Here is a 72,089-nt window from a genome sequence, read left to right as displayed (position 1 = left end):
ACCAAACACCAATCAAGCAAATGTTTGGTCGTTTTTTTAGGCCACCACAATGCTTTTCCAATGGGAGTCACATGGTTTGATCAAACATTTGTGTTTGATCGCTGATTGCTGATTGCTCCCCCCTCATCAAACAAAAATGTTTGGTCAAACCATGTGACTCCCATTGAAAATGAATTGGAGCAGCAATCAAAAAGCAATCAGGCATCACACACGGACCGAACATTTGTTGTGTAGGTGTGTACGAAGCCTGAGGCATCACTCACACGTATCAAACACCAATCAAGCAAATGTTTGGTCGTTTTGTTAGGCCACCACAATGCTTTTCCAATGGGAGTCACGTGGTTTGACCAAACATTTGTGTTTGATTGCTGATTGCTGGTGGTGTTCTGCCCCTCCCCCCCATCATACAAAAATGACATTTTGCTTGATTGGTGTTTGATACGTGTGAATGAGGCCTGAGGGCCGTCTTTCCTGATATTGATTTTAACCCATTTACACCTGAGGATGATTCTACAAATGCCTTCTAAATCCTGACAGTTTTCTGAAAAATGTTTCTATGTCAGTCGTTCTCAACTATTTTCATGTCAAGGTCCCCCAAAAATATATGTATTTGGCCGCCGACCCCATCTGAAAATATGTTGTTCCAGGGACCTCCCCAGAAGCAAAGATTTGAGTTAAAAATGTTCGCTCTGAAAGAATATATTCAAACATTTGGGCCACATTTTCACGATTTTTCAACAGCTAAAGTACAACATAATGCTTAAAACACCAAAAGTGGTTCCCGCCCAAAATGGGTTTACAATTCACAATTTAAATAGGAATTAATCTGGTCTATAAGTGTGCAAATGAGCAGTTGGTGGAGATGCAGGCTAACATTTATAGCTACTATAGGGATCATCCAATCCATGTTGTACAACGTCATTTATTTTAAACACATAACTTGAACTCATATAGTACGATGAAATTGCTCTTCAAATCACTCAACATTGGCTGACACCCTATACTGATTTGGTTGTCACTGTTTGGGCCAACTGGGTGGATGCCAGTTGGCCCAAACAGATCTACAAACAGATCTACAAGCTCATAGCGCGCCACCGAGTGGCGCGCTACGAGCTTGTAGGTCTGCTATTTTTGAAAAATCTGGAGGATTTAGAAGGATTCTTTTAAATGTTGAGGTCAGGCCTAAATGGGTCAAATGATAAGGGGCAATATCGGTGGCACCCAACTGTATTTCTCCACATTAGCACAGCAGCACCGCCAGCACTGTGGCTGCCGGCCACATGACGTCACTACTTAAAGAAAACATTAAAAAATCCATAGACTTGGCTACCATGAAATCATGAGTGGGGTCCTGTCCTATGCCCATGCTTTGTATGTCTGTGTGTACCACGGAATGTGATGATTTGATTGGCTGAGCACGGAATGTGACGATGTATGATGATAAGAGCCCCCTCACTGCACACGAGTGCGATTCGTTCCAGCTTTTGGTGTGTGTCCACAAACTTTGTCCTATACACAAACATTACATTCCCATTGACAATGAATGGAGACTTTTTACGTCATAGTGTAAACACAAAACATCGATGTCGAAGGTGAGGACGAAAATTGTGGTTGGCTGGAATGAGATGTACGATAATGTACGATGATAAGAGCGGCCCTCACTTCACACGGGTGTGATTTCTTTTTCCTTCTGAAAGCCAGACGTTGGAGAAGGGGCTATAGCGGCTATAGCGCCCCCTATAAAATAATAAAACACTGATCTAGTGTTTTAGACTAGATCAGTGTTGATCAGTCGAGGACCTGGGCAATAGTTTTATGGTTTAGTGTTCAAGTACGTTTAAAGACTGTTCTGTCCCCTACTGGTCCTCCACTGACCATTCAGTCAGACTATTACCCAGATGGAATTCTCATCAGCCCGTGTCCTTGAACCCTTCTCCTCCTCCCCCACCTAGATGGGTCCTCTCTCCCCCCTCCTGCTCTCTCCCCCCCTCCTGCCCCCCCCCCCCCCCCCCCCCCCCCGAAGGAAGGAGGCCCCTATAGCTGTCCTTTGCTCCTGACACACACTGAGGTAACACTACTTGACCGGACAGCTGTCCAGTCAATAAAGGGCCATCAGCAATGTAATCCGTTTTATGACAACAGTTATATCAACGTATATGACCATCTATACCGATAACAACCAGTGGTGGAAAATGTACTCAATTGTACATTGTAAATTCAGTAAAAAAGTACCAATACTTCAATTTAGAACTACTACAAGTAAAAGTACGGAAGTGAAAATGTACTAGAATGTGCCATTTCACAAGTTCAAAATGTGTACAAAATCTATTGAAAATAGCAGATCTGCTATGGATTTTCAAATGGCCGAAATGTTGATGTATATAACCTCGCCTCACTAGGCTTTCCACCTCGGAGGAAAGCCTGGTCTCTGTTCCAAAAGTGCCGTGTGAACCGGTCTGGAGCGGATGATATCGTTACGTCATGTTGTAGTATTGTTTTGTAGTCATCAGGAAGGAACAATCAAACGGAACTTCCTTTTCCTTCAAACCGGAAGGATAACAATAAAAGCTCTCGTAGCCTGTTGCTTTTATTGAGAAACATCGGTTTGAGGGAAAAGGAAGTTCCGATTGATTGCTGACTACAAAACAATACTACAACATGACGTAGCAATATCATCCACTCCCGACCGGTTCATGAACCCGAAATGGAATGGTGCCCAGGGCAGGCTAGGGTTGAAGTGGTTAATGTATGTTTTCTAATCGAAATTTAAATCTCCAAAGTAACTACATTTTTCAAATAATTGTAGTGGAGTAAAAGTAAAAATTTTGGCTCTGAGACGTAGTGGAGTAGAAGTAAAAGTAAGGAAATTGGAAATACTCAAGTAAAGTACAAATACCTCAAAATTGTACTTAAGTACAGTACTTAAGTAAATGTACTTAGTTACTTTCCACCACTGATGACAACATAACCTCCCACAACAGCACTTTCATCCATATGAAAGTACGCCAATAATAGTGGGTGAGTAAAAGAGAAAAGGGCCTTAAAAGTATAGATCAATGCATGGAAATGTGCTTTCCTTGTTCTCTCCCTGGTTGAAAACGTATGCATCTCATATCGGTTAGAGAGAAGATGCGTGTATGTGTGTGTGTGTGTGTGTGCGTGCGTGCGTGCGTGCGTGCGTGCGTGCGTGTGTGCGTGCGTGCGTGCGTGCGTGCGTGCGTGCACGTGCGTGTGGGGGTGACTGACGGGGCAGCCATCTTCACCCAAATCCACACACAAGCAGCGTATAACCCGACGTGAGTCAGTAGGCGGCCATATAACCCTGAACTGCACTTGCCGCGCATCATGCATTCACATCATCTCACACTACAACAAACCGTATAGGGCTCGATATCAGCCGCGCGTATACCTTTGCAAACTATCCAAGACAAGAGGGACAAAAAAAAAACCACAGCTTTGGCAGTGCAGCATTAGCTCATAATGGCTCATTTTGAAAAGCATATTAGTTCCAGCGTAATTACAATCAGGCCTTACGCTGGGTGTTTGGTAGGCATTCACGCAGGGCCAGCCTCTGAGCACCGAGTCACACCAGTTGACTGTGACTGACAGCAGGATTTAGCTTCTTCTTTTTTCTTTTTTTACTATGTGCGTTTTTCTCCCCTCTTCGTCACCCCCCATCCTACAGGACAAAAATAACACGGCGTCCCTTTCTCCCCATTTATGTTGACTTGTTTATTTTCTTGCATACCTTTTGTCGTATACTTGATATTGCAATTATACTTTTTGTCACTCAGGGGGGTTGAATATACCAAGGGCCTTAATTATGCAAACGGAGGCTGGTGATAAGAGGCATCCGTCGGGGAGATGGGGATCTGTTATCTCTGACATGCATCTGTCTCAGCGCTCGCTGTGTGTCTCTGCCGCTGCGGGCCTGCATATAAACAGCCTCGTCTGTCCCCGGGACTGCGTTGCGATTGAACCAACCAAACACTCGGGGTGGAGGAATGGTTCGGGGGCGGCGAGCTTGGATCACGCAGCGTCGACATCAAATAGCTATAGCAACTTCCAAAATTTGCATTTTCTCAGAGAATGGCATCTCCCTTGAATGCCTTGTGCTTCCCAAAGGGGATGCCAAGTTTTAAAAGGGAGCCGCCGTTTGCGATTCAAAGTGGAGCATGTAGCTGAGATAGGGACCTTGCGTTGAGTACAAGATAGACTGCGGTGATAACCACAATGGTTTATAGTGTTTGAAGATGAATTCCCAACAAATAATCATTCACTGTAGTTGCATCCCTTCCAGTGAAATGGAAAGAACATCACAAATGCATTATCACTTCATGTACTATAGCCTGTGAATACGCTCCATGCTAATGCACTGGCACTGTCAGTTATGTACACTTACGTGTTACATGGTGCTATAAGTGCAGTCTCTATACTTGCAGAAGATTCTGCCTCATTTTATTTCTAATTTTAACCACCTCATGTATAATTTGACATATGGTCCTGTTGTCCTGTTGTCCAGGGGTTGCGGTGGTGGCTCAGGGGTATAGTGGCTGGATGGCAACCGCAAGGTTGCCAGTTCGAACCCTGTGGGCTCCCCCAGAGTTAGTGTTGAAGTGTCATTGAGCAAGACACTGAACCCCTAATTGCTCCTGATGTGCTGGTTGGTGCCTTGCACGGTTTCTGCCGCCATCGGTGTGTGAATGTGCTGTGTGAATGTGCTGTGTGAATGTGCTGTGTGAATGTGCTGTGTGAATGTGCTGTGTAAATGTGCTGTGTGGATGTGTGTGTGAATGTGCTGTGTGAATGTGCTGTGTGAATGTGTGTGTGAATGTGTGAATGTAATGCACAATCTATATGTAAAGCGCCTTGGATAAAGGCGCTATATAAATGCACCATTTACCGTCTTGTCCGACTTGGTTTCTTTCTCTATTCTTACCCATTTTTGAGGGGCGCTAGCCCCTCCTATATGTCCAGCGTTGAGGGTGTGCGTGAAACACAAGCATTGTCCTATTGACAATGAATGGCCAGCTTTGTGTGTTTGCGTAAACACAAACATTGCGTAAACACAAACACTGAAGACGAAGGTGAGGACGCAAATTCAATTGATATGATGTATGATGATAAGAGCGCCCCTCACTTCACACAGGTGTGATTTGTTTTACACTGCAAAACATTGGCAACAGTAAAACTGAGCTCACAGCTCACGGGATGTTGACACTGTAGCCCAGTGTTGTTTTTGGCAGCAAATTTAGATTTTAGGTTTAGTCATATGAGTCTCTTGAATAGTTTTCATTTAGTTTTAGTCACATTTTAGTCACCTGGAATTTGTTTTTTAGTCAACTAAATATCATAAGATTTTAGTCGACTAAAATGTATTTTGGCGGGCTTTGATGCCGTCGTAATGACTGGTTTTACACTGACCGGACAGCTGCGTCCGGTCACACTGACCGGACAGCTCAAGGACACTTCGACACTAACTCTGGGGGAGCCCACAGGGTTCGAACAGTGAGCTTGTAGATCGGCTATTTTCAACATGCAACCAAGTGTAAAATGACTTATCCTGGATCTCTTGTCCACTAGTCACCTCCTAACATTGTAGTCTAGTTTTTATCTGTTGACGAAATTGTCAATATATTTAGTCTTATAGTTTTAGTCATCATAGCTTATAGTTTTTATTTAGTTTCCATGTAGTTTGCGTCAGTGATAAAAGGTAGTCGACGGACATTTTTCGTCTTAGTTTTAGTCGACAAAAACAACACTGCTGTAGCCGATGATCCATTATGAAGGGCAATATTTATATGAAGCAAAAACTTTGTGCCGTAGTTGCCTTGCATGCACGGTAGCATTCCCAATTCCGTATATCCATCATCGACCTCGTTGCCAATGACCTTATCTGAGCCGCGATTTGACATTTAGCTGAAATTGCATCTGGAATGTGTTCTATAACTGTATGTGACCAGCGAAGCCAACTGTATATATCTGGAAAAGATCGGATAAACACCTTTTGGGATGGATGTGCCATTGGATTGAGTCGAGGGTCTGACCTGCTTAGCGGGCGTCATCGCCTTAAGGGGTCAAGGGCAGGTGTATGTGTATTGTGTATGTATATGTGTATATGTGTATGTATGTGTTACTGTGTATATGTGTATGGTGTATGTATATATGCAAACATGCATGCATGCATAAGTGATATATATGTAGAAAAATAATACTGTGTTTGGAGGTATAAAAACGAATTTTCGAGTATAATAATAATGTTGAGTGTTCGTTTTAACTTTATATAATTTCTCTAACTTATAGTCAATAACCTTTGTATAGAAACTAGATAGATTTGTTTTGGTGTCCATGGGAGATGGGAGATTCTTTTTTTTTTTACGTCTTCGCCCAGCTGATGGCTGGCTGCTTGGATGACTATAATATGATGTGTGCACAGGGGGAGCTACAGCAGGAACGTGCAGAGAGTGTTAGAGGGGCAGGGGCTGAAATCCCGTAAGAGGGCACTTTTAGACAAAAAAATAGTGAAAATAGCAGATCTACAAGCTCACAACAAGTCGCGCTGCGACGCGCTGAGAGCTTGTAGATCGGCTATTTTCGGGGCGCAACCCAGCACTCTTTATCTACTGGAGATGCGGTGTGTACGACATGGATTTAGAAACAAATTAGTTCAGCGCAAAATGCTGCGTTCAAGTTCAGGAAACTTCGGGAAAAAAAGCAATTCTCCTGAATGCTGCCTTCCGGTATATGGCATGGAAAGGAGAGGAGTGGCATTTGCATTTCTTTCACCATGTAGTAAACGCTGCATCCGTGTTCTGGAAAAGGGCAGTTGTTTTACAGACGGGTAAAAGGGCATGCGGGGCCGAAGCCCCCTTTAATGTCTATGTGTGCACGTCCCTGCTCTGCGACCACCCCAGCCTCGCTGTTACTACCAAAATTCATGCAGAAGAAGCCCCGGCTGTCTCATTGCCAATGTCAAAGTTAGCCTCTTTTATGCATCGACATTCCACAGGAAAATACCAATACTTTTTTCTACTCTTTGTCTGCACGGGTTGGAATCACATTCTTTAGAAAAGGAGAAGGGTGCTTGAAAAAGACTAGGAGAGAAGGAAAAAAAGGATGGGAGGCTCTATAATCTTTGGCTCTCACAACAAACAATTAGCCCCCTTTGCTAGAAAATGGAGGGGGGGGTAAGAGAAAGAAGAGAAGACAGACAGAGAGAGAGAAGCGGCAAAAGCGATGCTCTTTTATGGCTCTTGTCATGTGGATGAAGGCACGGCGCGTCCATGAGAGCCGCAACCTCACCTCCAACAACAGGGCGTCCACTCGGGGAGGGGGGGGGGGGGGGGGGGGCTCCCGGGCCCCTTTCAGCCCCGGAGAGACGGGGCTCCTCGGGGGGCCATTAGAGCATGAATAGGGGTCTGACAGCCCTGTGCAGCGCTGCGGGGCATCCATAAACGCTGACATATTGACTCCCCATGCCTCTACTCTTTAGCCCCCGCGCAGTGTGAAAGCGTGAAGGAGCTTGAAGGGTGGGATTCTCATTTCTTTTAATATACTGCTAGGGCTGGAACGAGGATACATTTACGGACATAATTGTGATTGTTTGCGTTTTTCATTTTTTTCTCCACGTCATGCTCTCTCTCCGCTGTCCACGAATACAGCAATACTGCTGTTCTGAGAGTTATAGAAATATTGTACTGTGTACAGTTGGGTGCCACCGATATTGTCCCTTATCATTTGACCCATTTAGGCCTGACCTCAAAATTTTAAAAAATCTTTCTAAATCCTCCAGTTTTCTGAAATAAATATTTTCACGATTTTTCAAAAATAGCAGACCTACAAGCTCGTAGCGCGCCACTCAGTGGCGCGCTATGAGCTTGTAGATCTGCTATTTTTCAATAGCTAAATTATAACATAGTTTAAAACACCAAAAGGGGTTCCCAAAATGGGTTAACTGTCCTTTTGCGCAGATCACGCAAACCTCAGCAAAAAGAAAAGGACAATATCGATGGCCTCCAACTGTAAACAGTAGGCTACAGTGTGTGTGTGCGTGTAAAATGTTACATTTATTAGTTATTCTTTAGACTAAAAACTTACTTCATGTGGTTCTGCAATACGTAAAGACCAAGCTATTGCATACACGGTGTGCAGTCATGTACGATTTACCATATTCCATTTTGCTGTGAGATTCTACAACCAGAGCCACGAACTGACATACAAGTATAATGCCATGAAATCCTCAGTGTTTGATTTCATTCTTGAAAGTGTCAAATTGCTGCGGTGTACAATCAATCCCCAGCCTTAATGAATACATTTTGTAACTCTGAGAAGGTTATACAAATGGAAACCAAATGGACCCGGGTGTGCACCCGCTCAGAGTTAACTACAGACTCTCCAGATCTGACAGCTGTATGCTGTATAAACCGTGCACCTCGTTAGGAGGAGGTCTGGTGGCACCTCTTAGTTCCTGAAATTCACACCAGGGTCTCTTAATTCTGTCAAACAGAATGCCACTCCCTGGGCTTGAGTCTTTGCTAATTGAGGTCACAGTGAACGTAATGAAATTAACACAAAAAAGTAAAGAGAAGAAGAAGGAAAAAAAAAGGAGAAGCCCATGGGGGTCTCTGCCAACTGGCAGCACATTCAGAGACCCAGTCCCACCGAAGAAAAAAATGAAAAAGCTCCAAAACCTACGCAGGAAATCAAACAGTAACGTCTCAGGGCTATGAGCCGAGGTCTCCTGGAGGAACAAATCATTTTCCCAACAAAAGCCAAAGAGAGATTACTGGGCACAGTATAGGAATGCAACCGCCGACATGTTTTTTGTGCCCCGGGCAAGGTTCCTAATTTTCGGGACAAAGCCAAAAGCCTGCAAAATATGGTGGAAGAAAAGTTTGTGCGAAGCAAGAGAGAGCAAGTGGATAGTATAGACGGAACATCTAAAAGAAAAGTGAGGAATAAAATAAACAGAAATAAAATTACTGAATGGAATCTATAAAGTTTGTAACTTTTTGGAGAACTGTGCAGTTATCTGAGCCCTGTTAGTATTATTTACAGTTGGAGGCCATCGATATTGGCCTTTTCTTTTTGCTGAGGTTTGCGTGATCTGCGCAAAAGGACAGTTAACCCATTTTGGGTGGGAACCCCTTTTGGGGTTTTAAACATTATGTTATAATTTAGCTATTGAAAAATAGCAGATCTACAAGCTCATAGCGCGCCACCGAGTGGCGCGCTACGAGCTTGTAGGTCTGCTATTTTTGAAAAATCGTGAAAATATTTATTTCAGAAAACTGGAGGATTTAGAAGGATTTTTTAAAATTTTGAGGTCAGGCCTAAATGGGTCAAATGATAAGGGACAATATCGGTGGCACCCAACTGTATCTGAGCCCTGTCAGTATTATTGATGGCCTACTACTACTATTGAGCACCTGCATGGGATTGGTGCACTGCAATCAAAACTGCATCCTTTGATTACAGTATAAGTTTGTAAAACTGAGCACTGAAATCGCTTCTAAAGTAATATTTTAAAGTAATACAAAAAGTCCAAGGACATTCAATAAATTCTTATTTAACACAATCCACTACCAAAGCGTTGCTGCGATCCCACATTTGACTATTATTTGCTGTATAAGGGAATGGTTTTCTAGGGTCATTGGGGAGGCATCGCAGTGCTCCGTATTACATTTGGAGAGAGCTTCGTTCTCCGTGATGAGGGGTTAAAATGTAACACAAGAAGAAAAGCTTTTAATATTGAAAAGGGGCATTTTCCCCAAGGAGAAGATGACTGAGGATGCAGAAATAAGCCCATTAGTTGAAAATAGAGGACAACATTTGTTGTTTGGCCCGGGTATAGGACAGCAGCTCCACCCCATGCACTGTTTGGACAACCCTACAGCTTTCACATTTTAAATTGGTGTAGAAAAAAAACACATTTCTGATTTGCAACACTGCAAGCCCCGACTTGTACTTTAGTCGTACGGCAGTGTCGTAGGAGTGAAAATAGCAAATCAATAAGCTCACAATTCATCATGGACGTGAATTGTTGTGAGCTTATTAATCTGCTCTTCTCCAGTCCGCAAAACACCGTTCTACGACAAGGCATAAATTTGGCATTGGGGGGGAACATGTTTATTGTCTTGGTGAATGTAATAAAAAAAATAAACATGCACAATTAAAACAAATGAAGATTGCAGTGGCAAGGCACATCAAAAGCATAAAATGTGAAATGTTCTGGCCCTAAGTAGCATAGGCTAATGGTGATTTTTAAACTAGCAGACCATGGTCAATGTCTCTCATTCATCAGTGTGAGAGCATGGGCACACTGTGCTAAACGTAATTACTGATGCACATTATGTGGGCTATTCCTGTATTGTAATAAAATTAGCCAGAAATGCCTTTTCTCCTTTCTAACCCATTCAGGCCTGACGTCGAGAAAAAAAGAAAAAAAAATCATGACAATTTTTTCTACATCATTTTTTTTTCTAAATCATTTTTTCTAAATCATGACAATTTTCGGAAAGATTTGAGGCACATTTTAACGATTTTTCAAAAATAGCAGACCTACAAGTTCATAGCGCGCCACTCGGTGGCGCGCTATGAGCTTGTAGATCTGCTATTTTTCAATAGCTAAATTATAACAATGTTTAAAACACCAAAAGGGGTTCCTGCCCCAAAATGGGTTAATGGTTAATGTGGTTAAACGCTAACGTGACATGGATGCGTTCCAGGTCTCAACGGGCTAATGCAGCTCCGTGGTAACTGGTGGATCGGCGTGGGCTAATGCGACACACTGTCCTGATCAGTGCCAGTTGTCAAGAGTTTGACGACCCCGGCTGGCAAGGCGAATCAGCAAGAAATAAAGTTATTTTTCCGTTCCCTCCTCTTTTCAGTAATTCAGAAGATCTGACCTGCTCACTCATTACACAATTTAACATGGGCATAATACTAAAATAAAAAAAACTGCTCTCACTTATATCCTATTTTTTTTTGTTGCGCTCTTTCAATTTGAATGTTTGTCATAGTAATGATGACTTAATAAACACCAGTTTGTTCATGTTTTTACACTGCAGTGTTGTTTTTGGCAGCAATTTTTGATTTTAGTTTTAGTTATACTCTCTCGAATAGTTTTCATTTAGTTTTAGTCACATTTTAGTCACCTGGAATGTCTAGTTTTAGTCGACTAAATATCATAAGGTTTTAGTCGACTAAAACTACAGTCGATTTAGTTGGCGGGATTTGATGCCGTCGTAATGACAGTTTTTTACACTTGCTGAAAATAGCGATCTACAAGCTCACAACGCGTCGCAGCGCACGAGCACGCACGCACACACGTACACACACACACGCGCACGCACGCACGCACACGCACACACACACACACACACACACACACACACACACACACACACACACACACACACACACACACACACACACACACACACACACACACACACACACACACAATTAGCGGTGCCTAATCTAAACTGAGGAGTTCAACCAAAGCACCCACAACTGGAATCAAATGATCACTGCAGATTCTACTGTGTACACAATACACATTATGCAACACTGGTATGGTAACGGTCAAATGACAGGTGTTCAGTCTAATGGACCATAAATAATAATTACAAAAATCATATTTTATCCCCTGGAAATGTGTACTACAAAATCAAAGAGGCATAGCATGGTTCAGCTCGCCTTAAAGCCCTAACCACACCAAAGGGTCGGGACGGTTTTAGCGTTGTCCCTGTGGTGTGATATGTCTTGTTGCACGTTGACCCACGTTGACCCACGTTGACCCTAGTGATTCAACGCATGGAATTCAACGGCCCCAAACCACACCAAAGGGGTCGAGACGGTTTTAGCGTTTGGACCCAAGGAGTTGCATGCATGGTGACCCTTTGGTGTGGTTATAGGGCTTAAGATGTGATGATCTGTAATGCCAACTAATGCCACCAGAGATGATGTATGCTAGCATACAGACAACACAGTGAACGTTCAGATTCATCGTTCACGGGGATCCTTCTTTCCTGGTCAACTATATGGCACTAACTATATGGAACTCAACATTCAGGATTTTAGTGTGTGTGCTTCTAGTGTAGTTCGCTAGCACACACACTAGAACGCTTGATTACCCATTTAGACCTGAGCTCCTTTCTTTAAATGTCTTCTAAATCATGACAGTTTTCTGAAAATCCTCATGTTTCTATGCCAGTGGTTCTCAAACATTTTCATGTCAAGGACCCCAAGGATTATATGTAATTGGCCGCCGACCCCCATCTATTAATATGTTGTTCCAGGGACCTCCCAGAAGCAAAGATATGAGTTAAAAACGCTTTGAATTATATTCAAAGATTTGCGACAATTGCGAGATTTTCACGATTTCTTTCAAAAAAAGCAGACCTACAAGCTCGTAGCGCGGCACTCACTTGCATGAGTTCAATGCAAGTGAACGGTGGGTTTGTTTGGACTACAACATGCTGTGGAGGCTCACTCCAGAGGGCCACATTGCATATTACTGTCGTAGCAAAAATAGCCAATCTACAAGCTCAAAACGTGTGGCAGTGTGATGCGTTTTTAGATCAGCTATTTATTATTTCATTTCAAATGCATTTAGTTATAGTTATGTTAACTTTATGAACTAAATACAAATACATTGGACATAAATTAATACAGACATTTTAATACTAGTAATTAGCTGAAATCAATAATATATCAATGTTCATATATTAACCTGCGGGCCGCATTAAGTGGTGGTGGGGGCCGCATGTGGCCCCCGTGCCGCCAGTTGCCCATGTATGGTCTAGAATAGCAGCAACATGTACTGTATACTGTACTATACTACAGTATATGAATGTTAGAGTTTTACATACAGTCGGATACAGGTCCAATGGGTACCATAAATCACACCTGTGTAAATTGAGGGACGCCTTTCATTATGATGAAGATGTACGATGATGAAGTCACCCACGTACTTCATTTGCACATTGAACTTGGCCATTGAATTTGATGCACGGAAGACATTTCACCATAAAAAGTCCATAGACTTGGCCACACCACCCTTCAACTTCTTGTTCATCCCCATGGCTATCCCCATGGTTTTGTAGCGATTTGTAGCATTTAGAGGTATTGGGTGCTTAAATGTAATCAAATATTTATATTTATTATATGTAGGCTATTTGGCCCCTCGTTTATATTATCTGTAATCTAATATAAAATAAATATAGTGTTCTCAGGGGCCCACTTGTCCGGTTACCTAAGATATTCTCACTCAAGTAAGAACTTTACTTTTATGTACATACCTCTTCAGAGCTCCTCCCTATAATGTTCAACAGACGACAAATGCCACAAATTCAATGAATCATTTTATTGCTAGCTAACATTATTATGGCCACTTTTAAACAACCGGCACCATTGTCTGAATGTCTGAATGTCTGAGAAGGTCATAAAGTGAGTTAATTATGTTTGTCTGTTGCAGCAAAATGATGCAGGGCTCACTTAATGAGGTGATTACACCGACAGGTCAAAGGGCTTTATTTTAGGGGCTGTTAAGAAAGACATGTTTATAATATAATGTATAAAGTTATCGGTGTGGTGACTGTGAGATCACTAACCACTTTTTATCTGTGCTTGTATATTTGATTCTACATCAAAAATATATTCCGCTAAACAGAATCTATAAAAAAAATGTTCAAGAGAGCCCGGCTGAGGAAAGCAAGCCAAAGAGGATATTTCAAACCAATTAAGAGGTTTCTTTTTACTTTCCCCTCGATAACTAATACACATTTTTTCCCCCATTAAAACCTTCGAAAAACAAATCATCCCCAGTGAGAACACTTGTCTCTCCTTGTGGCATCAAGGCCTTGAACAAGCAGTGAGAGATACATAAATGTCCTTTTGCAAATAAAAAAACATTGGTGTCAAGACAGATACCCACTGAAGAGCAGCGAGCCATTCTTTTCTCATTTCCTCTGCTCTGTTTGGAACGATACTTCTGTCTAATAAAGAAGAGAGACTGCAATCCCACAGGGCGCTCTCTCTGTCAGCCAGGAGTTCTGCTTGCTTCCCCTCTGGACGGCTCCATGATTGTCCACTATATACAGAGATAATTCTCACTGACCAGGATTCATTACAACAGCAAATCTAAGAATGATCTGCCCTACCACAGGCTGAGCCAACAAACTGGGCAAATCTAAGAATGATCTGCCCTACCACAGGCTGAGCCAACAAACTGGGCAAATCTAAGAATGATCTGCCCCATCACAGGCTGAGCCAACGAACTGGGCAAATCTAAGAATGATCTGCCCCACCACAGGGCTGAGCCAACGAACTGGGCAAATCTAAGAATGATCTGCCCCACCACAGGGCTGAGCCAACGAACTGGGCGACTGGCAGAGAGAACTGCCCCAGAAAAGAAAACAAGAAACAGGCCCTCCCAGGGCCCCCCGACCCCCCCCCCCCCCCTAAACCAAATTGGATTGTCAATAACGGCCCACAGACGTTTTGTGAGAAGTGGGAGAATAAAACAATGGGAGCTGAAAATAAATACTCCAAAGCCCACGATGATGATGACTCCACTTGGTAAACTATAACACTATTATTGATCGTCTTCTCTCTCGTTTTTTTTTTGTGTTTGTTTGTTTAGAAAAGCCTCATCCCCGCTAATAGCTGTCTGAGAGTGTAATCTCTCCCCTTGTCCTCCCCCATCTCTCCTCCCCCTCCCCGTCCCCTATTGTGCAGGCTCCTTTCAGCGCGCCTCAAATAGTTTAGGTCTCAGTGTCGCACTGGGGGTACAGAGCATGGGACTGGCGGGCCAATTGTGTTGCTAATGTTGACACCTGCCAGAGCGGGGCTCTCGCTCGGGCCCTATTTGGGGGCCCGGCGAGCTTCATGCGAGCTGGGATGCTCCCCCTCTTTAGCGAGATTAAGTGCGGGCTGCTGGGGGTCACAAATCACTGGACTCCCTCTGATGTTGTGAGGCACCGAGCCAGAGACGAAGAGGGGAAGAGAGGCTGAGGAGAGCGAGAGAGAGGGGACAGAGGAGGGAAGAGAGAGAGGAAGAGTGACAGTCTATTGTCTATACTGAAAAGGAAGGGGAGAATGTATCTTCTTGGCTGCATGACTACTGTGCCCCATTCAAAAAATAAAATAAAATAAAATTAACAATGTTAAAATAATAATAATAATAATAATATATTTATATTTTTTTTACTGTGGCTGGATAGCTCTTCCGTGAAAAGCATGAAGTAAAATTTCCCTTGCCAGCTCTGTTAAATTACTGTAACTATGATTATTTGAAGACAACCACAAGTCATAGTCGTAGTCAGAATAGTTGCTTCAGATGATGATTTGTTCCAAAGTCATATTGTAAATAGGAAATAATAGGTATCGTCCACAGGTTCACCTCATGAAGATTCACAAGTGTGGCTTTGCATTTTGTTTCACTGCTAATGACATAACTGGTGTACTTAGCCCATGGCTACACCACAACACTGGGACCCACTGTTTCCTACATTTTGTTTCAAAACATTTGTTTTTAAAACATTTCCAAAAAAAGCTACATTAGTTTTCATGAATTAATACCAAATGAAACGATTCTTCCAGGTAATTTCATTAATGAATAAAGAATAATGTAAGAAATTCCATAAATTAGAAAACAAATGTTTAAGAAGTATAGTGAAAATAGCCTGTGAGCTTATAGATCTGCTATATTTTCACTAGTTTGGGTCCCCGGGCAAACCATTTTTTTCTTTTGGGTCACAGGCTAAAAAGTTTGAGGAAACACTGCTCTGGTATAGATCAGTGTTTTTTTTGGCAGCAACTTAGATTTTAGTTTTAGTCATAGTCTCTTGAATAGTTTTAATTTAGTTTTAGTCACAGCCGATCTAGTCACAGCCGATCTACAAGCTCACAATGTGAGCTTGTAGATTGGCTATTTTCAGCATGCAACCAAGTGTAAAAGGACTCTTGTCCACGTCCCTTCCTGACATTTTAGTCTAGTTTTTATTTGTTGACGAAATTGTCAATATATATAGTCTTAGTTTTAGTCATCACAGCATATAGTTTTCATTTAGTTTCCATTTAGTTTTCCTCAGTGAAAAAAGGTAGTCGACGAACATTGTTTCGTCTTAGTTTTAGTCGACGGAATCAACACTTGTATATAGACAGCTCTGAAACAGCACACAATGTGAGTCTAAAACTCCTACATATATATGAGCACACAGCCACCTTTACTCACCAATAATAACATAAGTAATATCTGTTCATGCGAGGCCAACTAAATTGCTGTTAAACACTTAAGCTTTTGGAGAGAAAAAAATGTTCACCATAATGCCATGATGCATCTCTCTCTCTCTCTCTCTCTCTCTCTCTCTCTCTGCAGATGTACATTAATGCAGGGAGGCAGCAGAGATGTGATTTGCAGCAGAGAGCACCCTCTCTCTCTCCTCTCTCCCTTTAAAAAGCTGCTGCTGTCCGGGCTGATCGTGTCAGTTTGAAGGCCCCTATTCAAAAGTATTCATGCATCTTGCCTTTGAGGCACAATGGCCGCTATAGTTTATAAACTGTCTGCCCGGTGCACCCCAAAGGCTTTAGTTCTCATTGTTTTCCTGGCCTTAATAAACTTTTTGGAGGAGTTCATCAACTTGCAGCCTGAATAGACTAGATGCCGGCCCCCAGTCTCTCAAGGCAAGGACATAACAGAAGGGTCTCTTTTCTCCTGCAGTCTCTCTTCCTTTTCTAAGTGTCTCTGTGTGGGTTCAACAATGGCCAGAGAAGGCCGTCAGACATCACAGGGCTTCTTCTTCTTCTTTTTGTACCAATACAACGAGAAAATTATTCAATAAAAACAGAAAGTGCTTTCTTTAAAAAAAAAGAAAAGAAAGGGAAAAAGGGGTGTTGGGGGGGATTGCTGACAATTGATTAGAGCAATATGAAGGGGTGTGCTAATTCAAGCAGCATGATGTGTGAAAAGAACGTTTATACAAATATAACATACACGCGCGTGCACGCACACATACACACACACACACACACACACACACACACACACACACACACACACACACACACACACACACACACTTTGTGACTGAGTGACTTTGGCATAATTGACAAAATGCTGCAATTGAAAATGAAATTAATTGAAATACAAAGTCAGTGCCAAATGAAAATATATGAAACTATTGAAGTTAACGATTGAAACATTTACTATATAAATCACGATAAGCATGGCTATACCCTGTTTAGTCCGCTGGATCTAAATGGCCATAAGTAGGCCTAATAGCGGGGAAAAGCCATATAGGCTATGCTTATAAATAAAAGCCCATGGCGGTTGGCTGTCCAATTCAACACAACACCACCGTCCGTCAAAAACATGCGCTCAGTCATCCTCCATATGCATCTGCATGCTGACCGAAAAGTGCTGGAGAAAAAAAAACCTCCTTATTGGCTCCTATTGGCTGGCCCTGACCGACCGCCTACTGTTTCCCCCTGCACCAACACACACATGGCGCGTTTTAACACCCTAATTAGATGTGACAAGTTCAACGAGCGAGTTTGAGAAAAAGGAAAAGCCGGTCAGGTTATGATTTCCGAGTCAGGCTCGCAGGGGAGCTCAGGACAGCTGATTGCTGTCAGCCTCGTTCATCTTCTTACAGCCAATTAAGCATCTTGAGCTAAACCATCCCGTGGCTTTTTACATAACACGTGCATGTGTTATTATTATGTAAATAATAATAATAATAATAATAATAATAATAAAAATAGCACTTTTATTTGGTATAGAATTCCTCATATGGGCTATATGTGAGATTCATGTTTTCGATTGCATGATTGAGGAGGACACAAATGGAAACAAGACAAACTAGGCTTTCTTGGTTTCATCCTTTTAGCAGACCTTGTATTGTAGGCTACTGCTTGTCCATGCAAACTGTTAATGGGCCTACAGTATTCAATCAATCAATCAATTATCAATCATCAATCAATCAATCAATCAATCAATCAATCAATCAATCCAAAATCACACTGTGAAGGGGGCGCTCTTATCATACATCACATTCCGTGGTACACACACACACACACACACACACACACACACACACACACACACACAGAGCTGTGCATTTTTTACCAACACGACACGAGCTGTGCATCTTTTACCAACACGACACACTCAAGAAACATTTACTGGACACCAGTAAAACATACAAAGAAGCTATAAAACACCATAATGCCGCTTTAAAAAGCAGGGTCAACTTTATAGGTCAACTAACCTATCAATCTAAAACACTTAGCAATAGGCCTACTGATGATAATTATATACTGGCTCCCACCCCACCTGTTGACATGAATTATGGCGTGTTGACGGTGCTGCCGTGTCGTGTGGAGAGGAGGGGAGAGGAGAGGAGAGGAGAGGAGAGGAGAGGAGAGGAGAGGAGAGGAGAGGAGAGGAACTTCAACTGAAATGGACATTCTTCATCATGTATTTTCAACTAAAAGCCGGGAGCCCAGTGGAGAGAAGGTGAAAATTGCCGGAATAAAACACAGGCAGAAATGAGAGCAACATCCTGTATTATTGACACGTTGAAACACCCTTCTGTTGTCACAGGAAACCTGGAGGCCAAAGCTTCCTCTTTAATGTGTCTCACATGGTTTGAGAGTTTGAGACCCCCAACCAGACATTATAAGCTCTTCTGGGTCTGTAAAGCTACTGAATTCAATTCTCGATGGCGACATTATAGGCTATAATTAAATAGCCTAGGCCTATCATTGGAAAGTAGAATATGGGTTACCTTTAATACGAATTTAACTTCCTTTTATTAAAAATCTTATAGGTAAAAAAAAAATGTCCTATACCTATATATTCCTATAATATTATGCGAATATAGGTATAGGCCTATGTTTTCAGCGTGAAATGTTAACCTTGAAATGCTGCTATCTGGGCCTTACAATGTGTGATCGTAACCCTAAAAAATAAGGAAAGGGGGAATTGAATCCTTTTAAGTTATTAAGCAGGAAAGGATTATAAACGTCGTCTTTATAAATGAGCTAGAAATCCCCATGTCTTCCGCCGTATACACTGCAGAATTCCCCACAAGAAGCTGGAGAGGGAAGATTGTCCCCTATTTCACGAGACGAGTCCCCATAAGAGATCGAGCGAGGGGGGGGGAAACGTTTTCTAGTGTGCCCAGATAGGGACCGTCCCATCGCCCCACGTGGGGAACTTGCACTTTAATTAATATAGAAGGAAGAGCTCCAGAGCGCATGCATGGCTGTCAGTTGGGGGGGGGGGGGGGGGGTGGATGTAAAAAATCACACCCGTGTGAAGTGAGGGGCGCTAATATATTAAAATCGAACTCATGTTGATAGGTGATGTAATGCTGATGTAAAACAAACGGTGCCAACACAAACATTAAACGCCATTAACAATTAATAAAGAGACAATATGACGTAATGAGGAGGCACATTATGACGTACATTTCCCCTTCATTGTCAATGGCGTTTATACAAAACAAACATTGAACTAAAGGCAAACATTAAACCTGTGTATAGGAGCGCCCCTCAAAAATTGTGACAACTGTAGTGCCATGATGACCATGAATGTTTATTGCTCATGCTATTGGAAACAGAATGCACGTGACTGGTTGAGCTTTTGTTTCATCCAAAAGGAACCATTGAATAAACCTTTTGGAGCATCATCTTTCTTTTATGTTGCTTCACCTGCCCTTGTAGCCTCTCAAGTTACAGGTGAAGAGAGAACACCGAGAGAACACATACATAGCGATATATACCGTCCATAACTCAACTCAACTTAACCATTTCAGCTGCTGTCAGTCAATGTAATTCATTGGATCATTTCAAGTTTAAAACAACGTTGTTCGTCGCATGACACATTTCTTTCTGTCTTTTAGGTGCCTATACCAGAAATGTATTTAGGCCTATACCAATGTTTCATTGTTATACAGTTTGTCTAGCATACATTCATCATTTACACAGAATGGACGTATATAATTATATGTGAATAATGTTTCTGATAATTGCATTGTGATACTAATGGGGAGTTCAATATTGTTATGATTATGATTATGTTTTTTATTATTATTATTATTATTATTATTATTATTATTATTATTATTATTATTATTATTATTATGCCATTTGCAGTCATTTTCAGCCCACGCCCCTTCCATGGGAGAGGCCTATATAGGCCTGTATATACACACCAATGTAAATTCCAGTGAAATGTGGCGCTGAGTGGCTGCGGGGACAGGCGAGGTTAATCCGAGTTTAATGCAGCGAAGCACAGCGCATGCAGGGTCTGGGCTATGATGGAAGTATGTTATCTCTGCCCAACATTTGGGTCTCCCTCAATTTCCACCCCAGCCAAATAGCTGCGAGAAAGAAGTGCAGATGGATGGACTCTCTCTCTCTCTCTCTCTCTCTCTCTCTCTCTCTCTCAATGCCTGAGGAAAAAAACGTTATTAATAGCTAAATAACTTCCCCATACTTTCACTAAATCTCCCTCGCACACTATATTCCAGATGGATTTGTTTGAAGTGGTCTCTCTCTCTCTCGCTTCATTCCCCTGTCCTTCTCATTCAGTTCGGCTTTAGACCCCGAAAATATATAGCTACATTTCATTTCCATAGAAACGCTCTCTCGCTCTGTGCGCATGCATGTGTGTACGTCGGTATATATTTATATATACCTGGAGACGGTTGCCTTCAGTAACAGTGTGGGCATGCGGGTTGACCTTTAATTAATTATCATCATCATAATAATCATCCTCACTATTATCACTTAATAGACAACAAACGAACAATGCTTCTTTTGTGTTGTTGGTTTAAAAAAATCTACATCCATCCGTGGTCATTTAATTGAATATATGCACGCGGTTAAGCCTTATAACCTGCAGCTTTGTATATTATAGCCCATTGTCTGACTGCATTATCTCCCCCCAAATGCTCAGAAATCCCGCCTTGCATGGCCGCTGTTTGATTAGATTAAGAACCTCAGGTAATCCGGCGATTTGCTGAAGTGTCCGTCGTCTGTCGCCATGCATGTGACAGTTTGTTGGATCGGTGTGTGATTCAGGAGACAACATTCGGTGTGTGTGTGTGTGTGTGTGTGTGTGTGTGTGTGTGTGTGTGTGTGTGTGTGTGTGTGTGTGTGTGTGTGTGTGTGTGTGTGTGTGTGTGTGTGTGTGTGTGTGTGTGATTCAGGAGACAACATTCGGTGTGTTGTTTTTTGATTCAGGAGACAAGATTCACAACAACGATATGTTCAGCCTGCTTTTTGCCCGGGCGCAACCTATTGCTCCATTGCCTATATAAATATAGTTCTCCATGTGTGGTCCATGTGTGTGTGTGTGGGGGGGGGGGGTTCCAGGGCTCTTCAAGAAAAATGTATATGCCGAAAAATCCTGATGCCAAAATAGCATCTGGATTATAATCACTTAAATCACTTAAACACTATGCCTATATGCATAGGTCCGTGTCCGAATTCATTTGTGGGTCCTTGACATTAAAAGGTTTGAGAATCACTGTTTAAACTTGGCAATGCACACGGCGTGTGTGTGTGTGTGTGTGTGTGTGTGTGTGTGTGTGTGCGCGCGCGTGCGCGTGTGCGTGCACTGTGCAGGAATGACCCTGCTCGAGAGAAACCATGGTTTCCCGTTGTGAAAAAATAGCATGTTTCCTGAACATGTTCTTTTTTTCCCTGCTTCATTCCGTTATGAAATATGTGTCTATTACAATTTCTTGCAGCGATATGTGATTGCCACGCTGTTCACCTTTAAGAAAGCAAAGATTATATTAGGGGCGGGGGGTGATGTAACCTCAGATTTGTATATATATATTATTATTTTTAATAAATCCACAATACGCAAATAAACAAATAGATAAATAAATAAAGTCTTAAAATCTGGATAAGTAAAAGCATGCGGGGAAAAAAAAGATCTCATGAATGTTTGTGCCCTGCAGGGCGATCCGTGCATGCACTGAGCTCTGCTCTCTGAGATGAAAGTGAAAAGAAATAAAGGGCTCCATTTTTAATCTGCTTTAAAACCTCCTTTCCACACTATAAGAGGGCTGTGCTTGGAACTCTGAGCGAGAGGCTGATTGGGGATAAATACATCTCTACCACCATGATGCCTGCGAGCTATTACACCCTGCACGAACACAGACACCTATTCACAAACGACATACTTACTCTAATAAGTATTAACGTTATTAAACATGCAATCCATCCGGGTGCATCATGGTAGTCTATAAACTGCATTACGGGGAGGGGAGGGGCGGGGGGGACGACTCTTTTAAGAATGCAATTTTGTTCCAATTTTAAACACAAGCGCAAGCACTAAAAATGGAAACGCGATTAATAGCCTATATATGAACGACACTAGGCAGGCATTATGCATGCGGGGCATTTCATATCAACATTAGAGAATCGATAATGATAATGCTAATGACAGGCCTACAGTTAGCGTTTCAACTCATCAATTACACTTGAATTATCAAGATTTCTCTACTGTCTCCCGTACATTTTGACCAACAATTGTATAACATTATAGTTAAGAAGCGGCTACACATGCAGGATACAGGAAAGAAAGTTATAGCAAAAAAGGTAAATATTTCCTAAAGAGTAGGCTACATGTTTTTGTCTTCTGGTTGCATGGTGGGACAGGACAGGAGAATGGGCCGTTTCGCACTGTTAAACGCCTCCTACTCCAACAGGCTATTATTTAATATTACTAAACTATCTACCAGCGGGGAGCACTGAATAATTCATCTCCTTTTATGTCTATTCCTGCCCTTTGTCCAAAGTTCTCTCTCTCTCTCTCTCTCTCTCTCTCTCTCGCTCGCTCTCTCTCTCTCTCTCTCTCTCTCTCTCTCTCTCTCTCTCTCTCTCTCTCTCTCTGAATGAGAATAGACGGTCCTGTATTTCCTTTCCCCGCCGCTTCCCCTGCTTTCCAGGACTTGCTTTTGAACCTCAGAGTCTCTCCATACACTTTAGAAACGCATCAATGAAGTAAAGGTTCATCTTCAAGTTTGGAAAAAAGTTTGGCAGTGTCGTTTCAAGAAGAAGAAGAAGAAGAAGAAGAAGGATCCTTTGTGCACGGAGTCCGATCTAAACCCAATTCACACATGTTTGATGGTCCAAAAAGGGCGACCTTTGTATCGTTTCTGTGCATGCATTCTTTTGCCGTTAGCTATAAAAATATGCATAATATAGTCAGTGTGTAATATGCGCAGCAGAGGCATATATACCTGACTCACACACACGCGCACGCACGCACGCGCACACATGCACAGGCACGCGCGCGCGCGCACACACACACACACACACACACACACACACACACACACACACACACACACACTTTTTTTTTTGAGGGGCGGTAGCCCCTCCTATACACAGGTTTAATGTTTGTCTTTAGTTCAATGTTTGTTTTGTAAACGCATTGACAATGAAGGGAAAATGTATACGCCATAATGTGTAATTTACGTCATATTGTCTCTTTATTGTTAATGGCGTGTTTGCACCGTTTGTTTTACATCACCATTACATCACCTATAATCACACAGACTTTAATATATTAGCGCCCCTCACTCCACACGGGTGTGATTTTTTTTATGTCAAAGCAAACTGCTATATTTGCAGGATTTAAAAGCATGATATTAGTTCTCAACTTGTCCCTTTTTCCCTGCATGGGCGCCTAGAATAGTGAAATAATTTGGCCCGCTTGTAAGCGGACGTAGATCTTCTTAAGTGGTGATCTGTCGCTGACACTGATTGTGAAATGGGTCAACTGTCAGCTGTCGCTTAGAGCTCGTTAAATCAGTGAAAGGGGAATTTGTTACACAAATTAATTTCCTGCAGATAAATGCCCAGGCAGGCTCTCATAAATAATTAAGTGATGATCGGGTAACTGTTGGCTCAGAGTTATAAAGGTAGAATTATATAGGCCTATATATTAGTCCACGGCGGAGAATCTCCCCAGAGGAGGATGTGCAATGCAGCTTTCCATTAAATACCTTCAACTGTAATAATAATAATAATAATAATAATAATACAAACTATATAATTATCTTTATTATTAGGCACATTATTATTATTTCCACAAAATTACGATGAATTTAATTTAATCCATGTAATTGTATAATTTAACAATACACCTATATTATTAACAATAATATACATTAATGAATACAACTAAGTATATAGCCTAATACAACCAATTGGATAATAATAATAATGCAATATTAATGGTTTATTTTGTTTATTATTATTATTATTATTATTATTATTAATAACCCTACCTTTATCCCCCAGGATGCCATCAATGCTGTGCTTCGTCTTTTTTTCTCCATCGTCATCCTTTTTGTCACAGTCATCGTCGTCGTCTTTTTTGCCAAAGCGGGCCCTCAACACGCGACTGATGGAACTCACTATAATGATGATGACGAAAACAAATACAAAAATAAATCGATGATTATATATAGGCCTGAAAAAGGCACATAGGCCTATATATATATATATATATATATATATATATATATATATATAATCAAGTTTAAATGTTCTAATTATTTCACATAATGGAGTATATATATCACTATAGAACAAACGTATCGTGACGGGGGGGGGGGGGGGGGGGGGGCATATTATATAATTGATTTAGTCCACTGGCCAGTGGTCCTTGAGAGAGACCACCTGGAACTCCCAGGTGGTCCCCAGCGAACTGATGGAGAGTTGGTAACCTATTAAAAACGTCTGGGTTTCCGAGGCTTATAGTAAATATAGATCTTGAGAGTGTAAAATCAAACCAAATGGACCCTTATAAGGTTCCATTTGGTTGCATTGTACGTTCGCATGGCATTACTTAATTTACAAGCAGTCTACAACATGTTGGGTCAAATGGTGGTCCGTGGCTGGGCGGCTCATGCCAAATCAATAATGGACCTTGATAATGAAAAGGGTTGAAAACCATATATAATAACCCGCTTCTTCTATATATGAAATGAATGAATGTCCAGGTTTGTTCAGTGATAATAAGAAATGGGGTGCTTACCAGAGGGAGCCTCACCTGAAGGAGCAGTGCTTCTGTCGCACACCCCGTCCTTCAGCAGCTTGTCTCGGATCTCCCAGCTGAACATGCCGGGGTTCTCCCGCTTGTACTCCTCGATCCGCTTCTCGACGTCTGGAGTTGCCACCTGCTTTAGTTTGGAAAAGTGTATGTGTACATGTGTGCGTGTGTGTGTGGGGGGGGGGGGGATGACATAGAAACACATTTTAATATAAAGAATAACTTCACTTCAGTCAGTGATATATACATGAATTGTCAAAATGTCAATTTGAAGAGCATTGCGTGTGTTTTGTTCACATAAAGTAGCCAATATTGTCTGCAGCTCGAGCGGCACAAAACAAGTAGCCTAAGCAGTAAATCCTCATGTCGTAGATGAAAATTATTTTAGTTTTTTTTGTATAGCCTATATAGCTATATGGATATGCTACAGGTAAAAGGCCTATATAATAATATATGCCATGGGTTTCAACCCTTGATATCAGGGTCCATTATTTATTCAGCATTTGAGCCACGGACCACCATTTGATGACATTTTTAGCATCTCCGACCGCAAACTCTATAGAACATTTTGTTAATTGGATTTATAAGGGTCCATTTGGTTACCATGGCTTTCCATAATTTAGCTGGGGGACCACTGGTGGTCCCCGGACCATTGGTTGAAAACCCACTGTGCTACAGGTAAAAGGCCTATATATATGTCGTGGCGCCAGGCCAACGGTGCAGGTCACTGAAGAGAGAGTCCACTCACCCTGGGCTTACTGCCTCCGATGGCCCCGGGGCGGATCGAGCCGGTCTCCTGATACCGACAGAGGATCTTGGAGACGCAACCGTGAGAGACGCGTAGCTGTCGCGAGATTACGCAGGGTCGGATGCCGTGGTGGGCCATCTCGACTATCTTGTGTCGGATATGGTTGGGCAGTGGCCTCCCGTTGATGAACACACCGCCGAGCTGGTTGACCCGGCCTTGGCCCAGCGGGGTTGACACTGTTCCACAATAAACAATGCAAGTCTCATCAAAACTGTCATATCCTGAAAATGTCAAGGCAGAGTGGGTCAAGTTAGGTGTTCACTAGTGGAGAGAATAAAGATCAAACAGTGTTTTTAGACTTGATACATATGATATTATACTGGCAGTATAGGACTTTTTGTATAGGCTATAGCAGCCTACTCTTAATTGTTTCACAAACGTTATACGACTTTGATAATAAAAAAAAGGCATCAAACGTTGTGAAAACAACAACAATTATAATAGAACTGGGCCCTATTCATCGGGCTATAGAATAATGAGCTCAACATTATAATTTAATACATTTTCATCATAGGAGCATCATTGCTAAATTCGTTCGCAGTCATGTCTGGCTGACAGGATGTAAATCTAAAGCACTTCACCATCCAATTTCACATTCAAGAGACACTGAAGAGGGTGCCACTTTGCACCTTGATTATTCCTAGTCATGCTGTACAAATATTGATGTGATCCTTTGAGTCCTCTCGTCGCTGTGAGTATAGTATTATTGCCATTTCCAGCAGCCGGACACTTGAACAAATCCCAGAGCTTTGAGTAACTTGCAAGCTACGTGGGGTTCGTGCGTTTTACTTTAGAGCTCTTGAGCACGAACTGGATGTAATGGGAAAACTGCTCATATAAATGCATGCAAATACAAATTGATCTTTTTTTCCGCGCATGTGTTTAGACATCTCGAATGTCTGGCAACAACAAACCGCGTATGTACCGCGTACAAAAAATAACGATTTGGTTTAATGTAATTTGTATACAACCGATTATGCTATAACAATGTGCTCTATAAATGCAGCATTCAGACAGTTTCCCCTGTCAGTTTTTTTTTATTTCAATACAATACAAAGAGAAAAATACATATATGCGACTAATTTTCATGTTAACAACGCTGTCAAAATAGCTCAACTTGACCATGGTCTATACTTAGCATAACAATGGGTCAATGTGGACTGGTCATCAATTTAGCGGCGACCTATAATGGTTGAATACACACCTTGGATAAGTATCGAATAAGGCTGATTAATATTAAAGTTGATGAGTTGTATAATTCAAAGTGATTGATCGCTTACCTTCCAGAGGGAAGCCAGTGCGCGGGTAGTTCTGGCCCGGCGCAGGGCGCATCATTCGAGGCATAGCTCCCTGGTGCATAGTAGCCATTCTTAGCTACTCACACAACAAAAACACCCGATCTACTTTATACAAAGTCCAGTAAAAAAAAAAAAAAAAAAATCCGCGTGGATGTAAAAAACAAACAAAAAACAGAATATCTTCAAATGCAAAAAAGAAGAAGAAAAGGGGGAAAAAAGTTATCGAAACATATAATCCCAAACGGAGAAAGTTGTGGATATAAAACCTTGTTCCACGGTCAGTGAATTGCCAAAATAAACCCCCGATCAGGGAAGAGTGGGGTACCAACCAGAGTATAGGCTATAATGCAGAACGGGAGCCTATAATATACCTACACTTTTGTGACTGAATAGTGTGTTTTTATATATTCTTTGTCTTGGTATATATGGTTTGTGGTCAGTATAGTTTAGATATTAAACGTCTGGCTGGCTGTGGGTGGAAGTGTAGTTTAAGGGGCCAACTTTAGCGCACGCATGCATGGAGGAGGAGACACGCAGCTCTCCCATAGGCTCAGCAGCCGTTCTTTTATGTGCGATAGAGAGAAGAGAGGGTTTATCCAGAGCTCTGCCCACCAATGAGGACACGGCAAAAACACAGCATCCGAAAGAACACACATTCCACTTTAATTCATCGCTATAATATACCTCCCAAGTAAAGACGACCTATGCACAGAAAACATTCCAATTATATTATATATCACAATAACATATTTCGCTTTTGTTGTGTTCTGTGCTTTTCTGCCATTTATGATATTTCCTCATGTATTTCACAGTCTTGCAAAAACACTGACAACTATATATGAGTTAAACATAATTTAGTTCCAGCCAACGATATTTTGTATTTATTATTTTCAGATTTGACTTTTGATCAGGTCTGCCAACTCAATAGGCTAACAACTCGGTCATGGAAGTGCACTTTTATTTATTATTTAATTATATTCAAATTCGGCTATGGCCGAATTGTCTCCTAATTTGATATAAAATATTTTTTTAAGACTAGTGCTAAATCTTACAATATATTATATATATGGAGTTACCATATATCTTAATGCCACAATCTCTATAGCTTATATTTATTTTTCGAACCATAACGTCTTCTCTGATAATAAATTTCCCACCCAACAACCTGCTGCAGTTTTGTCACCATGCAAATCAAATGTCTTGTGAATGGAACTGCTGCCCATTAAGTTCATCGCCTGTGATGTGATTTGATTTCTGAATGGGCCGAAAGACTTGCACAAAAACTACCAGGCTTAACCTATAAGAAGATGGCTTTTGGCTTCTTAACCCTTCAATTAACTCAATTTGCGTATATCAAGAATGCTAAAATCGTTTCTAGCCGCTTTTGTGGTAATTACAAGAATTGCGTCGACCCGCCTATTGATGACAACAGGTTGCCATGCCCTGGATTATTCCACGGGATTAGATATTGAAGTGTAATTGCTTAAAGGTAATTGTTCTAAAATAACGTGCAACTATTAAAGTCGAATAAAATAAAACAGGTAAAAAGAGAGAGAGAGAGGGAGAGAGAGAGAGAGAGAGAGAGAGAGAGAGAGAAAAGTGCATGTGTCAACTCTGTGGGCCCACCGTGCATACAAAATCGTGTGACAATTGCCGTGGCAAACACTCCTGGTGGAAGGCAATTTCACAAATAATTTTAGCAACAATTAGGGAGTGTGGAGGGGTGAAATGGCGATTTCACATGCAGATGTGCCGGTGGGGAAGGACCTGGTACCCTGCCGAATAGCTATGACCCTCACTCTCCCGCTTTGGTTTGCTTCACATGGGATAGAATAGCACAAAGAGACCGCCTCGCCCCTCCCGGGAAGGCTCAACGAGCATTGGATTAAGTCAAGCATCAATCATGGTGAAATCCAAACAAAAGCAAAATTCAGAAACTCTTATGGAAAGCTCACCATGACCCTTTTAGAAATATATCTCTCTCTCCCCCCTCTCTCTCTCTCTCTTACCCTCATCCCTCTGTTTGGGTTACTGGTTCTATCTTCCCCAGGTAGGCTATATATCACATGAAAAGCCACACATGTCCGACAGCTAAACTAATATCCCTGCAAGCCTCATGGTAACGTTATTGTCTGACCGTTATAAGTTGTGTAAACCATTATGAAATTGGTAGCATAATATTAATTTGCCACAGCAGTTAGTCTATGGATAATTAAGCCCAACCCATGCCTTAATCGCAATTTTTAGGGATAGTAGCCTACAACAATAATAGGCTGTAGTGCCTGTTATTGATTATCGAGTAAATCAAATTAAATTAATCATTATTATTCATACTATATTTACACCAGTGTTCATCTGCATGTTTTAAATATTTGTCATGCCTATTTACATTTCCGATACATTAGAGTCAAATGCAGTCTATATATAATTGCATTCTTAATTCTTTTCACTTAAGAAATATGTGCAGAAATGTATAAGCATAAGCAATATCGTTTATATAGTATTCAATCTAGAGTATAGATAGACTTAATCGAATTTAATAAAACGTAATCAATTTGAAGTCACATTTTACAAATCACAAATTCAACTGAAATAATGTTACTATAATACAACTAAACTTGAACTATCTGAATATTTGCATTTACTAAACCAAAACGATAAGACACACACACACGACAATAACACATTTAAAATGAATGGAAATACTTAACTTTGAGATATAGTTTAGCACTAGCCCAATAATCACTGATATAAAGTATAAACACACACAGTCCGGTGTATAGCTGAATATACATTTAATTCTGTCCATATAGTTTGAGTAGCAAAAACAGCATAATGTGACGTATAATACACAACACAGAGCTGTTACAGTCTCACAGAGGCCTTGGCATCATATGTGATTAACCTGCATATGGGCCATGAAGGGACACATGGTGGGCCATGAAGGGACACATGGTGGACCATGAAGGGACACATGGTGGGCCATGAAGGGACACATGGTGGGCCATGAAGGGACACATGGTGGACCATGAAGGGACACATGGTGGGCCATGAAGGGACACATGGTGGGCCATGCAGGGACACATGGTGGGCCATGCAGGGACACATGGTGGGCCATGAAGGGACACATGGTGGGCCATGAAGGGACACATGGTGGGCCATGAAGGGACACATGGTGGGCCATGCAGGGACACATGGTGGGCCATGAAGGGACACATGGTGGGCCATGAAGGGACACATGGTGGGACATGCAGGGACACATGGTGGGCCATGCAGGGACACATGGTGGGCCATGAAGGGACACATGGTGGGACATGCAGGGACACATGGTGGGCCATGCAGGGACACATGGTGGGCCATGCAGGGACACATGGTGGGCCATGCAGGGACACATGGTGGGCCATGAGGGGACAGATGGTGGGCCATGAGGGGACAGATGGTGGGCCATGAGGGGACAGATGGTGGGCCCTGAGGGACACATGGTGGGCCCTGAGGGGACACATGGTGGGCCCATGGTGGGCCATGCAGGGACACATGGTGGGCCATGCAGGGACACATGTTGGGCCATGCAGGGCCCACATGGTGGGCCATGAGGGGACAGATGGTGGGCCCTGAGGGGACACATGGTGGGCCATGAGGGGACAGATGGTGGGCCCTGAGGGGACACATGGTGGGCCATGAGGGGACAGATGGTGGGCCCTGAGGGGACACATGGTGGGCCATGAGGGGACAGATGGTGGGCCATGAGGGGACAGATGGTGGGCCATGAGGGGACAGATGGTGGGCCATGAGGGGACAGATGGTGGGCCATGAGGGGACAGATGGTGGGCCATGAGGGGACAGATGGTGGGCCATGAGGGGACAGATGGTGGGCCATGCAGGGGGACATGGTGGGCCATGCAGGGACACATGGTGGGCCATGAAGGGACACATGGTGGGCCATGAAGGGACACATGGTGGGCCATGAGGGGACAGATGGTGGGCCATGCAGGGACACATGGTGGGCCATGCATGGCCCACCATGTGGTCCATGCACACCATAGGAACCATGCACTGTCCTAGAACCTGAAGAACGGGTTAGGAACCATGCACTGTCCTAGAACCTGAAGAACGGGTTAGGAAACATGCACTGTCCTAGAACCTGAAGAACGGGATAGGAACCATGCACTGTCCTAGAACCTGAAGAACGGGTTTGGAACCATGCACTGTCCTTGAACCTGAAGAACGGGATAGGAACCATGCACTGTCCTAGAACCTGAAGAACGGGTTAGGAACCATGCACTGTCCTAGAACCTGAAGAACGGGATAGGAACCATGCACTGTCCTAGAACCTGAAGAACGGGTTAGGAACCATGCACTGTCCTAGAACCTGAAGAACGGGTTAGGAACCATGCACTGTCCTAGAACCTGAAGAACGGGATAGGAACCATGCACTGTCCTAGAACCTGAAGAACGGGTTAGGAACCATGCACTGTCCTAGAACCTGAAGAACAGGATAGGAACCATGCACTGTCCTAGAACCTGAAGAACGGGTTAGGAACCATGCACTGTCCTAGAACCTGAAGAACGGGATAGGAACCATGCACTGTCCTGTAACCTGAAGAACGGGATAGGAACCATGCACTGTCCTAGAACCTGAAGAACGGGATAGGAACCATGCACTGTCCTAGAACCTGAAGAACGGGATAGGAACCATGCACTGTCCTAGAACCTGAAGAACGGGACAGGAACCATGCATGCACTGTCCTAGACCCTGAAGAACGGGACAGGAACCATGCATGCACTGTCCTAGACCCTGAAGAACGGGATAGGAACCATGCACTGTCCTAGACCCTGAAGAACGGGATAGGAACCATGCACTGTCCTAGACCCTGAAGAACGGGACAGGAACCATGCATGCACTGTCCTAGACCCTGAAGAACGGGATAGGAACCATGCACTGTCCTGTAACCTGCAAGAACGGGATAGGAACCATGCACTGTCCTATAGAACCTGAAGAACGGGATAGGAACCATGCACTGTCCTAGAACCTGAAGAACGGGATAGGAACCATGCACTGTCCTGTAACCTGCAAGAACGGGATAGGAACCATGCACTGTCCTATAGAACCTGAAGAACGGGATAGGAACCATGCACTGTCCTAGAACCTGAAGAACTGGACAGGAACCATGCACTGTCCTAGAACCTGAAGAACGGGATAGGAACCATGCACTGTCCTGTAACCTGAAGAACAGGATAGGAACCATGCACTGTCCTGTAACCTGAAGAACAGGATAGGAACCATGCACTGTCCTGTAACCTGAAGAACAGGATAGGAAGCACTGTCCTAGAACCTGAAGAACGGGATAGGAACCATGCACTGTCCTAGAACCTGAAGAACGGGATAGGAACCATGCACTGTCCTAGAACCTGAAGAACGGGTTAGGAACCATGCATGCACTGTCCTAGACCCTGAAGAACGGGACAGGAACCATGCACTGTCCTAGAACCTGCAAGAACGGGATAGGAACCATGCACTGTCCTGTAACCTGCAAGAACGGGATAGGAACCATGCACTGTCCTATAGAACCTGAAGAACGGGATAGGAACCATGCACTGCAGTCCTAGAACCTGCAAGAACGGGATAGGAACCATGCACTGTCCTAGAACCTGAAGAACGGGATAGGAACCATGCACTGTCCTAGACCCTGAAGAACGGGACAGGAACCATGCACTGTCCTAGAACCTGCAAGAACGGGATAGGAACCATGCACTGCAGTCCTAGAACCTGCAAGAACGGGATAGGAACCATGCACTGTCCTGTAACCTGCAAGAACGGGATAGGAACCATGCACTGTCCTATAGAACCTGAAGAACGGGATAGGAACCATGCACTGTCCTAGAACCTGAAGAACGGGATAGGAACCATGCACTGTCCTATAGAACCTGAAGAACGGGATAGGAACCATGCACTGTCCTATAGAACCTGAAGAACGGGATAGGAACCATGCACTGTCCTATAGAACCTGAAGAACGGGATAGGAACCATGCACTGTCCTATAGAACCTGAAGAACGGGATAGGAACCATGCACTGTCCTATAGAACCTGAAGAACGGGATAGGAACCATGCACTGTCCTATAGAACCTGAAGAACGGGATAGGAACCATGCACTGTCCTAGAACCTGAAGAACGGGATAGGAACCATGCACTGTCTAGAAGTCCAGTGATGTAAATACGTTTTCACTGTAATGAGTCCCGGGATGAAGGGATGGTCTTTTAGATGAGTCCCAGGGACATTTTATGAGTCCCACTTCAACAACGTTAGGAGTCATATTTTATTATTATAACTAAAGCTAGCAAAATAAAATAAAATAAAAAATAGTACAGTAGTACAGTAGTGCATTCCGTGGATGCAGAGGTCGGTTTTATTGCGTCCCTTAACACTTAGTCCGCTAGCATTTATTGAAAAGTTAGGATCTAATTCACGCCAGCATTTTTCCCAGTTGAGCTCTTATTTTGAAAAGCCACATTTCCAGACTTCCGGAAGTAGACATATCCTAGTAAGTTTAACGGGTCTCGTTCAACTGTTGTTTACAAGATGGATCTATGCCGGGGCACTGGAGGCCTCCACAGCGTCGGCTCTGTGCCATCAAAGAAACGTTGTTTTGACCAAAAATGCCATCTGGGACAAGGAATAGGAGATACAGGCGATTGAAAGAAACAGATAGAATGGATTATTATGGCGAGGACGATCTAAGATGGGCGATCCATTGTCATGACAAGAACATGTAGCTACCCGATGCTAACGCAAGTAGCATTATGGCTTGATCGATCGGAAGCGCTATAAAAGTGCAATTGCCATTGATCAACTGCAAAAGCGGTAAGCGTAGTATTAAATAATAGGTTTCAATTGACCTAGATCTATGGCAATGGCGCGGAAACGGTTAGCGTTTTGGGATGCAAAATGCACCCCATTTTAATCTCTGGAAGTCATCTCACGACTGAATCAAATATAGAACTCTGTCACTTACTTTGCAGCTCTTGCATTCAGAGATGAGAACACATACGTACATTCTCTTTTATGATATTGTCTGCAAATCTTATCTCAATCAGGGCTCCTCTTCAAACACTTTCATAGCCTCTCATTATTTGTGCCATGCATGGCAATTACCTAAGTTTTTTTTTTTTGCGTGTAGGTGCAAATACTTCTATCAGTTTAAACACAATGTTTAGCAATTCATACGGAGGTGCAAAGACAGAAAACACCTTTGATGAAAGGCTTTGCCAATTTAGACCTTATCTTTCACTAAACTGAACAAAGGCAAGACACACAGGGATTAAATCAACGTGTTTAATGTGATGAGAACTTGCATTTTCTAGTTTCCATTTAACAGATGAGGGAAGAGACCAAATTATTAACAATCATTAAGAATGTCTCAGATTATATTTTGGACAAAATGAATAGAGCAAAACATTCTCAAAATGAACCAAAGACCAAACCACACCTTTTCCCATGCGCTCAGAAAGGATCCATTTCACATATACAACATAATGTAGTCATTTAAAGCTGATTGCTGAACTACATCATATGTAGTATATAGTATAGGGTCCCGACCATGCTTATAGCAAACTGGGTTCAATTACCGTATACAGGATAACACATGACTCTGATGCTCATGTGGGCTCTGTTTGCAATATAGAGCTGCTAAACAATGAAAAGAATGTCACATAAAACTACTAAAACCAATACTGTACGTGATGCAGATACAGTATGAAAGACTACACTGCAAAATCCTGAGTTGATTATTTGACTCAGAATGACCCTTATAGGTGAAAATGTAAATGCATATGTTTAAATGAATCATTTTCCAGTGATACCACACTGTTGTGACGAAAAGAGAGTTGAGCCAGAAGGCAAAGCTCTCTGTCTACCGAGCAATCTTCGTTCCTACTCTCACCTATGGTCATGAAGTGTGGGTCATGACCGAAAGAATAAGGCGCGAATACAAGCGGCCGCTTTTTTTTCTTCGACGGGTGGCTGGCATCTCCCTTAGAGATAGGGTGAGAAGTTCAGTTACACGAGAGAGACTCGGAGTAGAATCGCTGCTCCTTCGCCTGGAAAGGGGCCAGTTTAGGTGGTTCGGGCATCTGGTTATAGGATGCCTCTCGGGCGTCTCCCTAGGGAGGTCCTCGACGCACGTCCCACTGGGAGGAGACCCCGGGGCAGACCGCAAGGTGCAGTTGGAGGAAATACATTGACCAACTGGCCTTGGAACGTCTCGGAATCTCCCAGGAGGAAGTCACTAATGTTGCTCTGGAGAGGGAAGTCTGGAGCACTCTGGTGGAGCTGTTGCCCCTGCGACCGACTACGGATAAGCGGTTGAAGATGGATGGATGGATTTTCCAGTGAATCAATGGAAATGATGTTCCATTTGGTATAGACTCTATCTATAACATCATTTCCAGAGCGTCGGAGTCCCGCCCCCTTTCATGATGACGCCAGGCCCAGGAAATAATTCCCAATGCATTTTTCCCATAGACATTTCAACATTTCAAGACCTTTTAAGCGTCTTACAAAGCCAACTCGAGTAGTGACAAATCATGATAATAAACACAATATTCTGGACCAAACAAATAATTACAAAGAAGAAAAACAAGAAAAAAGACCTGCCGTTTTCTTCTTCTTTCTAATTATTTGTTCGGCCCGAAAAATTGTGTTTGTTGTCATGATTTCTCACAACTCGAGTTGGCTTTGTACGAGGCTTAAAATGTCTTCAAATAAATACTTTTTGAAGTGTCTATGAGGAAAATGAATGCATGCACATGCATGCTTTAAGAAAACTCACCCAATCTTTGTTGTGGACATGCTGACCACCCATAACTAAATAGTCTTGTGGTTGAGCTTGCAAGTATATGTGAGGTATAGTGTTGAAAACCAAGATAGAGAGAGAAAAAAACGAACTTCTGACAAAGACTATATATATATGGCCTCCAAGGGTTATGAGATTCAAGTGGTTTTATTCATAACATGCTCATACGAGTAGAATGCTGTGCAATGAAATGTTGGGCAGCCTACTGTATGCCAGACTGTCCAAAACTCCAAATCAAAACAAGGTATGATAAAAGGTTGTAATATGGGGCAGCGGTGGGTCAGGTGTAGAGTGGCCGGATGGCAACTGCAAGGTTGCCAGTTCGAACCCGCAGGCTCCCCCAGAGTTAGTGTGGAAGTGTCCTTGAGCAAGACTCTGAACCCCTAATTGCTCCTGATGTGCTGGTTGGTGCTTTGCATAGTTTCCGCTGCCATCAGTGTATGAATGTGTGCGAGAATGGGTGAATGTAATGCACAATCTATGTAAAGCGCCTTGGATAAAGCTATATAAATGCACCATTTACCATAATACAAGGGTTCTAATTAGCATGAAGAATGGCACCTTCCCTGGATTAGCCTTATTGATATACAACTCAGTTGTCTGACTTGCACAATTAACTAATATCTATACCATTAATCCAGATTGTCTCTTTATTTTATTTTTTTACTTTCTCATTCAAATCAGACTTCTAAAAGAGTGCACATATTTTATCCAGATGACTGAATTCAATATATGACCGTCTTCAGAGCGAAAACAATATATTCACTTCATGTTTTATCAATAATGATCTGTTAACAATAATGAGTACAATGGGACTGTCTGGATCAAATGACGGAACCCTGCAGGCAATCCTGTGTGATTATGAAAGAAAGAAAGAAAGAAAGAAAGAAAGAAAGAAAGAAAGAAAGAAAGAAAGAAAGAAATACATCAACTGTATCCCAAATACTATATACTCCCGCCTTTCAAACTGTTTTCCTTTCAAACTGTTTTGAAGGCAGTTGCAGATCTGCTGATAAAAAGAAGAAAAAAAAGAAATCTATATAAATGTAGGATTTTTTTGTTGTTGTTGTTGTCTAGTGCAGGGGTTCTCAACCTTTTTGGCCGGGGACCCCCGGAAATGCTTTGGCAATGTCTCGGGACCCCCGCCCCGCCCCCTCCCGACCCCCAATATAAATTGACTGCTACAATAACCTTAACCCATTTTGGGCGGGAACCCCTTTTGGTGTTTTAAGCATTATGTTATAATTTAGCTATTGAAAAATAGCAGATCTACAAGCTCATAGCGCGCCACCGAGTGGCGCGCTACGAGCTTGTAGGTCTGCTATTTTTGAAAAATCGTGAAAATAAAATTTTAAAAAAAATCTTTTTTTTTAATTATTTTTGGAAAATAATTTGGGGACCCCCTAAAATAATTTGGCGACCCCCCAAGGGGTCGCGACCCACGGGTTGAGAACCCCTGGTCTAGTGTATTCAGACCACCATCAAAAATATACCAGAGATGGTGTATGACAACACATAGTTTAGCTGTAACCTCCTTTGTTCTGGAAGAGCTGCGCTAATCTTTTGCCACACCAAACGCCCTAGAGACTGCCCTACAGTCCAGTCAAGGACCCCCAAATTATTATGTATTCGGGCCATTGACCCCCATCTGGTAATCATTTGTGCCAGGAACCCCCCATACAAGATTTGAGCTGTTAAAATGTTTCAGTATGATTCAAAAATTCACATTTTGTCAAGATTCTTTGAACATCGCAATACAAGCTCATGCATCGTGAAGCTTGTATAGATCAGCTATTTTCAAATAGTTAGTAAACCGATTTGTATGCTATATTAACAAGTTTGGCTGAGGACCCCCTGGAACCCCCTGAAGGACCTCAGGGGGTCCCCGGACCCCCACCTTGAAAACCACTGCCTATAAACCCATGGCATATTGTAAAAATCCCGAGTGTTCATTTAATTCTGGGACCCTTTATACAGTTGGGTGCCACCGATATTGTCCCTTATCATTTGACCCATTTAGGCCTGACCTCAAAATTTTAAAAAATCCTTCTAAATCCTCCAGTTTTCTGAAATAAATATTTTCACGATTTTTCAAAAATAGCAGACCTACAAGCTCGTAGCGCGCCACTCGGTGGCGCGCTATGAGCTTGTAGATCTGCTATTTTTCAATAGCTAAATTATAACATAATGTTTAAAACACCAAAAGGGGTCCCCGCCCAAAATGGGTTAACTGTCCTTTTGCGCAGATCACGCAAACCTCAGCAAAAAGAAAAGGACAATATCGATGGCCTCCAACTGTAATTCTGGGACCCTTTATACCAGTCAGGTTTTTGCAAGTGGCAGGCAGCTCTCCGAGTGATGGTGTCTCCACTCTCCACTTCCACCGGAATCTTGTTAACGTGCTGAAGCATGTTCACATCTGCTCAGAATTATCCAAATGGGTAAATCGCTTCCTTATGGGAATAATTTTATCAGGATGCAGAGGGAGAGCACATCATACAATGTGTTCTTAGGGGAGAGCTTCATGCTGCTGAACTATACTTACTTTGAGTTTAATACGTTTACGGCTTTGAGATATTCCTCTCATTAGGAATAACACTTTAACAGGCGAGTGAGGCATAACATGGTGATTTCTAACTAATGCAAGGTGGCTGTCATTCTATACAAACCTTTGGATAAGCATAGTTTGAAGACTTCAGTTCATGAACAATCTACATGAAACAACATTGGAGAAAAATTGAGGAATTCTATGGTCAAAAAAAGTTTATTTCATGCTAGAAATCCTGCATAAATAGGGCCTCTTCAACTGTTAATATACAATTTCAGACATTTCATGCTTATACCTGTTCATTCTATACAGTTCCCCAATAACTCTTCCCTGGAGTTCATTAGAATAGAAAATATTTCTCATTATTTCTTTTCAAAGCTGGAATGCAAAAGGAAGCCTATGAAAGTCTTGCTCACATTCACATAATGTGTGGCAGCTAGGAAAAAGGAACAGCAGCATATGTTGCGATGACATCCATTCCAACAAGTCTGGTGTTTGAGCTATGAGTCATGGAGACATCCATCCATAACTCAGCCAGTGATCAAACGCAGCCCAAAGGCCACTTCAAGAGGTCAGCTCTCTCTGGATACCCACAGGGGTCAGTGAGAGGTGGTACCAGAGACACAGTCAACTGGACAAGGACACCTGGGATAATTCAGACAGATACTTAAAACTAGGCCAAAGAAGTCAGTCCATCCCTCGAGTGTCGCATGGCCAAAAATACACCTATGTTAAGTCACCATTAGTTTCTATATTCTCAATTCTGTTGAGTTAAACTCGTTTTATACTCAGTTTAAGCATCAGTGTGCGACAACCGGTGCACAACTAAGTCTAAATTAAACATGAATCGTGCGTGGACGAGAGTGTATTGTGACAGTGACATGAAGCAAACAAACAGCCCCAGCTGGATGGGGTGCAGGTGGGGTGCAAGGGGGTCGCAGCGGTGGGGTGGGGGTGGTGACATCCTGTCACTGCTCATTATGGTGTGAATTCTGTATATTCAGAACAACAGGTTCAACTTGGCACAGCCAGGACGGTTAAAAGATACCAATGTGACACTCAAAGTCGACAAATAAGGCCTGAGTGGGAAAGAAAGAGCCTGAACAATCTGCTTGGATCGGATCACGGGAGGGACAGGATATGAGAATAAATAAATCAAACCTAGAGATCTGCAGTACAGCTACACTACATTAAAGGGGAATTGAAACCTTAGGCCGATTTTGTAGTTTGTTTTTCTGTACAGGTTAAAAAAACAACAACTATACAGGAGGGTAAAAAACATGGCGGGCTGACCTTTAACGCACTGTGATGTAAACACACTAATACATGAATAGAAGTTAGATGTAGGCGTGTCATCAATGTCCAAGCATTGACAACGATGTTGACTACTGTTCACTGCTTGCACGCATCATGGCACAGCTGTAATTAATTAATGTATTATCGCTGCAGCAGCTTACATCACAATGTACTAAAGTTATAAAGATAGTTACATTATAAGCCTGCTATGTTTTCACCCTCCTAGTCTACATGACATGTACAGGCCCTTCATGTCCTAAGGGATATCATATTTCAATTTCAAAACAACTTTAGGTCATTTTATGTACTCAGGCTAATAAGTGAACACCCCAGAAAGTTTTGAAGTTGCTTGATTCAGTATTAAAGGAGAATTCCATGCTAGAAGTCTTTCTTACCTTTATTTGTAGTTGTTGCGTCCCCAAGAGTTCCTGGTGTTATTTTGTGCAAAAGTGCATTATTGGCTATTTCCCCTAATATACAATACAAATACAAATACGATACAAACCCATTGTGACTTCAAACTCCATTTTAACCACGATAGATTAATCAAAAACACCCGTCTTTGTCCGATATTTTCGTTCTAATACGTGAAGGGCCTTGGTTTTTCATTTGAATGAGGACCCCCTGGAAGACTGAATGAGGAGACTAAAGAATCAAAGAATTATATTAAAAATACTATACGAAAACAGTAAATGACAAAGCACGGCCCCCTCACCTACTAGAAGGACAGTATCAGTCACCAGAAAAAAGACGGGTGTTTTTGATGAATCTAACATGGTTAAAATGGAGTTTGAAGTTACAATGGTACATAGATTTGTATGTTAGACACTGAGGGAAATTAAGATTCTCAGATTTATTATTTTTTTTACAAAAACGCTGCTTATCAACTAACCGGTTAATCGACCGATAAGGTTATCATATCAAAACTTCAATCAATTAATGAATTAATTGATAATTCCCATCCCTATTGCAAATGTTCGCCAAAAATAACTGATCTACAAGCTCTCTCTGACCTTGTAGATCGGCTATTTTCGGTGAATATATTTGGTGTAGAGGGAAAAAAGGAGGATGCCTACTGGTATTGACGCCTGGGGGTTGACTATAAGGGTTAAAGACTTGTTCTTGTTTTTATGATATTTTTTGGGCTTTTTTGCCTTCATTGATAGATACAGTATAGCTTGACAGGAAACGGAGAGAGAGAGATGGGACACACAGCAGAGTCCGTCGGGATCGGGACTCGAACCCACGGCACACTGTCATGCTGGATTACCCAGGGTTAGACTTATTTGAAGTGGTTCAAAGTGTGAAAGGAGAAGACATTCACGATACACGACACAGCCCCCGGTGATGAAGTGGTGTGGGTCCCGCAGGGGGGGTATAAGGTGCAAGGAACCTAAAGCCGGGCAGGGGAGCATTCGTTCGCTCTGCGTAAATAAGCCACTATATAACACAAACAACCGGGTCCCCATGTGTATCCCCACGGCTCTTATCGCCCTGTGGCAGAGCTCACCTGTCCCTTTCTATTTAATGCTACAGCAGCAGCAGTCCCAATAAACGGACACTTTGCCATTCCACCGTCACAATGAAATGAAATCACGTATAAGGCCGACCTAACTTCCACTTTAACCCATTTTGGGCGGGAACGTTTTTTTTAAACATTATGTTATACTTTAGCTATTGGAAAATAGCAGATCTACAAGCTCGTATGTTTTTGAACATATTCTTTCACAGCGAACATATTTTATTCAAATTGTTGCTTCTAGGAGGTCCCCGGAACAACATATTTTGACATTGGGGTCTGCGGCCAATTTCATATAATTCTGGGGGTCCTTGACATGAAATAGTCTGTGAGAACCACTGATATAGAAACATAGGTTTTTCTGAAAACTGTCATGATTTAGAAGACATTTTGTAGAATTGTCCGCAGTCCGTCTAAATGGGTTAATCACCCCAACTTACCCCGGTTTGTCTCTCGTTTAGTTTATGCGAGGATGGCGTTGGAGTGGACGCCGGTGTGAGAGTTATTATCGCCATGCCTCTTGCTTCATAGTTCTGCAAAACAACAAGGTATCATGATTCATATATAGCATTGCCATGGCATTTTTCATTTTTTATTCAAGCTGTGGATCTCACAACGCCTTTGATGATTCGCTTCACGGCGTCACACAAACGCACAGAGATAACGGAATGGAACATAATGGAACATTTTAAATGGTGTAGAACGAGTCACCGCGGCTTTGCAAGCCGTGTTTTGAAGAGGGAAGACGCCTACTACACTCTCCCTGAGACAGGAGTGGGTGTCAATGTCCTCAGACAAGGGCACCCTCTTCACAGAGTAAAACCTGCAGTGTACCTTTAACCACATGGCCGGCGTCCCTATTCTCGGGGCGTGTCATAATAGGTGACATTTTGTCAAAAATAAGGAAACATTAGATAAAAATAGTTGAACATTCGGTGAAAATACAGCAGATATATATACAAGCTCAAGTCACAAAACGAAAGATTTGGGGCTCCATTTTCGTCACCGCTAAACCCCTTATCCCTAACCTTCTTTGCCTTGTTTTACTATTTTGCAAAACATTTTTGAATAGTTCAACTATAGCCAATCTACATTGACACGTTGTGAGCTTGTAGACTGGCCATTTTAACAATTCAAAAATGTTTTGCAAAATAGTAAAAAAAAAAAAAAGGCAAAGAAGATTAGGGATAAGGGGTTTAGCGGTGACGAAAATGGAGCCCTTGGTTTAGAGGGGAAACAAGCAGTGGTCAGTGGACAGTATAGAGTAGACGGTAACCGGAATGCTCATCTTAAAATATGCTCACCCTCATTTTTCACCCTTGTTTTTTCCACAGACCACATTCAGTGGGGCGGTTCTTGTAATCTTGTATTTTGTTTTACTGAGAATAAGGTTAGAAATTAATGCAGCGTTAGTGTGTAGGCTATAGGTGGCTGCGTTACTACTTGCCTATCGGGCCATGGCTCTTTAGCCCGATTGGTAACGTACTGTACACGGCTTGTTGATACGAGGTCCTAGGTTCGACCTCCCGGCCGAGGCTACATTAGGCATAGTTTTACTGCAGGGTTAGGTTTAGGAATATAGGGTTACGTTTTGGCACCATTTTACTGAGGTTAAGGTTAGGAATAAGGTTAGATTTAACCGTTTAAGCATTGTTTACCGGTAGGTTAAACCTATAGGTGGTGGTGTCCACCTATAGGTGGATACCACCATCTATAGGTGGTGGTATCCACCTATAGGTGCCAACTGCTGTGTAAGCACAGCTGATCTATTTTCTATCGACTTGGCTTAACTAAAATTGACGATTTATTGTGTAGACAGGACACATCACAAGGAGACGGAGTAGCCTTATTTTCTCCATTATGTTTACTGGATTATACCCATCAATGAATTGTTATTTCTTGATCTTGTCTACTTTGGGAATGTTCAGTTGTGTAGCTACAGCTAGCTATACTGTATTTCAATGTGTATTTCAATGACGAACCACACACAAGGTTCCTTCAGAAAGCCTGAACATTTTGAGACTAGTTAAACTGAAGAATAGTTTGTCTTATGGGCTACTTAAAAAAATTAAATAATATTTAAACATATCTATACAGTTGGAGGCCATCGATATTGTCCTTTTCTTTTTGCTGAGGTTTGCGTGATCTGCGCAAAACCCCTTTTGGTGTTTTAAACATTATGTTATAATTTAGCTATTGAAAAATAGCAGATCTACAAGCTCATAGCGCGCCACCGAGTGGCGCGCTACGGGCTTGTAGGTCTGCTATTTTTGAAAAATCGTGAAAATATTTATTTCAGAAAACTGGAGGATTTAGAAGGATTTTTTAAAATTTTGAGGTCAGGCCTAAATGGGTCAAATGATAAGGGACAATATCGGTGGCACCCAACTGTACAATCCCCACTATAACCCAGTGAAAACAGGGATTGATGTGTTGCTGGCATCATTTCATTAGAGTGGCCAGTACATGTACACGTTGCAATCCAGTTAGCTCCAACCAAGAATGGTGTGTGTGTGTGTGTGTGTGTGTGTGTGTGTGTGTGTGTGTGCGTGCGTGCGTGCGTGCGTGCGTGCGTGCGTGCGTGCGTGCGTGCGTGCGTGCGTGCGTGCGTGCGTGCGTGCGTGCGTGCGTGCGTGCGTGCGTGCGTGCGTGCGTGCGTGCGGCATGTGATTCCACCAGCATGCCTGGCTATCACGCTCTGATGTGCATGTCAAATCCACTTGTATACTCTCTCACAACCTCTCAGCCTGACTTTGTGGCTTCAGCTCTACTTGCAGACTCAGAGGTCTGTGGGACAGTGAGGTAGAGAGCCAGGTGACCTGACCTGACCCCCCAATAAGAGCAGTGTTGTTTTTTTGGCAGCACATTTCTATTTTAGTTTTAGTCATAGTCTTTGGACTGAAGCTTCGTTTAGTTTTGGTCATATTTTAGTAACCTGGAATGTTTTAGTGCTAGTCTAGTTTTAGTCGACTAAATGTCATGAGATCTTAAAATGTCTTTTGGCGGGCCTTGATGCCGTCGTGATGACTGATTTTACACTTGCTGAAAATAGCCGATCTACAAGCTCACAACGCGTGGGCTTGTAGATAGATTTTCAGCATGCAACTAATTGTAAAATGACTTATACTGGATGTTTTGTCCACTAGTCCCTTCCTAACATTTCTAGTCTAGTTTTTATTTGTTGATGAAATTGTCAGTATATTTAGTCTTAGTTTTAATTTAGTTTCCATTTAGTTTTCGTCAGTGGAAAAAAGTAGTCGACGAACATTTTTCGTCTTGGTTTTAGTCGACGAAAACAACACTGAATAAGAGACAATGAAATGCCTCCATAAACTATTTATAATAACTATCATGCGTTTGTATTGAATAGCTGGCTCATTGATTCATAACGTATAGAAAATGTTCTACTTTGCGAGCACATTTGCAAACATATATGAAGGGGTTTGCCAGATAAAGGGATAAGTTAACTATGGACAAATGATCAAGTCTCCCTGAAACAGTATGTGTGGAAGCTGAACCCAAAATACTGTTACTGCACTCATTCACTGACTATTTGAGATTGTCAAATAATCAAACATATCTTGTCTATACACAAGTCATCCATCTCCTTGAGAGTATCAGATTGCAGCCATGCGCTTTCCGTCACTAAATCAGCGACTGCAAGAAGGGCAGACAAATCTTGGGGGGGAAAAGAGAAAATAAAAATAAAAAGTCTCTTTGTTAAAGTAGATAAATGGCTGCATTTTGCATGCTACCCAATTAGTCTCACCACAACCATCTTTAAGATCCTTGTTGGATCACTTGACCCCTCATGTGTGTGTCCAAAAGCCCCCTCTTACATTAGATAGCATTCTCTGCTACAGCTCACAGTCACTTAAACCAGTGGTTCTCAAAGTGGAGTCCATGAGGAATATCTTAAACATTAAGCATCATTTTAACGTTTTCTGAAAACGCTATGTTTCTATGTCAGTCGTTCTCAAACATTTTCATGTCAAGGACCCCCGGAAATATATGTAATTGGCTACCGCTACCCATCTGAAAATATGTTGTTCCAGGGACCCCCTCAGAAGCAAAGATTTGAGTTAAAAACATAGCAGATCTAAAAAATAAAATAAAATAGCAGATCTACAAGCTCGTAGTGCGGCACTCGGTGCCGCGCTATGAGCTTGTAGATCTGCTATTTTTCAATAGCTAAAGTATAACATAATGCTTAAAACACCAAAAGGGGTACCTGCCCAAAATGGGTTAAACATAAAGGCAGTGTAAGTGATATTGTTTTGGCTAAAACAAAAGGTTTTTTGTTAAAAGGTTAACTCACTATATTCTGATAGTGATCATTGCTATAGTATAGAATAGTGTTTGAGGTCTCCCTTTCTTTGCAGCTCTTTAAAGGTATATTCAGTGATTTCACTTAATTCAAATATCACTTATTTGTTTGTTTTGTTGTGATAATCCTCCCTACTATAGAGTGTGCTGACCATTATAAGGAGTTCCTCACTGTGCCCAGTTAACCCCTGGGGGTAAAAAAACCCCTAGTTTTTGGCTAGGTGGCCCAGCCTTCATCCAATCAGGATAGAGAGGGGCCTTCCGCCAATCATGATCAAGCCTTTGTGTGTGTGCGCTGTTGGCCTGTTGCGTGTACCCCCCACTGTAGTGCGTGCATGTGCACATCTTGTTACCGGGCAGACCGAGGGGGGGTTACCAATCACCCCCCTTTAATAAACAGAAAATACAGGTGACAAAACTTCAGCCAATCAGGAGAGAGTAGCCATATGTATCAGCTTAATTTTTCATAGTGTTCCAGTTCCAATTTGTGTGGGCTCATTTCTTTGTGTCATCACTTTACAATTCCACTTGTTTAATCTGTATCCTGACTGCGTTCTCGGGATTCCTTCAAATTAGGAGCTCTGGGGTGGCGGGAAAACATGGCCGCTTTTACTCTGACCCCAATGTACATCGTAAAATCAAAGTTAATTTAACTATGGGAGCGTACAATGGAACCAAATTAACCCATGCTTCCATTTGTATACTCTCTGAGTTACAGACACATAAGGGTACATTTGGTTCGTAATTATCATTTAGCTGGGGACCCCCTGGAACTCTCTCAAGGACCCCTAGGGGGACATAAGTCTGCGATGACCTGCCTCCATTTGTCTGTAATAACATGCCCCAAATAATGCCTGATTGAAAGTGGTTAATTTGATCTTAATTTCACCAGCTAGAATTTAGTCCGATGTATAAAAATCACACACATCAATAAGTCTGTTTATACCTCTACCAAACCTTTACTTCCACCACGTCGACTATAAGACAACATGATATGAATATTTAGGCTAAGTAAGGATATGATATGTAACTTTTAACAGTTATTATCCTAGGATCAAAGTCATGGGAGAAGACGACTGAGAGAGAAGCCTCATTGGCCCAATCTCTGCTTGACAATCTGCATAATTTAACCGATTTAGCTACAAATATTGTATAGTAAAAGCAATAATGTATATGGTTATAAGATTAGGTTAGGGAAAACAGATATTTCCAATAGAGGGTATGCATGTGACATCATCATCATACCCGGAAGTTATGCATGAGGAACTACTGAGTGGCAAAAAACTGTTCTGGCCTTGAGAACCCATACATCCAAGCAGAAAAGTCCTATTTGATTGCATTAAATGACTTTAAACAACCTTAAATTCTTTGTCACTCACTTTGCCACTCGATTTGCCACTATACTCAAAGGTTAACGTGTTAACTGATCTTATCAAATATTAACTGTTGTTATTCTACATCTACAGTGGTTATATACAAATACATATTATAGGTCTTTCTCGCACTAAATATAAATTGGTGAACTGAATAAATATTTGAACTTTCACTATCAGAGCTGATACACATACTACACTCTTACACACACCATATACATCGCATCATTCCAAAATGCCTCAATAGGTGAACTCCTGAAAGATGTATACGACTCCATTTGTAAAGCCGCAGGGGCTCTGTGTTTGCTATAGCCGCATACATTTAATTTAGTCTAAAAAGAAAGTATGAGTGAGTAGCATATGTATTAATCACATTAAAAGACGACAATTAGACAACTTAAGGCACAAGGTTTGAAGCAGGCCTGGTCTAAATGGTGGGCCCTTTCTCCCTTTTCCTTGTATCTTATCTGGTCATCTGAGCGTCTCTAAGTGAACTGTCACAGATGATTAGAGTGGGAACAACTTGTCTTGCTGTCCCAAAGACCATGGGGTCCTCACGAGAGAGAGCGGGCCACGACTGGAATCAATGTCAGCCTTCAGATAATCACGCATTACAGATTCACCATGTAAGATGCATTCTGTCTGCTGTGTTGAGTGTGTAAAGCCGCTATTCATTTTCCGATTCTCTCCACGGAGAGAAGTGGTCAGCGCAGTAATGAGGTGCTTCCCTTGAATTGCATCTGGCATCTCATCTCTCAACTGAGAAAAGCCAAATGTGTTTTTTATCTCATAGAATATTATTCAAAAGTTCCTTGAGTACAAGGCATGTCGTGAAAACGTGTTATTGTCTTCAATTACAGATGTGCAAAGAGCTAAAAGAACACAATATGAATTGATTTGTGTTGATATTGTTCATTTTTACCCATCTTTGTCTTTCTCACATTTTCTCTCTAAGAATGATGAAATAACTAGGGTAAAAGATTGGTACACTCCACTCCATTACAACTGACATAAAGCATTTAAAATAAACCATCTAAATTATGATTATTAATAATAATAATAATAATAATAATAATAATAATAATAATAATAATAATAATAATAATAATAATAATAGTCAGGGATATTATATAAGATACCGGTATGATAAAAAAAATGGAAACTCCTCCAGACCATTTCATGTCTTCAATGACCTGACCTCTCCTCACAGACAACCACGTGCATGTGTATCCCACACAGGAGTGTGAAATCACCATGTTCTGAGACAGGAGGATGAGGGCTTTCCAAAGGTCGAAACATCCAGAGCTAATCAGACACAGCGCTGACCCCTCCATCCTTGGGGTCACTTTCAGGAAATCAATGTTTTTTTGCCTTTACTAGGGTCAGTAGTATAGAAACTGGTTGAAAGTATAAACCCCCAATATTGTTATAAGCAATGCATATTTGAAATACATAGCGTAGGGCTACACATACACATTCTATAAGAAGAGGGGATGGATTGAAAAGCTGTACTAGTATTAGGCCCAATTATATTTTAAAGATATTATTATTAGGTCTACTTTACTCTCCATAGCTCTGGACAGTGCCACAGTCGGTGTGGGCTAATACTGTGTCATACAGTCATGTTATTGTATAGCTATAGTTTTACATTGCAGTGAGATGTTTTTATGTAATTTCCAAATAGGCCTGGCTATCCAGTTTATGTCAGACTCCACAACTATTTCATAACTTGCAAAACTGGAAAGCCAATCCAGGGTGCAGTACAACGTCGCCATCTAGCGGAGCAAATTTGAAAGTGGGACACCAGACAGGAATATTTGAAGTATATTTGAAGTATATAATATACCTTTTAATTTTGTGATTTCTCCGCCATTTCGTCTGTAATAGCTATTATTATAGTCGTTTAAGTACTATTCCTCTATCTGTCTAATAATGATATGTGAAGTAATGTGAATTGTAATGTGAATTGAACATGGTGGACCCTCTTGTAAACAAGTGTAATGCTTTATTGGGTCGTCCACTCACAGTTAACAGTTTTGTATTGAGTTGTGCTTGAATTGTACTGTAATTCTGCAAACTGTTAATAAATATTTCAATCAATCAATCAATCACATATAGTGGTACTACTCCGGTACAGTAGGTGGCGACAAAAATAACTAAAAGAACAAACGGAAGAAACATATGACGTGTATTCCGGTGTAAACATGGCTGCGCCCAGAAGAAAGTCACATTATTGATGCAGTGTTAAATGTTTACCACAATCTAACGTCATTATATCAAGCTGTAGCAACAACAACAACAGACATATTTGAGCTTCACTTCAACGGCTGCCAAAGGTATTTAAATCATTCCAGTGTTTTGTGGTGTGTTATCTTATCTAGCTGTGTCGTCTATCTATCTATGGCAATTCCACTTATCATTGATTGAAGTATTTATTAACAGTTTGCAGAATTACAGTACATTTTCAAGCACAACTCAATACAAAAACGGTTAACTGTGGACGACACCATAAAGTATTACACGTGTTTACAATATGGTCCAGTACCATAGCCCGAAATTAAATGTCAGAATCGATTGATTGATTGATTGAAATATTTAACAGTTTGCAGAATTACAGTAGCCTACATTTCAAGCACAAACTCAATACAAAGGCTGTTAACTGTGAGTGGACGACCCAATTAAGCATTACACTTGTTTACAAGAGGGTCCACCATGTTCAATTCATCAAAACATTTAGAGACGTACAAATAGACACTTCTATATAGACAAAGAACAGAACAGGAATTCATCATAATGGAGGTAAAAAGGTAAAAGAAACATATAGTCAGTGAGGGAAAAAAGGGGTGGGGGGGATTCAGATTTTACGGGGGCCAGTTTCGAATTGCAGCCGTCCGTAGGTGCCCTTTGAGAGCGGTTTTGAAGGAGTCAAGGGATTTGCATGTCTTAATGACTGTTGGTAGGGCATTCCACATTTTGGTGGCATAAGAGCGAAAATAATTTTGTCCCTTGTTTGTGCCGAATTTGGGTTGTACATGGTTCGTTGCACTCCCTCTGGTGTTGTGGGTGTGGACTTCGTTAACATTAAGGAAGTATTTAGACAGGTACATGGGTATCTTGGTGGTGTATCGAATCTTGTGGACCAGACCCATTGCAAGATGCTGTACTCTGTCGTCGACCCTAAGCCATTCCAGCCTGTCAAAGTGGGCAGGGGTGAGGTGGGTTCGGGGGGTGAGGCCAAGTAGGAGCCTGACTAGTTTGTTTTGGGAAGTCTGGAGCCTAGTTTTAAGGGCCTTTGAGGTGCTGTGGTACCGTACCAGGAGGTGCATGCATAGTCAAAGAAACCTTGTACGAGGGCTCCTGTTAAGGTCTTCAAGGTGTTTTTGCTGACCAGTGAGGAGATCCTGTAAAGGAATCTTGTTATTTTGTTGATAAATCTACGACGAGAGTTCAAATTTTGGGCTAGGGTCCACCATTTTCAATTAATCAGAGATCGTGTGTATTGTGTAGAGCTCTATCGCTCCCTCCATGAACGAGTCAGTCATTTCTGTTTTTACTGATGATTTTATTGAGCTCTCAGCCTCTCACTCACTCAATAGACCAACGTCCAAACTCACTGCATGGCTGCATACGGAGAATGAAGGGAATGGAATGACAGGAAACGCATGTGAACAACAACGTCGTCAAACTTGGTTAATGACTATAGCCCCAGTATGTTCCCTCAGCACAGAATGAGCATTTTCACCCTTTGTCAAGTCCCGCCCCTGGGTGTTTCTCCTTTCTCTCCATCCACTTCGTATTGATATTCTGTGCATTCAATTCTTATTTTAAACTTGGTGTCGGTAAAAAGGAACATCACAGATGCAGCATGGTGACTGGGCATATCATGTTTGTTTTTTCCAAAAAAGATGTTTTAGAGAATTCAACATAAATTCAACAAGGCAGAAAGAGCCTGCTGGTTAGTCAGTTAGGGACCAATCGGAAGGCTGACAAATGGTGAATTCATGTCCTTCTGTCTACACGGAGGCTTGACCCACCAACATTACACTATTTGGCCCGGGCTGACCTAGAGCTCCATATATGGCGATGGCGGAGACATCCAGAGCTGAGAGATCATGCTAATGCAGAACTCCATATATGGATATAGACTGACTGGCATCATCATCATCATCGTGACAAGCATTCAGCCGACACAGTATAAAGAGTGGTTTATTACCCTTGAGGGGAAGCAAGCAGCATTTGCTACACTCCTCGCGAGAGACTCCATCGGCTTCCATACGAGACAGAATATTTGGCCTCGTTACAAGTTACAACCCAGATATAGTTGTGTTAGAGATTTAGACCCGGTTAACCCATTTACACCTGGGAACGATTCTAAAAAATGCCTTCTAAATCCTGACAGTTTTCTGAAAAACCCATGTTCCTATGTCAGTCATTCTCAAACTATTTCATGTCATAGGACCCCCAGAATTATATGTATTTGGCCTCCGACCCCCATCTGATAATATGTTGTTCCAGGGACCTTCCAGAAGCAAAGATTTGAGTTAAAAACGTTCGCTCTGAAAGAATATATATTCAAAGGTTTGTGTCACATTTTCACGATTTTTCAAAAATAGCAGGCCTACAAGCTCGTAGCGCGGCACTCGGTGCCGCGCTATGAGCTTGTAGGTCTGCTATTTTTCAATAGCTAAAGTATAACAGAATACTTAAAACACCAAAAGGGGTTCCCGCCCAAAATGGGTTCAGTTCTCACTGGACACCACTGCGGCGGGTTCTAATTTAAACCCAGGAGGGAACCAGTCCCCTTTGAGTAGTATTTTATAATAACCCGCATGTGTGTCTCAAAGAATAGGTATTAGGAGCGATAATGGCTGTGTATTTGGAATGTAATGCATGACATGACATGTATGTATCACTGCCATTCTAGGCCTAGTGTCTTATTGTGTTTTGTATAGTATATGATGCAATACAAGTCTGGTTGTTAATAGAGCTGTTTATTTGTTTCTGTTGCAGGACAATTCAACAAGCAACATGGTGCATCTTTGTAAGTAATTTAAAGTCTCTCTACAAGGGCGGCTTACCTACCTAGTCCTAGAATTCTGATATTTCATAATAATTATATACACTATACATTACATTAGTATTATATACAACACAGCCATAAGAATATTCAATGGATTTTCATGGAGGGATTAGTTTTCCCAGGCATTCTAATGTGTAGTCCTGTAGACGCACTAATTAATAGGCCTATCTCACAGAATTTCCCCGCCCCCTTTTTACGCCCCCTTTTGGGACTAGTGGTGATAGCGTGACGTCACTCCATAGACACTACATGTTAACAGACGTTATTTAAGAAGTCTACAACTTTTGTTTTCTCAAGGTAAGGTTTGTTCTATCTGTTCGAGCTGATTTACCATCTTGTTTGCTTCATAATAATATTGGTCTGTCACATTTTTACATTAGGAAATGTACTTAGATTTTCCAGAGAAAAAAACGTGTAAATGCTAATGTTAAATGACACCACTATCTACCGGAAGTGGGCGTGGAAAGCGGGCTGTGAGATAGGCCTATTGCTGCGACTGGTCAGTTTTTGTGAAAAGTTTGAAAAGTTATGACCAAAAATGGACCACACACAATGGACCACATTCATGTTGTACAGTACAGTACAATACAGTACAACACCTGGCTGTGTGTGTGCTACATACTGTACTCATGTTCATACTTCATATTGAAGGATGTGTTTAGTGCTGCTGTCAATGTCATTCCGTCACATACAGTGTTTTTTGGCAGAAAATTTCTATTTTTGTTTTAGTCATAGTCTTTTGACTGAAACTTAATTTAGTTTTAGTCACATTTTAGTCACCTGGAATGCTTTAGTGTTAGTCTAGTTTTAGTCGACTAAATGTCATGCGATTTTAGTCGACTAAATCTACGCGTTGTGTGCTTGTAGATCTGCTATTTTCAGCATGTAACAGAGTGTAAAATGACTTCTACTGGATCTCTTGTCCACTAGTCCCTTCCTAACATTTTGGTCTAGTTTAACATTTTTGACAATTGTCAGTTTATTTAATCTTAGTTTTATTCATCATAGCTTAGTTTTCATTTAGTTTCCATTTAGTTTTTGTCAGTGGAAAAAAGGTAGTCGACGAACATTTTTCGTCTTCGTTTCAGTCGACGAAAACAACACTGGTCACATACAGAGTGTGTGGGTTTTCTCAGTACAGTACTGTACATTACAGTTATGTAATCAGAACCTTCATTGCGTGATCCACCAGGGATGGAGTTTAGTGAAAACAACTCCTGCATCGCTGTCTCTCCCGTGTCCATTTCTCCCCGCAGCATCCATCCTGCTAAAGTCATACCACGGGGGGCATGTTGTCATCCGGTTGGCTCTCGCTGGCCACCATCAGGCTAACAGACCCTTCTACAGAATCGTGGCGGCGTACAACAAGAGGGCGCGAGACGGCAAATATCTAGAGCAGCTGGGTTCCTACGACCCCCTCCCCAACATCTACAACGAGAAGCTGGTCAGCTTCAACTACGACAGGATCAAGTACTGGCTGGGATGTGGGGCGCACACCACAATGCCGGTGGCCAAACTTCTAGGTGTGTATAATGCACTCCATTCATGTATGAATGGAACGGTGTTGTTTTTGGCAGCAGATTTTGGTTTTAGTCATAGTCTCTTGAATAGTTTTCAGTTACTTTTGGTCACATTTTAGTCACCTGGAATGTTTTAGTGTTAGTCTAGTTTTAGTCGACTAAATATCATGAGATTTTAGTCGACTACATCTACAGTTGATTTAGTCGAACAAAATGTGTTTTGGCGGGCCTTGATGCTGTCGTAATGACTGTTTTTTTTTTCACTTGCTGAAAATAGCCCACAACGCGTCACAGCGCGTTGTGAGCTTGTAGATCGGCTATTTTCAGCATGCAACTAATTGTAAAAGGACTTATACAGAATCTCCTGTCCACTAGTCCCTTCCTAACATTGTAGTCTAGTTTTTATTTGTTGACGAAATTGTCAGTATGTTTAGTCTTAGTTTTAGTCATCGTAGCGTAGTTTTTATTTAGTTTCCATTTAGTTTTTGTCAGTGGAAAAAGGTAGTCGACATTTACAATTGTTTACAATTCCACAACATGCAAACATGACCCGCTTTAATTACTTCAGTCTAAATTAGTAGCTCAATGCTCAACACAAGTATAATTAAAAGGCATTTGAAATTACATAAACATTTTTTTTTCAGGATTCCAATTTAAAAATAGTAAAAAATAATTCAACATTTCAATTCGAATATAGCAAAAATAGCCGATCTACAAGCTCAAAACGCGTCGCAGCGCGACGCGTTTTGAGCTTGTAGATCGGCTATTTTTGCGACGACAGTAATATATGGCCCTAGGGAGTGAGTGTGGAAATATAGTGGCCCTCTCCATCGTCAAAGTTGCCCACCCCTGGTACAGAACATTATGTCGTCACACCATAATTGACCTTTTGTGGTCGACTACATCTACAGTTGATTTAGTCGAACAAAATGTGTTTTGGCGGGCCTTGATGCTGTCGTAATGACTGTTTTTTTTTTCACTTGCTGAAAATAGCCCACAACGCGTCACAGCGCGTTGTGAGCTTGTAGATCGGCTATTTTCAGCATGCAACTAATTGTAAAAGGACTTATACAGAATCTCCTGTCCACTAGTCCCTTCCTAACATTGTAGTCTAGTTTTTATTTGTTGACGAAATTGTCAGTATGTTTAGTCTTAGTTTTAGTCATCGTAGCGTAGTTTTTATTTAGTTTCCATTTAGTTTTTGTCAGTGGAAAAAGGTAGTCGACGAAAATTTTTCGTCAGGGTGGCACAATATTGCTCAATCTTAACCATTTCTCTTTTATGAGTTTATGTGTTTAATCAAGGAGGTCCATCCTTGGCTGTAACGACAGCCTACACCCTGTCGGCATTTTGTCCACAATAGAAACACATTTCATATCTACTGTATTTTGCTTTTTATATGAACGTGCAGTATAGCATGACGCGCTCAGTGTGGCCTTCATTGAACTCACTGCCACACCCAGAGGGTCAAAGAATTCTATGGTACAGAACAGTGGTGGGCAACTGGCGGCCCGGGGGCCTCATGTGGCCCCCACCATCACTTAATGCGGCCCACATGTTAATATCAGGATACTGAAATAATATTGGTTTCAGCTGTTTACAATTCCACAACATGCAAACATGACCCGCTTTAATTACTTCAGTCTAAATTAGTAGCTCAATGCTCAACACAAGTATAATTAAAAGGCATTTGAAATTACATAAAAAAAATAATTTTCAGGATTCCAATTCAAAAATAGTAAAAAATAATTCAACATTTCAATTCGAATATAGCAAAAATAGCCGATCTACAAGCTCAAAACGCGTCGGCTATTTTTGCGACGACAGTAATATATGGCCCTAGGGAGTGAGTGTGGAAATATAGTGGCCCTCTCCATCGTCAAAGTTGCCCACCCCTGGTACAGAACATTATGTCGTCACACCATAATTGTCCTTTTGTGGTCTAGTCGTGAAACTGCTACAGATGATAGATCCCATGAGTATTCATTATTTAATGGTGAATAAATACAACTTCAGGACATTTGCTTTGCAAGGAAAGGCATCTTGGGTTGGCAAGGCATATTTCATTAAAAAAAAAATTGGGGTAATTTTATCGATTTTTTATCGATTGCCCACAACGCGTCACGCTCGTAGATCGGCTATTTTCAGCAAGTGGAAAAAAACAGTCATTACGATGGTATCAAGGCCCGCCAAAATACATTTTGTTCGACTTTACTCGACTAAAACCAGACTAAACACTCAAGACATTCCAGGTGACTAAAATGTGACTGAAACTAAATAAACTATTCCAAGAGACTGTGACTAAATCTAAAAATCAAAATTCGCTGCCGAAAACAACACTGTTTGTGTGTGTGTGTGTGTGTGTGTGTGTGTGTGTGTGTGTGTGTGTGTGTGTGTGTGTGTGTGTGTGTGTGTGTGTGTGTGTGTGTGTGTGTGTGTGTGTGTGTGTGTGTGTGTGTGTGTGTGTGTGTGTGTGTGTGTGTGTGTGTGTGTGTGTGTGTGTGTGTGTGTGTGTGTGTGTGTGTGTGTGTGTGTGTGTGTGTGTGTGTGTGTGTGTGTGTGTGTGTGTGTGTGTGTGTGTGTGTGGGTGGTTAACGTCTGTAATTTGTGTTCTCCTTCCCTCTCTTCTCTGCAGGCCTGGCCGGGTTCTTCCCTCTGCATCCCATGACGGTGACCGAGGCAGAGCGTCGGCACACAGCACAGCAGGAGGCAGCCATAATGACAGAGGAGGGACCGGACCATGGAGAAAAGCAGAAAGAACTATGAGTGCGTGGCACAGTGGCAGCTGGAAAGTGTGTGTGGGTTGCTCATGACAATGTTCTGTATTACAGTGTGCAGTAGAGCTGCAGCTATCGATTATTTCCTCGGCAATTATTAGATTAATTTATTTTTTCAGTATGGAGGGTATATGCGCGTGACATCATCGTCATCATACCCGGAGGAGGTTATGTGGGAACGCCTACTGAGTACTGAGTGGAACAAAAGTACTTTCTGGCCTTGACAGCCCATACATACATCCAAACAGAAAAGTCTGATCTGATTACATTAACCCATTTAGACCTGACGTCGAAATTAAAACAATGTCTTCCAAATCCTAAAAGTTTTCTGAAAAACCCATGTTTCTATGTCAGTGGTGTTCAATATTTCATGTCAAGGACCCCAAAAATTATATGTAATTGGCCACCGACCCCCATCTGAAAATATGTTGTTCCAGGGACCCCCGCCCCCCAGAAGCAAAGATTTGAGTTAAAAACGTTCGCTCTGAAAGAATATATATTCAAAGATTTGTGCCACACTTTCACGATTTTTCAAAAATAGCAGACCTACAAGCTCGTAGCGCGGCACTCGGTGCCGCGCTATGAGCTTGTAGATCGGCTATTTTTCAATAACTAAAGTATAACAATGTTTAAAAAAACACCCAAAGGGGTTCAACAACGTCAAACGACGTTAAACTCACTTTGCCACCTGGATTTGCCACTCACTTTATGCATGCATGTGTATACCCTCTATATCAAATAATTGAGAAGGATGTGTATTGAATATTGAATATTGATAAATTAATTAAAAAAAGTGACATGTTTGATCAGCTTGTCTGATAGTTGCTATACCCAGCATTGCCCAGTTTATTGCGTGGGGTGATGTAGGCTCACTCTCTCTGCATCTCTGTCTCTCTCTCGCTGGTTGAGCTCTGGCCTAACGTCACGCACTGACCTGACTTCAGCTAACGCTACACAACAGTGTTGTTTTCAGCAGCAGATTTTAGTTTTAGTCACAGTGTTTAGTACCTATTCTGGGTGGGAACCCCTCTTGGTGTTCTAACCCTTCTGGACGGGAACCCCTCTTGGGGTTCTGTACAGCATGTCAATTTTCAAAAATATGCAAATCTACAAGCGCATAACGTGGCAGTGCTGCGCTATTATAACATTATATTTATATATAATTATAACATAATGCTTAAAACACCAAAAGGGGTTCCCGTCCTGAATGGCATAATGTAATCTAAATCTGTAAATGTATTTTGTTTCTTTCCATCAATAAAGTAAAAGCTGATTAACACAGCTACTTGTCCAAACTCGTAAGACCCTAGTACAAAGCGTCATTGAAACTTGTGTTTCTAGGCTGAGGGATATCTTCCTGTCCAGATCTGCAGTAGTGGAAAGGAACTAAATACATTTACTCAAGTACTGTATTTAACCCATTTGGACCTGAGAACGATTCTATAAATGTCTTCTAAATGTTTCTATATCAGTAGTTCTCAAACTTTTTCATGTCAAGTAAATTTTATTTATAGCGCACATTTAAAAACAGCTGAGGCTGCATGACCAAAGTGCTGTACACCAAGAGTAAAACAAGTAACTATACACATTGCACAATATACAATCTCAGTTCACAAAAACATCACATATTGCTCAACACATCATGGTCAGAAAACCCAAAGAGTAATGGCACCAAATACAATTAAATAAGTGCATCAAATACAATAAAAGTGAGTGCATCAGGTAAGGCAGTAAAAAAGGCTCCAGCCAATTTCCAAAGAAGGATTAAAAGGCCTGGGAGAACAGGTGAGTTTTTGGTCTGCTTTTAAAGGAGTCTAGGGAGGGTGCTGATCTGATCATAGGTTGTTCCACAGATTTGTGGCGGCGTCCGAAAAGGCTCGGTCACCTTTTGATTTGAGCTTAGTCCGTGGAACCTTAAGGAGCCCCTGTTCACTGTTGAGTTGACCTAAGTGGTCTAGGGCAGTGTTTCCCAACCTTTTTTGTCCCAGGGCACACTTTTCATAGCCTAAAAATCTCAGGGCACACCTAGATATACGGTGTATAGGCCTATCTATATACATACATATATGTATGTATGTGTAATATATATATTTATATATTCATATATTTATCATTCAATATTTTGACTCTAGGGTTCTCCGGGGAAGGAAGCAGCTCATGAATGTAGGGTGGTGCCAGCCCCATGGTGGGCTTTATAAACAAATAGTAGGATTTTAAAGTTGATTCTAAATGTAACTGGGAGCCAGTGGAGGGAGGCCAGGACGGGAGTGATTTGCTCCCACCTTCTGGTTCCAGTCAGGAGTCTAGCTGCAGCGTTCTGGACAAGCTGCAGTCTAGAGAGGGAGGCACTTGAGATTCCGGCATATAATGAATTGCAATAGTCTAAACGGGAGGAAATGAGGGCGTGAATTACTTTTTCCAGGTTATGGGGAAGAATGCTCCTTTGACAACAGCATTTATTTGTTTATCAAATTTGAGGGCAGAGTCCAGGATTGCCTAAGTTTTTTACGTGAGATTTATTTGTCAGCGGGGCGAGGGAGGTGGTGATCTTATGTTTTGTGTGTGGGGAGCCAAAGGGTATGATTTCTGTTTTATTGTCGTTAAGCATAAGGAAATGATCTGACATCCAGGATTTAATGTCAGTGAGGCAGTGGGATCCAGTGAGTGAGTGTCAAGGACTCCCAAAAATTATGTAATTGGCCGCCAACCCCATCTAGCAGACCTACAAGCTATGAGCTTGTAGATCTGCTATTTTTCAATAGCAAAAGTAACATAATGCTTTAAACACCATAAGGGGTTCCCGCCCAGAATGGTACAACTTTGATGTACATTTACTTTGACTACCGGTATTTCCTTTTTTTGTTTTTATACTTTAAACTTCTACTCCTGTACAACATATTGGGAAATATTGTACTTTTCCCACAACTTTAGTTACTAAATGAGTTCCTTAAAATAAACTTAAATTTTGATACAAGTTATTTTAATGTTTCTTTAGTAAATCACTATAAGCCAGCAGGAACCAATGACATTTTCTAAATCAGACCTGTCTGAAGTGAGTGGTGCAACAGTGTCTGTACCCTAAACGTACATAGGGACACAGGGACGGACGAAGCTGGGCATTGGAGTGGCTGTACCCATAGGCGGATCTAGAAATGATGTTGACCGCCATGCAAAAGGGCCCCCCCACCCCCCCTGGAGCTTTTTTTTCTTTTTTCTGACGTGGGGCATACTGTCTGCACACGTGTACGCATAACAATTATGACATATAGGCATGCAATATTCAGAATTTACAGCAAGGGATTGCTTAAAAATAATAAACAGCCAAAAACTAAGCGTTTAAACACTTGCAGTAATGTACCGTATATATGACGGTTTAGGACTTTTGGGGTTATTTTATTGACACAAATGAATAAACTCATTGTTAATAACAGTGACAAGTTATTCACTGTTAACCCATTTTGGGGGGCCCCCTGAGCTTGAGCCTCTTTGCGGTCTTGCGGACCCTCAAGCTCAGGGGCCCACCTAGCTCAGGGGCCCCTGGGCCTGGGCCCAACAGGCCCGTTGGATAATCCTCCCCTGGCTGCACCCTATGGTTTCCGATCAGCAAACAGGTGTGGACTGGAGTACTTTCCATACAATTCAAGATGACAAAGCATGTTTTACCGTGTTTTATATCTCACTTCTTCCTCTTAGTGTAGCAAGGATTCATTAATCATTAAGCTTCGAGCACAGTATGAAAAGCAAAGTAGCATTCCCAGACATGGAGTTCATGTTGCCTGCATCATGTCCAACTGATTGCCAATGTGTACATTTTGTATTCATACGGTCAACAACAAAGTGTATTCAGTGCATGTAATAACCTAGTGCTTTAGTATTATGCTGTATGTCATACATGGGGCAACTGGCGGCCCGGGGGCCACATGCGGCCCCACACCTTCACTTAATGTGGCCCTCAGGTTAATATCAGAATACTGGTATATTATTGCACGCGTTGCAGTGCGCCGTGTTTTGAGCTTGTAGATCGGCTATTTTTGCTACGACAGTAATATGCAATGTGGCCCTCTGGAGTGAGTGTGGAAATATAGTGGCCCTCTGGAGTGAGTGTGGAAATATAGTGGCCCTCTGGAGTGAGTGTGGAAATATAGTGGCCCTCTGGAGTGAGTGTGGAAATATAGTGGCCCTCTGGAGTGAGTGTGGAAATATAGTGGCCCTCTCCATCGTCAAAGTTGCCCACCCCTGCTGTATGTATAGTTACGGTCAAAAGGTGCACAGCAGTGCAAAACATTCCTAGTTATTTTAATATCAATGGTGTACAGTAGTTTTGATGTCTAACCTAAACCACACCTTTCTCTAAGTTACACAACAAGATATATTACAGTGACAAAAGGCCCTGACAAAGGTTCAACTAAAGTGTGTTGCAGCACAGCTGGTGACGTTTATACTGCAAGGGTTGGGGGTTCAAAAGGAACCGTGACTCCGAGCCAATTTGTAGCCAGCAGTCATTTAACTAAGTATATTTTCATGTACAGCATATATGCACTATGCAGTCTTCTGATTAAAGATACCTGGAAAACCATAGAACAACAATGTCTATGTAAATGTATATTTTTCCCTTCACTATAGCTGTGTTACTACTGTACATTCACATCAGGGGTATACATATGTATACCACAAGTGGGCCCCTCCAAATGAATAATGCACTTTCAGCATTCATTTCCAATCATTCTCATTTCCCCATGCAGTTGGTCAAATTACTTTCTGGCTCTGTAGAACTAAGATTCTCCTCGCTTTTAGGACTAAGATTTAACATCAAGTTTTTTATTTATACTTATAGTAATGAAAGCGAAGGGTATAATACGAATATTTGTATTGCAAAATTAAAGACAAGTTTCTTTTTTTTATATTACAGGTTTTTAAACATGCATGGTTTTAATACTCACATCTCATTTAAAATGTTTATAATATTTCTGAAAATGAAAACGATGGCAATAAAACACATTTTTCAATGTGAAATTCAAGCACAGAATATTGTACATGAGTGCATTTGAAATATCCCAGAGCTTGTTCTCAGGTAAATGACGTATACTGATTAATTAACGCTCTGACGCAAGCCGGTCCAAAGCAAAGCAAAGCAAAGTTACTATATTTACCCAGGGTAACTGGACTAAGCATCAGATACTTGTTTACAGCCAGGCCCTGCAAACTTATTTTGTTTGCCCTGTGGCGTCAAATTGTTCTTCACGTGTATTTATAGAAGCACATGTTGAGCGAGGGAGTATACAAGACCTGAGACCTTCAGAACCAATTCAACACCAGCGTCAATCATCTCAAGCAGGGACAGCCTACACACATAGACATCAAAGGGGGCTTCAGCCCCTGCCCTTTTACCCGTCTGTAAAACAACTGCCCTCTCCAGACCACGAATGCAGCGTTTACTACATGGTGAAAGAAATGCAAAACGTCACAGTGCGACACGTTGAGAGCTTGTAGATCTGCTATTTTCGCTATTTTTGTCCAGAAGTGCCCTCTTACGGGATGTCAGCCCCTGCCTCTCTAACACTCTCTGCACGTCCCTGATCTTAAGGGTTTGTCTAAGGAGTGTCAACTATACATGATCAAACAATGGCCTCAGCCCACCAGTTGATGATTATTGGTTTTCCATTCATCTTAATGTATTACAGAATGTTATATATAGCCTCTCTCCAAGTGCAAACAGGTTACATTGTCCATCCAAAGACTAGACTAGATTGCGCTTAAACATCCTTGAATTTCAGAGAAGAGGGGACTGAGATATTGCAACAGTTGAAATACATTTTTTTTAATGATCTGAATGAAAATGAACGTGAAGAAGTGGCTCTCTTTTGGACCCTTACATTGTAAAAAACTGTTTGCCATTCTAGCAGTCCTTGCGTCTTTGGAGATTTTAGTGATTGCAAAAGAAAAGGGTAAGTTGATTATTTTCTATGAATCCGTATATAGCACAAATCTGCAAAGATTATTATCTTTCTATTTCTGTTAAAAATAGCAAATAGCCCGCTATGTGATACACAATCACTAGACTTCGTTTTACGATCCTGCAATTACAAAACCAGTAATGGAAGTCTTCTCCTTTATGTACTGTTATCATAACCAGAGTAAATATGGCAGCAATTTAATGAATAATTAGCCTGTACGTACATTTTATAAATGTGAGCAATATCCTATACGTGTGTTTTCTACAATAATAATAACAATAATAATTGATTGATTAGGCTTCATTCAGCTGATTGTTAATGTTCATGGATTTAGAACACCTTTTCGGCAGCATCTTTTGATTTTAGTCACATTTTAGTCACCCGGAATGTTTTAGTGTTAGTCTAGTTTAATAGTCGACTAAATGTCATGCGAAAATGTATCTTGGCGGGGCTTGATGACGTCGTAATGGCGTAATAGCTGTGACGCGTTGTGAGCTTGTAGATCTGCTATTTTCAGCATGCAACCAAGTGTAAAATAACTTATACTGGATCTCTTGTCCCTTCCTAACATTTTAGTCTAGTTTTTATCTGTTGACGAAATTGTCAATACATTTAGTCTTAGTTTTATCATCATAGCTTAGTATTCATTAAGTTTCCATTTAGTTTTCCTCAGTGGAAAATGGTCGACGAACATCTTTCGTCTTAGTTTTAGTCGACGAAAACCACACTGACCTAGACCCTGTGGGTTGCAAATTTGGATGACATACAAAAACATCTCTAATGTGTTTTAAAGGATCTGGTATTTATGTTTTAAAGGGTCTGGTATTTATGTTTTAAAGGGTCTGGTATTTATGTCGGAGAAATGGCCGTGCTTATAAGAACTGTCAAAGGGGTATTTCAACACTTGTACAATTAAAAAAAACCAATTGATCAAGTTAGAAAAACATGAAACCATTGCACTGTATGTGGGGTTTCTAGCCGAGGCTAATTTCCAACCCAAATACTTTATTGACATTTGTTTTGTTTCTTTTTGAGCGATGCCTCCGCTCCAATATAGCTATGTGTCTGTCTCTGTGTCCGTCCGTCCGTCTGAGCATGGACAGCTGCAACACCTAAAGTGGCCAGTAGAGTACAGCACAGAGTAAAGTGTTGTGCTCGTACTGTAGTACACTACAGTACGAGCCCTGGGCGTGTTCCTGGGGGTCATTTCTCCACTGTTTCGGACAATAAATGTATAGCTGCACCGCTCAGTTCACACAGGTGTGATTATTTTAAAGCCGTATATAGCTTGTTTCCATTGTGGTCCATCTCAAGGCCTTTCTATACAAATATCTACCTAGTTATAAAATATTCCAATTACAATAAGCACATGCATGATGTCCTAATCTTAAAGTTAAAGGATTCATTAGTTCAGATTTTTGGACTTAAAGCTGTAGGAAATACTTGCCATTAGTGGTTGCAAAGGTATCCAGTCCAGTGGTGGGAGTTCTGCTCTGGTTTTGGTGAAACCATGTGTAACCCAGATTCGATACAAACAAGGGACTAAATTATTTTCGCTCCTATGCCACCAAAATGTGGAACGACCTACCAACAGTCATTAAGACATGTGAATCCCTTAACTCCTTCAAAACCTCTCTCAAAGGGCACCTACGGACGGCTGCAATTCGAAACTGGCCCCTGTAAATTCTGAATCCCCCCCCCCACCCACCCCTTTTCCCCTCACTGTATATGTTTATTTTCCCTTTTGACCTCCTTTATGATGAATTCCTGTTCTGTTCTTTGGCTAAATAGAAGTGTATATTTGTATGTCTCTAAATGTTTTGATGATTTGAACAAGGTGGACCCTCTTGTAAACAAGTGTAATACTTTATTGGGTCGTCCACTCACAGTTAACAGTTTTTGTATTGAGTTGTGCTTGAAATGTACTGTAATTCTGCAAACTGTTAATAAATATTTCAATCAATCAATCAAATGAAGCCACACAACTATAGCGTCATTTGTATTGTTAACCTATTTCTATCATATAGAGCAACTTTCGTTCAAATTCGACCCCTCTGTCACATGTTGTGCTGCTGCTGGGGTAGTGATACTGGACACAAAAAAATAGTTCCATGTGACAGAGATGTCAAAGTTGAACGAAATAGGTCAACAATACAAATTATGCTAGTTTTGTGGATTAATTTATTTTTAATGCGTGGCCCCCAGACCCCTGCACCAAATGACTGGAACTACTAAATATTCAACAAAACCAGACCGGAACTCGATCCCACCACGGGACTCCTACGCAATCAATTAATACCTTTGCAACCACTATATTAATGGCAAGTATGTCCTACAGCGTTAAGTCCAAAAGTTGAACTAACCCTTTAATTCTTGATTCAAAATTTAGATAGATATTTGGTATTAATTTATATGAAAAATCCTACCTGCGTGTTCTCTATACAAAAAAAACAAAAACTTAATTGATTAGGCTTCATTCAACAAAACTCCCTCTTGTAAAGGTCCAACAAACTCAATTTGAACCATTTTAGACCCAATAAAAACATGTGATGCAAAAGTAATCTGGTGTCTGTGAGGTCAGATGTAGAGTTGTTGGCCAGCTCCATATATGTAGATCTAGGTGATGATCCAGTCTTCTCCATGACACGTGCCATATATATATGGAGCGTGTCTTGCGTGTGCAGGGTTTGATGAGGTCAGATCAACATAATGGAATGTCAGAACGGGTCAGCTCTATATATGGAGATCTAAGGGCCTACATTTACCATCACTTCACCTCTGAATTTTAATTTAATCATATTTGGACTGCTGGGCAGCTGACAGTATAGGCTCTCTTCACTCCTAAATAAAAATGTAATTCAATTTCATTTCTTTGATGCTGAAGTAGGCCTAAACATGTTTAATTTAAAAGTTTTTTATATTTAAATGAGATGAAGAAAGTCACCACTCACACCAGACATTTCTCTGCGAATGGTTTTACTACTGCCACATGTCGACAGGTGTGTGTAGGCTAAAGAGGCTTTAGGGAAACAGGTTTGTTTATGTATTCATGCAGGAGGCCTTACGTGCGCAATGAGGACAGGTATGGCTGTGCTCTAGTCTAGGTTGTCTATTTCTATGTTGTTGTGTTTGACAGTGTTTCCCAAAAAAGGACATAGTGTCTGATTGGCTGCCATGCAGCCAATTAGGCCGCACACAGGCTTCTGTTTGCGGCCTAGAGGGGTGTGTTCAAGCTACGTGCAACACACAATTTCTTTGGGAAATACAAGTAAGACGCGCGAACGCGGGAAGCGAACGCAGCTCGTAAATTGCAAAAACAACAATTAGAATAAATTACGTAATTTTGTAAGGTTTTTTTTAAGTTCTCTTTTTTTGTGTTTAAGTTTTTTTCTTAAGATAAGTTTTTTTTAAGTTTTTCTTTCCTTTTAAAGTTTTTCCTTTTTAAGTTTTTTTATTAAGTTAAGTTTTTTTTTAAGTTAAGTTTTTTTTTAAGTTAAGTTTTTTGTGCGTGCGTGCGTGCGTGCGTGCGTGCGTGCGTGCGTGCGTGCGTGCGTGCATGTGTGTGTGTGTGTTTTTGTGTGTGATACAGCTGCGCCCTCTGGTGGTGGGCGGGTGGTGTTACAGCGTGACACACACACAGACAGACACACACACACACACACAGACGTGATCTGCTGGGTCTCATAGTAAATGCTCACTGCGTTCGCAATCAGTCACCAGAACCAGGGATGTGTGTTTTAAGGTTGGGGATTGAAGTTGAACAGGCTATTATCTTACTCCAGCACCTTAAAAGGTGTCTGTACGCAAAAGCCAGACTAGACATTGAAATGACCCAAGATGTGTTTTAATGTGAAATACCCCTATAAACAGAAATATAGGAAATGTATTTCACAAGAAAAAAAATCACACCCGTTTGAAGTGAGTGGTGCAACTCCATGTGGGGGTCCCCGGGGTTCCGCGGAAGTTCCAGACCCACAGGAACGCGGCCGCCGGCCAGGGTGCCGGCCCGGTTCTGGCGAGCCACCCCGCGTCCCAGTGGGACCCTGTACTGTACTGTACTGTACTGTACTGTACTGTACTGTAATGTACTGTACTGTACTGTACTGTACTGTACTGTACTGTACTGTACTGTACTGTACTGTAACACCCCAAATCATCATATATACAGTTAAAAGGTAAGACCACTTTTTTGAGGTTTGGGTTGTGTAGTTACCTTGCCATGATATAACTACAAATGTGGACAAGAAATAAAAAAGAATTGCTCCAGTGATAATTCAAAATATGCTCCTCATTGACTTACATTGTACTCTCAAAGTCGCTCTTTTAGTACGTAAACAAACACAAACATTCAGACAATATAGAGCATCACCAAAACTCATGTGGTTTTATTTTTTCATAAAAATGTTAACTTCCTGTTGATTTATCCATTTTATTAGGAAGAAAACCCGGACTGGATCCATGGATCCGGATCCAGATCTTAAAATTTTTATGAAGAAATAAAACCACATGAGTTTTGGTGATGCTCTATATTGTCTGAATCAACTTTGTTTGTGTTTGTTTACGTACAATCTGAGAATCCCATCGTCAAATATTCTGGAAAACAGCGGCCCCTGTTGTTCCGAAAAACAATGCAAGGCATAAGCGTTGTGCAACTGCGTCGACATCTCCATCTGTTAACAGTCTGTCTTGAAAGACTAGTTTACGTAATAAAAGAGTGATTTTGAGAGCCGTTTTAGCGTACAATGTAAGTCAATGAGGATTTTGAATTATCAATTTCTAATCACTGGAACATATTTCTGTCCACATTTGGAGTTACATCATGGCAAGGTAACTACACAACCCAAACCTAAAAAAAAAGTCGTCTTACCCTTTAATATGTGTGTGTTAGGCTGCACAACAGTGACAGTTGGTTGTGAAAACCAACCAAACACTATTTTGTGCTCGGACAGACCCAGCCAGGCAGGGACAGACCCAGCCAGCCAGCCAGCCAGCCAGAGACACACATAGCTGTCTATAGAAGTGATTGCACACCACTCAAAAATGGATGGGTGCTAACCCAATGCCATCGGTGATACTATATGAAGTCATATTGTGTTGCAAGGATGTATTGTAGTGCTGAGACATTCTGATAAAACAATAACGTAATGTCTCACATACAGTATCTGTTGTCATTCTATAGGAGATAACAATCCAGCACAAGATGAATCTGTCCACATATCGAGGAAACCAAAGATAAGGGACACATATGAAGATCTACATCTAACAAATGAAAACACTATAGGGCATGGTGATCCCCTGGAGGATTTCAGTATTAGTCCTTTAATTAAACATATGGAAAACCTAACAAAATCAAGTGTAACTACAGAATCACTAGTTCTATTAAGCACAGAGGGCCTTGTTGCTTCAACAACCCAAGGAAATAGTAATCCAGCAAGTCGTTGGACATCAATGGAAGCATCAAATGAAAAGGTTACCAAAAATACCTCAACAGAGCCTTTTAAAAGTACTGCATCTGCACCTGAACCACCAGAGGTCCTCAAAACAGATCATAATTTGCCATCTAAATCCGTAATGCCTGCACCATCTTCAATGCAAATTAGTCGCATGCATAGTTCAAGACTGCAAACCAGTGACACGTTGCAAAGATCAGTCCAAAGTGCAACATTGATGAATAACCCTTCTGAGTCTCAACCTAACCATGTGACTGTCACTGGTGTTCCCACGAATCGAAGATCAGAAACGTTATTCAGCACTGTGAGCATATCTTCAGACCCAAGGAAAAGCTCAGAAGTGTCACACACATCCACAAAGCCTTCACAGTCTTCAAAACCAACTGGTAGCATTCATCCATCAACCGTTACAATCAGTGAGACATCACCTTACACTTTAACTGTCACTGGCGTTCCAATAAATCCAACTTCTGCAAGTTCTATCAGCACTAGCAGCACTTCTGCAACATCATTCAGGACCAGTAAAACTTCCTCAAACCCAACTGAAGGTTCAACAGTGTCACAAACATCAATGGGGCCTTCACAGTTTTCAATTCAAACTGGGAGCATTCATTCGTCAACCGTTCAATCCACTGACACATCATCAATTCCAGTCCAAACTACAGCATCTACAAATATCCCAACTGAATCTCAAACCAACAACGTAACTGTCACCAGCGTTGCCTCAAATCCAACTTCCGCTATTTCATTCAGCACTAGCAAAACATCTTCAAACCCAACTGAAATCCCAGCGGTGTCAACTACTTCTGTTAGTCAATCACCAACTTCAAGGCAAACCAGCAGTACACATTCTTCAACCCTTCATACCAGCGAAACATCAAAACGACCATTTGCTACTGCAACATCTACAAATAGCCCTTCCCAGTCTCAACCTAACACTGTGAATGTCACTGGCGTTGTCACAAATCCAACTTCTGCAATTTCATTCAGCACTAGCAAAACATCTTCAAACCCATCTGAAAGTCCAGCAGTATCACATTCATCAATAAGGCCTTCACAGTCTTCAATAGCAACGGTTATCATGCATTCTTCAACCATTCAAACCAGTGAAACATCAGATATTACAGTTCAAACTACAGCAACTACAAATAGCCCGACTGAAGCTCAAACCAACACTGTAACTCTCACACGCTTTGTAACAAATCCAACTTCTGCAACTTCCGTCAGCACTAGCAAAACTTCCTCAAACCCAACTGAAGGCACAATGGTGTCAACTACTTATCTGAGTCAATCACCAACTTCAACGAAAATGAGTAGCACATATTCTTCAACCCTTCATAGTAGTGAAACATCACAAAGACCATTTGAAACTACAACATCTACAAATAGCCCTTCCCAATCTCAACCAAACACTGTAACTGTCACGGGCGTTGCCACGAATCCAACTTCTGCAACTTCATTCAGGACCAGTAAAACTTCCTCAAACCCAACTAAAGGTTCCACAGTGTCACAAACATCAATGGGGCCTTCACAGTCTTCAATACAAACTGGGAGCATCCATTCGTCAACCGTTCAATCCACTGACACATCATCAATTACAGTCCAAACTACAGCATCTACAAATATTCCAACTGAATCTCAAACCAACGTAACTGTCACCAGCATTGCCTCAAATCCAACTTCCGCTATTTCATTCAGCACTAGCAAAACATCTTCAAACCCAACTGAAATCCCAGCGGTGTCAACTACTTCTGTTAGTCAATCACCAACTTCAAGGCAAACCAGCAGTACACATTCTTCAACCCTTCATACCAGCGAAACATCAAAACGACCATTTGCTACTGCAACATCTACAAATAGCCCTTCCCAGTCTCAACCTAACACTGTGAATGTCACTGGCGTTGTCACAAATCCAACTTCTGCAATTTCATTCAGCACTAGCAAAACATCTTCAAACCCATCTGAAAGTCCAGCAGTATCACATTCATCAATAAGGCCTTCACAGTCTTCAATAGCAACGGTTATCATGCATTCTTCAACCATTCAAACCAGTGAAACATCAGATATTACAGTTCAAACTACAGCAACTACAAATAGCCCGACTGAAGCTCAAACCAACACTGTAACTCTCACACGCTTTGTAACAAATCCAACTTCTGCAACTTCCGTCAGCACTAGCAAAACTTCCTCAAACCCAACTGAAGGCACAATGGTGTCAACTACTTATCTGAGTCAATCACCAACTTCAACGAAAATGAGTAGCACATATTCTTCAACCCTTCATAGTAGTGAAACATCACAAAGACCATTTGAAACTACAACATCTACAAATAGCCCTTCCCAATCTCAACCAAACACTGTAACTGTCACGGGCGTTGCCACGAATCCAACTTCTGCAACTTCATTCAGGACCAGTAAAACTTCCTCAAACCCAACTAAAGGTTCCACAGTGTCACAAACATCAATGGGGCCTTCACAGTCTTCAATACAAACTGGGAGCATCCATTCGTCAACCGTTCAATCCACTGACACATCATCAATTACAGTCCAAACTACAGCATCTACAAATATTCCAACTGAATCTCAAACCAACGTAACTGTCACCAGCATTGCCTCAAATCCAACTTCCGCTATTTCATTCAGCACTAGCAAAACATCTTCAAACCCAACTGAAATCCCAGCGGTGTCAACTACTTCTGTTAGTCATTCACCAACTTCAAGGCAAACGAGCAGTACACATTCTTCAACCCTTCATACCAGCGAAACATCAAAACGACCATTTGCTACTGCAACATCTACAAATAGCCCTTCCCAGTCTCAACTTAACACTGTGAATGTCACTGGCGTTGTCACAAATCCAACTTCTGCAATTTCATTCAGCACTAGCAAAACATCTTCAAACCCATCTGAAAGTCCAGCAGTATCACATTCATCAATAAGGCCTTCACAGTCTTCAATACCAACGGTTATCATGCATTCTTCAACCATTCAAACCAGTGAAACATCAGATATTACAGTTCAAACTACAGCAACTACAAATAGCCCGACTGAAGCTCAAACCAACACTGTAACTCTCACACGCTTTGTAACAAATCCAACTTCTGCAACTTCAGTCAGCACTAGCAAAACTTCCTCAAACCCAACTGAAGGCACAATGGTGTCAACTACTTATCTGAGTCAATCACCAACTTCAACGAAAATGAATAGCACATATTCTTCAACCCTTCATAGTAGTGAAACATCACAAAGACCATTTGAAACTACAACATCTACAAATAGCCCTTCCCAATCTCAACCAAACACTGTAACTGTCACAGGCGTTGCCACGAATCCAACTTCTGCAACTTCATTCAGGACCAGTAAAACTTCCTCAAACCCAACTGAAGGTTCCACAGTGTCACAAACATCAATGGGGCCTTCACAGTCTTCAATACAAACTGGGAGCATCCATTCGTCAACCGTTCAATCCACTGACACATCATCAATTACAGTCCAAACTACAGCATCTACAAATATTCCAACTGAATCTCAAACCAACGTAACTGTCACCAGCATTGCCTCAAATCCAACTTCCGCTATTTCATTCAGCACTAGCAAAACATCTTCAAACCCAACTGAAATCCCAGCGGTGTCAACTACTTATGTTAGTCAATCACCAACTTCAAGGCAAACGAGCAGTACACATTCTTCAACCCTTCATACCAGCGAAACATCAAAACGACCATTTGCTACTGCAACATCTACAAATAGCCCTTCCCAGTCTCAACCTAACCATGTGACTGTCACTGGTGTTCCCACGAATCGAAGATCAGAAACGTTATTCAGCACTGTGAGCATATCTTCAGACCCAAGGAAAAGCTCAGAAGTGTCACACACATCCACAAAGCCTTCACAGTCTTCAAAACCAACTGGTAGCATTCATCCATCAACCGTTACAATCAGTGAGACATCACCTTACACTTTAACTGTCACTGGCGTTCCAATAAATCCAACTTCTGCAAGTTCTATCAGCACTAGCAGCACTTCTGCAACATCATTCAGGACCAGTAAAACTTCCTCAAACCCAACTGAAGGTTCAACAGTGTCACAAACATCAATGGGGCCTTCACAGTTTTCAATTCAAACTGGGAGCATTCATTCGTCAACCGTTCAATCCACTGACACATCATCAATTCCAGTCCAAACTACAGCATCTACAA

The 72,089-nt window shown here is 41.6% G+C and overlaps 1 protein-coding gene, 1 long non-coding RNA gene and 1 pseudogene across 3 annotated transcripts in view; 1 reads left to right on the top strand and 2 right to left on the bottom strand.

Moving 5' to 3' along the window:
• Nucleotides 1-27,320, bottom strand: part of LOC306929561 (paired box protein Pax-7-like) — a 68,292-nt pseudogene extending 40,972 nt beyond the window's left edge. The window contains exons 1-4 of the transcript in view: nucleotides 27,179-27,320; nucleotides 25,839-26,074; nucleotides 25,076-25,220; nucleotides 24,324-24,452 (exon numbers count right to left, since the gene is read on the bottom strand). The product of the transcript in view is annotated as a paired box protein Pax-7-like (transcript). The remainder of the gene's footprint in view (nucleotides 1-24,323; nucleotides 24,453-25,075; nucleotides 25,221-25,838; nucleotides 26,075-27,178) is intronic.
• A 21,959-nt stretch (nucleotides 27,321-49,279) lies between these two features.
• mrps16 (mitochondrial ribosomal protein S16) lies at nucleotides 49,280-57,281 on the top strand. Its single transcript, XM_079510149.1, has 4 exons — nucleotides 49,280-49,445; nucleotides 52,120-52,150; nucleotides 53,446-53,712; nucleotides 56,345-57,281. The coding sequence occupies exons 2-4, from the start codon at nucleotides 52,138-52,140 to the stop codon at nucleotides 56,473-56,475; spliced, it is 411 nt and encodes a 136-aa protein (XP_079366275.1). The 5' UTR covers nucleotides 49,280-49,445; nucleotides 52,120-52,137; the 3' UTR covers nucleotides 56,476-57,281.
• LOC306929568 lies at nucleotides 56,613-57,748 on the bottom strand. Its single transcript, XR_013790808.1, has 2 exons — nucleotides 57,128-57,748; nucleotides 56,613-56,745 (listed from the first exon to the last, which is right to left on the bottom strand). It is a non-coding gene; the product is annotated as an uncharacterized lncRNA (long non-coding RNA).
• Between the last annotated feature and the right edge of the window lie 14,341 nt (nucleotides 57,749-72,089).

This window comes from Electrona antarctica, assembly GCF_951216825.1.
Source record: "Electrona antarctica genome assembly, chromosome: 9".
Taxonomy (NCBI): Eukaryota; Metazoa; Chordata; class Actinopteri; order Myctophiformes; family Myctophidae; genus Electrona; species Electrona antarctica.
Note: the sequence above shows the minus strand (reverse complement) of the source record. Positions and strands in the feature narration are given on the sequence as shown.

Bases quoted from the DNA above. Each gene is read 5' to 3' on its own strand.
- mrps16 (XM_079510149.1), top strand. The intron at 53,713-56,344 runs GTGTGTATAATG...TCTTCTCTGCAG, and splicing joins GCCGGTGGCCAAACTTCTAG to GCCTGGCCGGGTTCTTCCCT.